The sequence below is a fragment of the Tasmannia lanceolata genome, unplaced genomic scaffold (genome assembly GCF_043159265.1).
Source record: "Tasmannia lanceolata isolate RefF3 unplaced genomic scaffold, GAP_Taslan_0.1 ptg000025l, whole genome shotgun sequence".
Taxonomy (NCBI): Eukaryota; Viridiplantae; Streptophyta; class Magnoliopsida; order Canellales; family Winteraceae; genus Tasmannia; species Tasmannia lanceolata.
In genome coordinates this window covers 8,317,793-8,389,881 of record NW_027518702.1, presented here as the reverse complement: position 1 = coordinate 8,389,881, position 72,089 = coordinate 8,317,793, and the positions used below count along the sequence as shown (strand labels likewise).

General features: G+C 38.0%; 3 protein-coding genes and 1 long non-coding RNA gene across 7 annotated transcripts; 2 read left to right on the top strand and 2 right to left on the bottom strand.

The window, feature by feature from the left end:
- Window positions 1-14,680: 14,680 nt before the first annotated feature.
- Window positions 14,681-16,580, top strand: LOC143857975 (uncharacterized). Its single transcript, XR_013238823.1, has 2 exons — window positions 14,681-15,253; window positions 16,229-16,580. It is a non-coding gene; the product is annotated as an uncharacterized LOC143857975 (long non-coding RNA).
- Window positions 16,581-21,327: 4,747 nt separating this feature from the next.
- LOC143858055 (Ribosomal L18p/L5e family protein) lies at window positions 21,328-31,999 on the bottom strand. 2 transcript variants are annotated; one of them, XM_077368648.1, is made up of 5 exons: window positions 31,559-31,999; window positions 31,356-31,444; window positions 22,193-22,345; window positions 21,715-21,898; window positions 21,328-21,613 (listed from the first exon to the last, which is right to left on the bottom strand). In XM_077368648.1, exons 1-4 carry the CDS (start codon window positions 31,653-31,655, stop codon window positions 21,743-21,745), a joined length of 495 nt encoding a protein of 164 aa, XP_077224763.1. In that variant the 5' UTR covers window positions 31,656-31,999; the 3' UTR covers window positions 21,328-21,613; window positions 21,715-21,742. The 2 variants fall into 2 exon arrangements, with proteins under 2 accessions (XP_077224763.1, XP_077224762.1); XM_077368647.1 differs by lacking the exon at window positions 21,328-21,613 and having other exon boundaries at window positions 21,633-21,898; window positions 31,559-31,998.
- Window positions 32,000-37,423: 5,424 nt separating this feature from the next.
- On the top strand, window positions 37,424-64,644 carry AAR3 (defective in cullin neddylation protein (DUF298)). Its single transcript, XM_077368360.1, is given in 10 exon segments — window positions 37,424-37,581; window positions 39,727-39,811; window positions 40,003-40,060; window positions 40,228-40,303; window positions 40,396-40,478; window positions 42,685-42,781; window positions 57,753-57,798; window positions 62,781-62,869; window positions 64,024-64,340; window positions 64,342-64,644. Coding segments are annotated over 10 exon segments (1,068 nt in total). The 5' UTR covers window positions 37,424-37,532; the 3' UTR covers window positions 64,510-64,644.
- A 3,517-nt stretch (window positions 64,645-68,161) lies between these two features.
- LOC143857823 (myb family transcription factor PHL8-like) lies at window positions 68,162-69,977 on the bottom strand. 3 transcript variants are annotated; one of them, XM_077368332.1, is made up of 7 exons: window positions 69,826-69,977; window positions 69,595-69,754; window positions 69,431-69,507; window positions 69,283-69,340; window positions 69,116-69,206; window positions 68,969-69,035; window positions 68,162-68,879 (listed from the first exon to the last, which is right to left on the bottom strand). In XM_077368332.1, the coding sequence occupies exons 1-7, from the start codon at window positions 69,847-69,849 to the stop codon at window positions 68,352-68,354; spliced, it is 1,005 nt and encodes a 334-aa protein (XP_077224447.1). In that variant the 5' UTR covers window positions 69,850-69,977; the 3' UTR covers window positions 68,162-68,351. The 3 variants fall into 3 exon arrangements, with proteins under 3 accessions (XP_077224447.1, XP_077224448.1, XP_077224449.1); XM_077368333.1 differs by having other exon boundaries at window positions 69,116-69,203; XM_077368334.1 differs by having other exon boundaries at window positions 69,116-69,194.
- Window positions 69,978-72,089: the final 2,112 nt, after the last annotated feature.

The following is a 72,089-nucleotide window of genomic DNA, read 5'->3' as shown; positions in this document are numbered from 1 at the left end:
TATATGTATTTTTCTTTTTCAACATTGAAATAGTCTCCACAGTCCACAATGGACGGTTTGGATAATCCTATGGTGCGGGCTATACCATACTTTAATCAAGTGAGGACTGTGATCATCAAAATATAGTACTGCGGAAAACATTTCCCTTTGTTAATCATTAGTCCCTGTTTGTTTTGGATTTTGAGAACCGATTGTGAGTTAAAAACTGATTATTGGTGACTCACTATTGGTTCCCAAAATCCAAAACAACTCGGCTTGAGTTGAGGTGGTCAACAATTGGTACCATATCAAATCGGGTCAACCCGACCCAACCCAGCCCGCATTGGAAATCGGGTTGGTTCGGGTTGAGGAAATTGCAAATCGGGTTGGGTTGGGTTGAACCCAACCGGGTTGGACATCGGGTTGGGTTGGGTTGGGTTGGAAAAATGGGTTCCTCGGGTTGGGTCGGGTTGGCCTCAACCCAACCCGACCCGAGTTACACTCCTAACGATGACGAAAAAACTATTTTTCCTTATTCACTGTGTGAGGGTCAAATTACAAAAAGTTTGATATTACGAAAGACACTTTTTTTTTTCAAACAACGAAAAAAACTGGTCATAAAAGTAATGGAATAGAGTAGGTCAGCCCTTACGAAACAACGAAAGACACTTAGGAACCAAGAGGATTGATCTTCCCTCTAAGAAGATCAATCACGTTAGGCAATGTCTGAAACCATTTATAATCCCACATGCATACGATACCAACAAAAAATAATTATTACTCACCACTTCACATTTCATAAGGGATGACCTACTCTATTCCATTACTTTTCATGGAGGAGTTAGAAGGACAAAAAAAATGAATTGCCAAAGTGCCCGTCGAATAGAAAATGGATTTCGAAGTTTTTGTACAAACTTCTTGTTTTACCTTAAAATTCACAACCATCTCTCCTATTCTGGACAAGTAGATTCAATCCCCTATAGTTGAAAGCTTTGAAGACTATGCGGCTCTCCACCTTGTGATTTGTTTTCTGTATTCGGACCATCTCGTCCCTTTTTTTTTTGCTATAAAGTTGGCTACCATTTAAAAAAAATGAATTGCCGAAGTGCTCGTCGAATAGAAAATGGATTCCAAAGTCTTTGTACAAACTTCTTGTTAATACACATGTTGAAATAAACAAATTGAAATAAATAACGAAAGTTCATGAAAAGGTCAAATTACTTTTCCTTATTCACTGTGCTTTTTTTAACCAAACTGATCATAAAAAAACTTTTATCTTTTTACCTTTTCTTTCCACACAAAATTGTACGTAAAACAAATTTTATGCCCATTTTTAAGGTTTGTAAAACAAATTTTATGCTCATTTTATTTTTACGCCTATTTTAGGGAGCCTGGCTATTAGTCATTGCTCTTCTACCACTTCATCAATCAATTGATATGCAACTACGCATTTGTCGTACCTCATGCTCGGAGCATCTTCATCTTGCTTTTCTTTCTGTCTTGCTTTTCAGAAGTTGCCAAGTGGGCTCCATAGCGATTGTTATGTTAGCATAGTATGAATTAAAATTCATATGCAGTATTATCTTGTTTGCTAAGACTCTTACTCGCACGTGCAAATGTTGCACGTGCCTTTTTTACTAGTTACTTCAAAAGCTTAGGCTTTTATAGTCGGTTTTATTTATTCATTGATACTTCAACAAATAAAAATTGGTTATAAAAAAAGAAAACCAAACAGAAATATTATCTGCAATTGACCCGTCGAACTTCTTTCTCATTTTGTGGTTCAATTCTATCAAAGCATGTACAAGTCTAACCAGGCTCTTTATCGTTTTGTGAGACACGAGATAAACGTGATTGCAAATAGCTTCTATTCTTTTTTATACTTCTTTCTGTGTTTGCATCTATAAATAGAAGAGATATAGGGAAGGGTTGGACATTGGTGGGGAGTATAGTTACTAGAAAAATCACAGTTTATCCTGTGAGAGAGTGAGATGGAGATCAATGTTGGGGGTTCCACGTGAAAGCAAAAATAGTCCCACATCGGAAAAGTCAATGGATGTGGATTTGCTTATAAGGGATGGGCACCCTCCCTCTAATAGCTAGCTTTTAGGGGCGTGTTCTACCCTATTAAGAGTCCCTACAAGTGGTATCAGAGCTAGGGTGTGGTAACCCCGGCTTGCTTCCGAGGGAAGGGAATGTCCCTCGGGGAAGATCTCAGTAACCTCAATGATGCCTGCGAGGACGGAATAATCCCTTGGGGTAGATCTTGTAGTTCCCACGTTGCACCCACGTGGATGGACGAGATTGTCCATGTTGCTTCCACGTGGAGGGGGAGATTGTTGGGGGTTCCACGTGAAAGCAAAAATAATCCCACATCGGAAAAAGCCAATGGATGTGGATTTGCTTATAAGGGATGGGCACCCTCCCTCTAACGGCTAGCTTTTAGGGGCGAGTTCTATCCTGTTAAAAGTCCCAACAATCAAAGTCATGAAGTCTTTCTTACTACTCCCCTCACTCTTCAAGCCCAATTCGATGAACCAACTGAAAGTACTCTCTATTTGTCTCATATTGGGAGCTGATATTTCCTTCCATTCCTCAGTATTTCCACCCCCCTTTGTTTTCTTTTGAAATCAAAGGAAAATATAAACAAAAGGGGCTGGGAATACTACCAATCTCTTACATGTTCTAGCAGTTGAGGCAATAAGTACTCTGATGCCATGAGATGTAGGGGAAATATCATTTCCCTATTTATGTTATTTACTTCTTTGTAGAAGTCATAGTTCATAATGAAGACTATAACATTTGTTTCTCTGTATCTACTTTCCTCTTGTTCAGTTTCAGTTAGAAAGGAGAAATGGTGTGACAATTGCTACTGCAACAAAATGGTTCCTCCCCAATGCTTTTGTAGAGATGTTAAATTTTACTGCTGCTCCTCTTGTAAAGCTTGCCACTGCTCTCATACCACTCGTACTCGGTGCACATGTAATGATGTAAGGAACTACTGTGAACCTCGAGTCCTTCGAATGCCCCTTGGGAAGTGGCCTTATGGAGTAGAAAAAAATTGATATTTTCCGAGCTTGCAACTGTTAGATTACTCTATATGTAATCAATATCTAAATAACTGCAAGCTTCTATTATGTATGTTTCCTAGGGTGGTTTTGTGTTTTGATGTATTGGGCATATCTTGCCTCATTATATCAGGTAGTTCTTAAATATGAATAATTTCAAGATATGGTACCTCCTTATTGGTTAATGCCCAAATAGGAATATTTTTTATGTGTCCCTCCTTATTGGTTACATAGAAACCCATCAGAGACACCTCTAATCATTCTATTACACCTCTAAGATTTATATTTTTACACGATAAAATATTTTAGGGTTCTTATATGAAGGATGTGCATATTTTTCCAAGAGAAAATATTAGCCCTTCTTGTACTTTTTCTTGCTCATTTTTTCCTTGGAAATATACGTGCATGCATGCTATAAGAGCGCATATTCAAAATTTGCACTCCCTTCTTTTTATACCGATACTCCTTTGCTAGCGTCCATCGCGGAAGGCATTTCACGGATGTATATATTATACATTTTTCTCAATAATAAGGGAAATGATAAATACGCCCCTTTTCATCAATTTGGACACCCAGCTGCATTGTACCTAGCAATCAGGTCACTTCATTCCTTCAAATGTGAAGTACATCAGCCCCTTTGCAGTCATAGATACACTGTAGCTGGGTGTCCCAAGTAGTGAAAAGGGGTGCGTTTATCATTTTCCAATAATTATTACAAGGGATTTTTGCTGATTAGTCCCTACCTAGCAAAACAAACACCAAAACGTCCTTAAGAAATGTGATTTATTCAAAGAGTCCTACTTTTTGAAAATTGTTGCCAAAAAGTCCCTAAAACAGACGATTGTTAGATTTCTCTGTTACCATTTTCAAAATGACAAAATTACCCATTACATATCTTGCAGTTAACATTTTAAAATAGGAGAATTATATGGTAGCCGGCCGTACATGCAAGGGCAGCCCCAAAATACAGTGGGGCCCACATTGCTGGGTTGATCCAAACCATTCATTAGATGGGCCTTGACATGGATAGGGTGTGCCCCAAAAATCTTCTCCATAGGATGACCCTAACCCCTCACACCCTATCTATGTCAAGGCCCATCTAATGAATGGTATGGATCAACCCACCCAAACTATCTTATACAAAATGGTTTTGTTTCTTGAACTTCATACACTTTGGAGCATGATGGATGATTTGAGCATCAAATTACAGAGCAATTTGGTTATAAATAGCAATCCATGTATATACAAAGTCCAGGTAGATTTTTTTTCTTACTTTTGGGGATTGATGGAAAATGACTTAGCAGCATTTGATATTCCTTTCATAGTGAAGTTGCACAGCTCCACAAAAGATGCACTAGTTGCCTAGTTAGTTGTGTGAACACATACTGAACTAGAATCTGTTGAAGATTAACTAAACTATAATCTTATCATCCACTCTCCATAGCTAAGATTAAATTTTAACTTCCATGAGTTCAGTGGTCTTAATTTCAATTTAATAATGAGCTGAGAAAATTATATACAAAGGGTATTAGAGATGACTGTAATAATCTATTTTCTTTTTTAAAGTTAAATATAATTGTGCAAATCACCCCATTAAAGCTTGTTTTAATCGTGGTTTGCTCTTGCAGGTGATTAGCAGTGCAAAGATTCCATAGGCTTCTCCTTTTGGTCACAAATTGGCAAGTTTGACAAAACCATTTAGGTACATTTATGCTTTGCCATCTGACTGCTTTCAAAGTATTATTGTGAAGATACACTTTTATTTTCCACATGCTTGTAAACTCATGTTTTTTTTGTTTTACTTCTTCACATAGTTATTTCTTCTCTTAAGCTGAATTCGACATATGTCTTTTCCTTTTTTACAGGCATGTCTTCAAAATCTAATAATCGAAACTACATAAAATGGAATACGTCTATGGATAGGGTATTGGCTAGTTGCCAATATGATCAAATGAATATAGGCAACCGTTCTGATCATGCGTGGAAGCCACTAGCCTATCAAGCATGTGTTGAAGAGTTGAACGGGAGGTTAAATATTAATTTGGTTCCCCAAAATATCAAGATCGTTTAAAAGCTTGGGGTAAACACTACGCAATTGTCTCGAATATTATAAAACAGAGTAGCTTCACTTGGGATGGCTATAGGAAAATGGTCGTGGTAGAGGATGATGGAGTATGGACTGCATATTGTGAGGTAATGACTATATTTAAAAACATTTTAAGTGAAATTTGGTTTAAGAGGACTAATTATATTTTCATACATATTTTACAGTCTCATACGGATGCCCTTCAATACAAAAACAAGATTATTGAAAATTGGGATAATATTGTTGCTTTATGTGGGAGAGATAGAGCCAATGGGGAGGGCGTAGAGGATGTGCAAGAGGCAAACGAAGTGTTGAGATACGAGGCTCCCGATAGTAACGACAACTTTGAGAACATAGACGGTGGTGATGCATATATGTCAACTACTCAAGCAAAAGAAGGCTCGAGCAAAGCTTCAGCTCCAAGACATAATAAGAGGAAGAGAGATGAAGTGGCCACTGCCTTTACCAAGCTATCAACATCGATCGATAAGTATTTTACGGTGAAGTTAAGGGTGAGTGATATTGACACATGTATGCCTTACTTTATTTTCTTTTGCTTCTTATGGATTAGTTATGATGATTGCTATTGAAACCTATGTTTATATACCATGCAGGGAATACAAGGTCCTCCAGAAGAAGAAGTTCAAGATTTTATCAACACCTTAGAAGGGTTGACAATTCAAGAAAGGTTCCATGCATTTGCTAATCTTGAGAAGATCAGCGTGGCACGCTTCATATATGATTAAAAAGCTTGATGATGACGAGAAGAGGGAATGGGTCAAACTTTTAGGCCAAAACCCACCAAACTAACTGGTATGACTTCTTTATATTGATTGTGTACTGCATTATAGAAGAGATAAGGAGAAAAAAAATCATTTCATCACCATTCATTTAGCATGGTTTTCTGAAATTACTGACCACACCCATGTGAACTTCTTGAGAAGCTATGTTCCTTACTATCTGCAGTCCATCTTGACAGGATATATGTGTATTTTACACTGAATACAGCTGTTTAGTATATGGGTCGATACATAAAATACATGTACTGTCTGTAGTGAAGCATATTGTTGAAACTATATCTACCAATACTATTATATGTGATATGCATATAATCCACTTTTACGATATGTAGAGTATATCCGTTTGCTTTGATTGTCCTTTTTCTAGTCAGTTTTGCTATCCTGTATCTGTTTACTGATCAGTGTAGGAATGGGTACTGAACACTGATGGAAGTGCTTACGAAGAAATGGCAGCTGTTATTGTTGGGGCTTTCTATGGGGAATGAACCTCTATCTATAACAAGGCTTAGACCATGTTGGGTTTGGATTCTGAGAAGCAATTTTGAGTCCAAAAAACTGATTATTGGACTCAAAATCTAAATGCAATTAAGTCCATAACCAAATTTGAACTCAAATCGATTCTCAAAATCCAGGGCCTTAGGGTTTGTTTTGTTGCACATTTCCAGAGTTCTGTGTGGTTATTTGTTGTCATGTTATTTGGTTGCATTTAGAGTTTCAAAGTACCAGGAGACTACTTGGCTTGTCTCCGTGTCTCCTCATCACCTAGTGATGTCGCATACCAGGAAACTACTAGCAAAATCTAAACAAATATGGTTTTTTGCTAGTAGAATCTTGGGATTGAAGCTTTTTCTCTCTCTCTTTTCTCTATATTAGTAAATAAGGGAGCATAGTCAACAATAGTCATAATTCTTCTTGTCTTTGGGTTGGGAGGCTACAATAAATAGAAGCCATTGTTCTTCCTTGCTAGAGGACGGAGTAGTGTTGACATCCATATCATTGTGATAATCAATTAAGAAACATGGGAAAAATCCATGAGTAATGAAGGATATTTACTCTCTTAAGTTGATCAGAACTGCGATGTATAACTGTTGACAAGATGTTATAGTCATCTGATACATATTTGGAGTTTGTCCTCATGTTCAATCTCTGTAATGTTGTTCTATTATATATTTTACCTTTCAACCGCTATGACTATTGTCCTGTTAAAGATTGATCTTCTCTAGTTGTGCGATATGAAGTAGTAAGAAGGAAGATGCATTATATAATACTGCTGATGTTCTATGTGTTTTTGTTTTTTTTTTGAGTTAGTACAGTTTCTGGTGCACTTTATAAATGTATGGGTGCACAGAATGAAAACAGTTGAAGTTTATTGTTGATCTTCTCTATGGATTTTGTCCTCAAAAGAGGACAAATTTCTTAAATCTCATGTAACTGTTTATTTTTGTTTCATGGATTCCCTTAAATTTTGTCCTAGTGTCATTGGTGTTGCAAGTGCCTTATGTATGTTTTATCTCTTGGCAGGGTTGAATAAAGGGGTTAGTCCGTTGCCATTGAATGGTTGGCCTTTTACTTAGGAGCATAGTTGTAAATACCGTTTCGTTTCGTCCGGAATGGACGAAACGAACCGGTTTCGTTCAAATTCCGGAATGAAATTGACAAAATTTCGTTTCGGACGAAATTCCGTTCCATTTCGTCCATTCCGGACGAAATTTTCCGAAATCCGGAATTTCGTCCGGAATGGACGAAATTCTCCATTCCGGCCGAAATCGTCCATAACGGCTAGTTTGACTTGCAGAATTTACGACAATGCCCCTGCAACAGCTCTTTTTGGTTTTTGACCATTTTAACCTCAAAATGTGACCGTTTATAGCTGTTGGGAAGGGTATTTTAGTCATTTTTAAATGCACAATCAATAAAAAACTCTATAAATAGCATTTTCCCTACCTTCTTTTCCTCCACCTTCACATAAGTGATTCTCCTTCTCTTCTCTACTTTTACTTACACTATCTATTCTACTAAATTTCCTACAAGTCTACCCTCTTCTTCAACTCAATCCAAGTCTATTTTGGAGCAAAGGGAAGGCATACATTCAACTTACCACTACAAGAAGTCAAGAACTATTTCCAAAGGCTTATTTCAAGTGAGTGAAGGCTAATTTTTTCTTCTTCTCTTCAACTCAAGTTCAACCCCAAGGTTCTCTTTATTTCTTTCCATTTCCTTTCTTTTATTTCTTACTTCATTTGTCCCCTTCTACTTCATTTTTTTGTAATTTGTTTCAATTTTCTTTCTTCTAATTCATTTTTCCCCTTCTTCTACTTCATTTCAGAATGAGTGGGTCGGGTTCGGGACCTTCTGCAGGAGCATCCTCTATTGGTTCGGCACCCGCTAGATCGGATGACCCGGCATGGTCTTACGGTACATTGGTTCCGGGTCAAAGAAATAAAATAACTTGCATATTCTGTGGCAAAGTCATATCGGGTGGAGGTATAACCCGCTTGAAAGAACATTTAGCGGCTGTTCCTGGTGAAGTAGCATCATGCAAAAAAGTGACTGAAGATGTAAAATATCGAATGAAGCACCTTTTAGATGGAAAGAGAAAAGAAAGGGCTAGGATGAGCATATCCAGAGCAGAGGTTGGAGGTTTTTATGGCACACCAGACGAAGAAGAAGAGCAGGATGAAGAAGACCTTGGCACACAATTGCCTCAAGTCCCTCAACGAAGAGGTAAGGAAGTTCTTGTAGAACCGAGTGGTACAAAAAGGAAGAAGAAGGGAATCACAGGAGGGATCAGGAATTTCTTTGTAGCACGAACAACCCCTGGAGCCCAGCCAAGCATTAAAAGTGCTTTGGCTACTAAAGAAACAATGGATAGAGCAGACATGGCGGTTGGCATGCTTTGCTACGATGCCAATCTCCCTTTCAACGTTGCCAATTCACCTTTCTGGCAACCTATGTTTGACGCTGTGAATGCCGTGGGTTCGGGTTATAAGGCACCTACTTATCATGCTTTAAGGGGTCCCATTTTGAAGAATACAGTGGATGAGGTAAACAACTACTTGGAGGAAATTAAGATGTCGTGGAGATACACTGGTTGTAGCATTATGGCAGATGGATGGACAGACATCAAACAACGTTCCCTAATCAACTTTTTGGTGTACTGCCCTAAAGGAGTCATATTCCTCAAATCCGTTGATGCATCTGGCATAGTGAAGAATGCCGATGAATTATACAATATCTTTGCAAAGATTGTCGGAGAGGTGAATCCGGAATATGTGGTGCAATTTGTAACTGACAGTGAGCCAAGTTACAAAGCTGCTGGGAAAAGACTAGAAGCCGCGTTTGGTACATTCTTCTGGACTCCGTGCGCAGCTCATTGCTTAGATCTCTTCTTGGAGCATCTGTGCAAACCGACTGTATTTCCTCACATAGCAACCACAATTGAGAGGGCTCGAACGATTACAAAGTTCATCTACAACCATGGAAGCCTCTTGAATTTGATGAGGAAGAAGTTCACGGGAGGGAAGGAGTTGTGCCGCCCTGCTGCAACCAGATTTGCTACAAATTTCATTAGCATACAAAGTCTGGTGTTGAATCGGAAAGCACTTCAGCAGATATTTGTGTCTGATGAGTATAGTACTAGTAGGTTTGTCCAACACCCACTGAGTGAAGGGGTAGTTAGTACTGTGTTGGATAAATCTTTTTGGGACCAATGCAAGTACATTCTAAACATCAGCGAGCCTTTAGTGAGAGTGCTGCGCTTGGTAGATCGGCAGGACAAACCGGCGATGGGTTACCTATATGAGGCTATGGATAAGGCCAAAGAGAACATCAAGGAGAGGTTGAAGAGAAAATCAGATTACAATCCCATCTGGAGGATCATCGACCAAAGATGGGATAGGCAACTCCACAGTCCCCTCCATGCAGCAGGATATTTTCTTAACCCTGCTCTCTTTTTCACTCCTACCTTCTCTAGGCACAGTGAAGTAACCAGAGGCTTGTTGGCATGCATCACTCGACTGTTACCTGATGAAGGTACACAAGACCTCATCACCAATCAGATTGAGGATTATCGAGAGGCTAAGGGTATGTTTGGAATGAAGCTTGCAATCCGCAACCGAACAAAGTTGGGACCAGGTATATTTGAGTTTTTTGTTTAATTAACTATAATTCATTTTAACTTTCAGTTTCTCAACAAATAATGATTTACTATTTGTTACTTTACAGTTGCATGGTGGAATCAATTCGGAGGTGACGTGGAAGAATTACAGACATTTGAGATCAGAATTCTCAGTCAGACCTGCAGTGCGACTGGGTGTGAAAGGAATTGGAGCACCTTCGAACACATTCACTCTGCAAAGAGAAATAGGTTGGAGCACCAGAGATTAGATGACTTGGTGTTTGTCCATTACAATCTTAAGTTTCGAGAAAGGTATACAACGTAATATAATGTTTTCAACTCTCACCTCATCACTTTAAGCTTTTAAGTTTAACCTTTGACATTGATTAAACTTAATGTTTTCCTTTTCAGGGACTTGTTGAGGAAATCATCTACCACTAGTGACCCTTTGAGCATAGACCATCTGGATGTCATGATGGATTGGGTTGCAGAAGAAGAAGATGTCATATTCACGCCGGAAGACATTGGGTGGGAAAATCTTGAAGCACCTACTGTTGTGGTTGGGGCCGGGGACGACAACGACGACTTTCTCATGCCTCTTGAAGAAGATGTCCATACTGGTGGTCCAGGTGGTGATGACGGCGGCGGCGACGACGACGACGACGAAGAAGACATTGAGTATGATCATCCGGGTTATGATGACTGAGAGTTGTTGCTACTAGTTATTGTCTATGTTTCATTTTCATGTATCTTTTTTTTTAATGTTTTTCTATGTATCAGACTATCAGTTGCACTTGTACAAGACTTTATGTGTTTAAGTAATGAATATACCTTTTGGGACACATATTTTGGACTATTTATTAGTTTTTCATCTTTTTCTATTAATTTTTTATTTTTTTGGATTTTTCTCATATTTTTTAATATATTTTTTGTGTGAACGAAAAGTTTCGACCGAAATGCACCGAAATGACCGAAATCCCACCGAAATTCCGTTTCGGTGGCCAAAACGAAATGGCGACCGAAACGGAATTTACAACTATACTTAGGAGGATAACATGCACTGTGGGACAACACAATGAAGAACCTATCTGTGTGGGCATTTCAAGGAGAAGCATGTAGCTGATGGAGAGTTCAGGGAGGTGGGGGTGGTGGATTGGAGTTGGTTTTTTATGTTGGTTTTTTGTTATTTTCTATGGCAGAGTGGTACTTTGGTCATTTCACATGACATATGGTTACTTTTGATATTTTTCATTAAATATGTGTATTGTGGTTATTTTGTATGACGAACAATTTGCCCATTTTCATTTTCTATGATAAAGGGGTACTTTAGGCAATTCACTTGACATTTGTTTCCTTTTATAATTTTCATTTGATTTGTAGTGTGGTTGTTCTGTATGAGGTGCACTTTGCTCATTGTCATTTTCTGTGGCAGAGGGGTAGTTTAGTCATTTTACATGACATATGGTTACTTTTGATATTTTCCATTAGATATGTGTATTATGGTTATTTTGTATGAGGATCACTTTGCTCATTTTCCATGAGACAAGGATATTTTGGTCATTTCTTATGAGATGAGAGTTTTTTTACAATTTTTGATGTTAGGAGTAATTAGGTCATTTTACATGAGATAGATATATTTTGTTATTTCTCATTAAATAGGACTTATTTTTATTTCTGAGATATAAAATTTAAATCCAAATAGTAGCCAAACAAAAGATTAAAAAATTTAGATTTGATTTACAAATCCTCACAAGATCATCCAAACAAATAATTTAGAAATTTAGAAATTTGGAAATTTTGGATTTCAAATTCCCAGAATTGTAAATCTGTAATCCAAATCCAAATTCAATGGGTGTCCAAACGGGCCATTAGTGAATTTGCTTTTCCTCAGCATCTTCAATCATGTCTTCATATACTTCCACTTTCCTCTCTAACCTTTTCAGCTCCTTCTCAACACCAACACCCCCCCCCCCCGTATTGATTTAATTTCAAGAAGATGGGATACAAATATTTGTGCTATTTCTGCCGTACCAAGAAAATCCCAAGAAGGAACGAGATGTTTGTCTACAGTGGAAAGCAGTGAGAGAGAAGAAGAAGTAACAACTTAAATCAAAAGTAATGAAGCCCACGATTGTTAGGAAGTAAGGTCCGGACAACTACCATAACCATAAGTATGGCCAAATCAATGGGATGATCTCGGCCCTTGATCTATGATGTCTGGTAGCTCTCACTTACTGTTCCCCATAGATCATGCCATGTTTCGGAGGGATGGGACAACTATCATGTGGATCACATAATAATGGTGTTGTATTTTCTTATACGTGAGAAAAAGTATGGTGGGGCCAATGTATATATCGTAGGAAGAAAAGATAGGTTTTGCCCTCTTGCCATGTTCTTGCAACAAAAATAAAGAAGCATGACTTTATTGGTGGACTCACTGCGTAGAAAGTAACCAGGGTGCAACTCGGGTCGGGTTGAGGCCAACCCTATCCCAACCCGAGATAACTTTCCCTCAACCCTAACCCCAACCCAGGCCTTGGGTTGAGGATGGTCAATCCTAACCCATTCCACCTCTAAATCTCTCAACCCTAACCAAACCCATCTAAATAAGTGAGCCGATATTATATTGGGACGAGAAATTTTGAAATAATAAATAGGAAAAGACAAATCACCTTAATATAGTAAAGACAATTGTAGAATAGACTATAGAGTCTATAGACAACGTTTTTAATTAAATGTAAAAGACAAGCAAGAAAAAGGGAGACAGGTGACAAAGGACTGTATAACTTTTTTTGGTGGGTCGTAGGTCTACATCTTCATCAGCTATAACATTGGATCTATCTATCTAACTTGGAATCCAATTTTTTATGCTCCAAGCCTCCGATAAAGCATGTGCATGTTGATTATCATTTTGTCCGAGACAAGGTTTTTTGCATAAAACTTTTCATTTTCTTTTGAGATATATATATCCTTGCTCTCGCCAAGAGATTTTGTTGGGGGTGGTATCAGAGGCGGGCACGTGGTAACCCCGGTTTAGCCTCCGTGGATGGAAATATCCCTCGGGGAAGATCTCGGTAACCCTGGTATGCCTCTGATGACGGAAAAATCCCTCAGGAAAGATCTCGTAGTTCCCACGTTCCTGTTGCGTGGAGGGGTTAGATTGTCCATGGTGCTTCCACGTGGAGGGGGAGATTGTTGGGGGGTTCCACGTGAATGCAAAAATAGCCCACAAATTTGAAAAGTGTAACGATGTACATGTGGATGGGCTTATAAGGGAATAAATTCCCTCCCCTTAACAGCTAGCTTTTGAGGGCAAGTTCTACCCAGGTCCCAAGAATAATGTCTTGTATTTCTAAATAATGGCGAACTGCTATCAGTTAGATAGATAGTGAGATATAGAATTAAAGAACAAGAACGAGGATAAAAGAGGCACAATGAATAATGAAGTATGTTTTCCTTCACAACTTTTTCCTACACATAGACTTAAGTAGATAAATCCAAACCTCCTATAAAATATCTAATGATAAAGAATAGACAAAAACCAAAGAATCACAACTCATTTTTTTACTGCTTCTGGTGGCAGAATTGCGTTCGGCAAACTCACGACGAATAATCATTTTTTCTATCTTTTTAGCATGTGATAAAAAAAATCAATCAATGAGACGTGAAAGAGATAGCTACCCACGCACGGCACCCCACTCGATAAACTCATTACTAAGATCCCACGAAGCGATAAAAAGTTGCTTCGCATAATCATGTACTAAAAAACCCGCATAATAATCAAATATTGCATTTTTCTAGGGCGCGATGAACACCATTCTTTTGTTTTTTCGAACCCCTTAAGCAGAAAATGAGTAAACCCCATTTTAAGAATGGTTGCCGACGAACACCATTCTTTTGTTTTTTCAAACCCCTTAAGCGGAAAATGAGTAAACCCCATTTTAAGAATGGTTGCCGAACGCAACCTCAAACAACTCTAGAAGACTAAGAGATAAAATCAACTTGAGTATGCTAGGGTGGCCCCCACAAAAGTTATTCACGTTTGAATTATTATTAGACCTGGCAAACGGGTGGGCCGGGCCTGGTTTCACCTGACCCGTACAGGTCCGGGTAAAAAATGAGCCGGAAATTTACAGGTCACTAATTGGTTGACCCGGACCCCATGCGTACGAACCAGGTGGACCCTCGGGTCACCTGTTTATTTAATGAATTTTTGTTTTTTTAAGATTTCTGTTCTTTTTATAAGGATTTGCTAGCCAGCTTTGCCAAAGGCTTCTTTGCGGCCATCCTTTGCAATTGCATGTGATCATGTGCCATTTATGTTGATTTTTTTTCCAGATTTGTCTTATTCATTGACGTGGTGCAAGCTACAAAGGATGGGGGAAGTACATTTCTGCAAAGGTAGCTAGCAATAATAATCATGCGGGTACGGTACTAGTTTTGGAGAAAAATTACCCAAAAAATACTTTAAATTAGAAAAATTACGGAAAAAAACTACCAAAAAATGCATGAAAATATGAAAACTACGGGAAAAATGCCAAAAATAAAATGTTGTTTCACTTCTCTACGGGCACCCACGGGTCTACTCGGACCGGCCCAGTTTTTATAGGCTGGGTAGACCTGCGGGTCGTTTTCAAACGGGTCACAAATGAGTGACCCAGACCTAGAAAATAAGGGCGGGCCAGGTCGACTCGCGGGTCCGGGTCACTTCTTGCCAGGTCTAATTACTATTCCAACAATATGTTGGTCTTGTAATCACTATACTATTTTTATACTAAAAAAGGGGAAAATTAAAAAAAAATTAAGTAATGAAAATAGGTTTTCAAACAAAAAAAAAGAAAAAGAAAAATTGTCACACAAAACATGAGTATTTTCAGCAATTGACCCGTGGATGCATTTATTCCACGTTCTGTGGATCAAATCTATAAAACAAGCACAAGTCTTTCCACTTCTTTGTCTTTTTGTTAGAGAGATGAGATAAACGTGGTAGCAAATAGCTTATATTCTGCATTGGCATCTATAAATAGAGGCCATATAGGTAAGGCTTGGACAAAGGTTGTGGAATAGAGTTACTAGAAAAAGTGCTGTTTGTGTGAGTGTGAGATGGAGAAGAAAGCCCCGAATCTGGCATTAGTAATCTTAGTAGCATTATTTCTTGCTACTCCCCTCACTCTTCAAGCCCAACTGGATGAACCAACTGAAAGTACTCTCTCTCTCTCTCTCTCTCTCTCTCTCTCTCTCTCTCTCTCTCTCTCTCTCTCTCTCTCTCTCTCTCTCTCTCTCTCTCTCTCTCTCTCTCTCTCTCGGATATTAGGATATCATATTTCGTTGCATTTAGGGTGCATCTCGTGTCGGGTTCAACATGAAAAAGTCACGGGTCGGGTTGTGTTTGAGTCAGGGCAGGTTCGGGTTTAAGAAGTTGAACAAGAGTCGGGTCGAGTTCAAGTTCGGTTTGAGGCGTTGGGTTGACCCGACCCACATCAAAACCCAACTTTTGTTTTTTAAAAAAAAGTAAATTTCCATTTTTCTGTTTTGGTTTTTTTAGAACATAAAAACCTAAAGGGTAAAAATATCACCATAACCAGGTCGATCAACCCGAACCAACCCGACTCAACCCGACCTGAATTGGAAATCGGGTGGGGTTCGGGTTGAGATATTAATTTTTCGGATTGGGTCAGGTTGAGAGCCGGGTCGGTTCGGGTTCATGCTGACGGTGTAGAGTTTCGGGTTGTCCGACCTAACCCATTTTCTCTTGAAATTTGAGGAAAAGAAAGACCAAAGGGGATGGCAATGCGACAAATGGGTTGGAAATAACATTTATAAGCAACTTTAAATATAACATTTTTTCGATGGACCCTAGCAAATCCTATATATATATATATATATATATATATATATATATATATATATATATATATATATATATATATATATAAGGGAAAAGGTTTCTAAGGTAGCAGCCTGAGCAGCCCTCTAAATACACGATCTCCCATGTTGTTTTAGTCATCCAACCCATTCATTCTATAGGACCTCACATAGATAGGGTGTCCCTAAGAAATCATCTCCATTTTGCATAAACGATTGTGTAAACCATTGCATAAATCATTCTATATGCGTAACCCGTTGTGCATAATGAAGACTCTTACATTTGTTTGTCTGCATTTTCTTCTTCATTCAGCTTCAGGCGCAAAGGGGAAATGGTGTGACTTCTGCTTATGTAACAGAAGGAATCCTCCAGATTGCTGGTGCAATGATAATAAACCATACTGCTACCCGTCATGTAAAACTTGCCTCTGCTTTTTAAGCGAACCACCTCAGTGCAATTGTCATGATGTCAGGAACTACTGTGACCCTCCCGCACTACGAATGCCTTGGGATATCGCCCTTATGGAGTGAAAAAAATAGATATTTTCCGAGCTTGCAACTGTTAGATTACTCTACACGTAATCAATATCTAAATAACTGCAAGCTTCTAGTCTGTAACTTTCGTAGTATTTGAATAAAATTCAGCTAATGGTTGTGTTGTGAAATGACCAATTACTGCAAAAGCCAAAGCTGATGGAGAAAGGTGTTCCTTTATCTTTGATACTTTAACACTCTCCCTAACGTGTGGCCTCTATTTTTTAGGGTTGTCCTACACGTGGCACATGTGGGCCCTCTTTTGGGTTGGCCATTACATTACATGTGGTTTTTCTTTTAAAGAAAACACTTTGAAAACCTAACAAAAATTGGCTACGCAAAGTTGCGTAGGAGGTTCTGCAACGCCCTAAAATAAAGAGAAAACAGGGGGTGTGGAAATATCAAACATGGGGTGTGAAAATATCAGACTATGGAATTGATATTGCCACGCCCCCTGCTTTTAGTTTATTTTAATGCGTTGCGCAGGAAACTCATGCGCAATATTGCGTAGCCAAGTTTTGTTCTTGAAAACCGAATCCAGTCTAAGAAATAAAGACAACAGTGGAAATGACCGTTGATTTTGTCATTTTGACCGTATTAATTAATGTGTTCCACGGGGATTGGAGCCCCTTAATTGCCTTTTTTGTGTAAGTGGCATTAATATAAGATCCCCCTTTTCGTAGCAGTGCTCTTCTTTTAATATCAAGGAGTTTTGAACCGAGGGCAATTGATCTGATAGCATGTGAAATACCATGTGAAAGGACAAATTACAGCAGAAGCTTAAGCTGATGGAGAAGGCGTTATTTAATCTTTTATATTTTTTACATGTGTGTAATAAATATCAGCGGGCATTAATGCAATCTATGATGGTTTTGTTTTAGACATTTGCATTACTTTGGGAAGAAGAAATTGATTTAGGTATCACATAATTTCAATATATAGTATATAGTATAATGTTTAATGCCGAATATGAATATATTTCCATATGTTATCTTTATTAAATGCTTAGTAACTCACCTGACAGAAAACCACTAATCATTCTACTTTACTATTTAGAGGAGCCTATATTTTAATGGATTTGCCAGGGTCCATCGCATAAGGCATTTCGCAGCTGGTTTGTCTCCATTCACAAGGTGCGTGGTCTGAAATGCGACAGACCAGCCACGAAACACCTTATGAGGTGGACACTAGCAATTCCCATATTTTAAACAGATATTTCTACGGCTCAATCGTTCAATGATTCAAACCATTTGTCTATTAGGCATTAGAATAGATGGCCCGTGCTTCAATATCCGCTATCATCAGAAAATTCTAACCCTCTTTTTTGTGGCAGCTAAATGGGCGGTGAGAGAATAAAGAAGTATTTGTCAGTGTTCACGACAATTAATTGGACGATAAGAATCATCCTATGGGAGCAAATTTTGATGCATGACAAATCTTTGCAAGGCTTAACAGATAAAAGTTTGGGCCATCTTTGGATTGCAGGATCTTACTTAACCGGGCCTTCAATTTATGATAATATCCCTTTCAATTGACCATAATCATCTCATTGAAAGAAAAAAATTCCAACGAAAATTTTCGTTTAGAAATGTCTTTCTTGCTATCCAAACAGGGCCCAATTCAATTATGCTACAGCATTTGTTGGGAAAGTTGCCTTATTTCCCACCCACATGGGTAGCTTCAGTGGGAATGCAAGTAAGCAAAATTAGAAATACTTCTTTTTAGCTTTTTGGAAAAACCTAATGTATTTAATTCACTCTTCATATGAGTGAAAGGGGGCAGCAAGTTTCTTTGGGTATTTTGAGAACATGAAAATAGGGAGGGCGGGGGAGGGGGATGGAGAACATGAAAATAGGGAGATAGAAGGAGAGAGGAGAGAGGAGAGAGGAGAGAGGAGAGATGAGGAGAGAGTTTCTCCACAGGTTTGCTCCATGGGTTTTCTTCTCAGGGTTTCTATTCGGCTTTCTCTTGTGGATATTTCCTCTCTCGGGTGGGTCTTAGTGTACGGTCTTGGGTGAGAGAAGCAAGGAAAGGGTTGTGGTTTTGTGGGTTTTGGTTTAGTCCATTATAATCCTTGTATATTGTTTTCTCATAGCGAAGATCGTGTTTCTCGCCCATGGATGTAGGCTTGGCCGAACCACATAAATCTAGGTGTTCATCTAGACGCTTGTGTTTATTTTTACTTTCCGTTATTTTGTGCATGATCGGAACGAATTTGCCTGGCATATTTTCTCAACAAGTGGGATCAGAGATGTGGTTGGAGCAATCGTCGAGAGCGGGTGGAGTGGTTATCGGTGTTGTGGTTGTCCAAGAAGGATTCTCGTTCGAGGTGGAGCGCTACATCGAGAAGTGCAGAGTAATATGAGATGGCGGTAAAATTGAGTTCTGCCTAATTCAACATCGACAGGTTTGACAGAAAGGACAGTTTCACTATACAACAGATGAGGGTGAATGACATCCTAGTTTAATAGGGATTGGCTAAGGTATTCAAGGGAATGATGGAAAGCCTTAGAAGATGACGGATGCCGAGTGGGAAGACATTGAGTCGAAGGCGATAAGAACGATTCAGCTATGTTTGGTTGATAACGTTAGGTTTAACATTATGGAAGAAAATGAAGCGACCAAATTATGGGAGAAGTTGGAAAGGTTTTACATGTCAAAAAGCTTGTCCAACCGATTGCATCTGAAGCGGTAATTGTACGGGTTGAAGATGAAGGATGGCGTGAATCTTCTGGAACACATTGCTGTGTTCAATGGGCTAGTGGATCAGCTCTACAAGGTTGATGAAAATTGAAGGAATATGACAAGCTTCTTACTTTGCTTTCTGATTCGTATGACAACTCAAATCGGGTCGAGTTGATGGTTTAGAGTTTCAGGTTGGCTTCAACCCGACCCAATCCGACCGAGTTGCACTCCTAGTCCCAACAAGTGATAGCATAGCAGAGCCGGGGCTGTTAACTCCATTGTGCCCTCAAGAAGTGTGCCCTTTAGGACGGAGAAAATCCCTCGAGGAAGATCTTTAAGTTCCCACGTTTCTCCTCTGTGGAGGGGGAGATTGATGGGGTTCCACGCGAAAGCAAAGATCCCACGTCAGAAAAGTGAAAGAGATGTGGATGGGCTTATAAGGGCTTGATCACCCTTCCCTTGACAGCTAGCTCTGAGTTCTATCTGGGTCCCAACACATGTTTCATATTTATGCATTTTTTTTTGTAGCTACATTACTTTTCATGAGTTCAGATTTTCTCGTTTATGAGGAAGATCTTGGTCTCATTGGCCCAATAATATTTTGAGAGCTCAAATTTACTAACATTTCAATAAGAGATTTAAGTATTTACGTGTTTATTTTATTTGTTGCTAACTTTTCACAATAAAATGTCAGGTGCGTGAAAACATGGTGGATGACGACAGACGACTATATTATGTGGTATAGACAACGTTTTAATATGTTGCCATGTTGGCACTGCGTCATTGCTTCTGTCATCCTAGACTGTACACCGAGAATAACTTGAGAGAGAACCAATAAGAGAAAACCCAAGAGGAGAAACTCTCTCTCTCTCTCTCTCTCTCTCTCTCTCTCTCTCTCTCTCTCTCATGTTCTCAAGCCTCTTTTGGGAAGCCAACACACCTAAAGAAACTTGCCACCCCTTTCACTCGTATGTAGAGGGTATTAAATACATTGGGTTTTTTCCTAAAACCTCATGAACAGTGTTTTTAATTTTTTTACTTGCCTTCTCACCCAAGAAACCCATGTGGGTGGGAAGTAAGGCAATTTTCTCAAAAATCTCCACATTGGCTTATTTCCCAGCCACCTGAAGATTTCTGTTGAAGTTGCCACCGGTCTACTATCGCAGCAAACCGCCATTGGCCTTCCGAAGTACTAGCTACACGCCCCTCAAATCATCCTAATTCTGACTCCTCTGATTCGATCAACATGGCTAGTGCGCAGTGTAGCTACCAACCAGTTGACTCACCTACACAACCCTAGAGAGGATCTCGATACACCCTCCCCAACGTAGGTATTGTCGCCTTCTCATCATCGTCTGCAACCTAAAAACATATCTTTACACCAACTGCAAAAGAGACATTAAGCGTGCACGTGCTACGACTCAGTTTCCAACTAGCCATCACGATCTTAGAAAAACTAGTTATTGTGCCCCCGACCAGACTATATAATCCCCCACACTTCTCTCCTTTCATCAGAATCATACATCAACGTGTGATTGTCATGGCTCCACATGCAGTTGAATACCTGCTGCACTCCCTGGAGTCCAACTCGACAAGAGACACTATATTCTTTTGCATCTTTAGGACATATGCCACACCACCTAAAGTACGAACCACTCCAACAAACATCTTGATCTTTACCGTCCCAATTCCTGTGACGACACAAGTACCCACCACCTAAGGACACTATACCTTCCCTTGTCTCTTAGAACGTATCAAAATATTCCCTCCTAGAGCATACATTAATACCGCACCCCCCATAAAAAATCCACTCATCATGAAGAGAAGTGTGATTACCTGTGAAGACTATGAGAATGTCTCCTACCTCTTCGCTCTGCTCATCCGTTCTGGTCACCATTGTATTTGTCCCACCATTGTTTGCTTGGTCATAATTTAAAATAGGCTATTTAAATTGAAAAACACTTTAAAGGCTTACAGAAATGTGATTGGATTTATTAGAAGCAACGAAAGATGGGAGTTTCGAGAAAGGGTAGTGATAAATCGACCCCCTATGTGTCGATCTCTTGATGCAGCGATATTTATGAAACTACTGGCCCAAAAAAAACCCCTTGGACTTCGTTGAATTTTCTAGAAATGTAAGGGATATACCACATAGATATAAAATTAACAAAAAATACTGAGAATAAAAGGAGAGAATTCCAATAAATTCCATACGGGAACCATTTATTTTTTGGGCCCTGCTTTCCCCATTGGATGATCAAGAAGAGAAACCTATGGGACAACAATTCAACTCCTAGACCTAAATACAACAGAAAGACCCACAAGATCTATACAATAAGAAATCAATAAGCATAGGGTTCAGTTCCCCACCCTCATTTTGTACACAAATGACATGATCCACTTGTTTACTCCAATTTTCTTCAAAAAATATTGTTCTGAATTGATGAACTTAAGTATAGATTTTTATGAGCTAATCCTGCTGCAACAGCAAATGAATCGAGCTAAAATGAAACCATTACTTTCAAATTTTCTATACATTAAAAAATCTATAGGTCCTCAATCAGCATTCACAAAACTCACCAGAGTAGTTGAAACAACAGATCATTAACTAGAGCGGCAAGAACCCATGTCGTGAAATTGCAACCTCAAAAGCTTCCATTCTTTCCCCTCTAGAGAATCCATTGCGATCATAAGACGATATTTCATTGATCTTTAGGTCTACACATGCCTTCACAAGTTCTTCACCAACCCTTTGAGCAGTTTCCTGTGATCATTGGCAGGAAATGAGAACAGAGTAGAATTTGATTACAATCAGACACCATTTTCCCCTTGAACACATGGAGGGAAATTCAAGCAAGCCATAGTATATTATCATCCACTAGATGTAGTAAAGTGTAGAGTATACACTATTTTTGTGAGACCCATGAAAGAAACTTGAGTCACATGATAAATTTAGAACCCATTCCATTTTGGGGAAATGTTCAGATTGGATATAGGAACACTATCCAAGCATCTTCAACATACAAAGTTATGATATGAACTGAAAATTTATACTTACTATGGTGCTGCAAGAAGAATTCTCACGAATAGACTTTTGTAAAGTGCTTCCATAAAATAAACACTTCTTGTTCTGATCGTCAACTAGCATAGCATACAACTGTTTGTTCGAGCAGAAAACGGAGAGCCTTGGTCTCACAGACGAGCCATTAAACTTGTCACAGCAAGATAACATATCAGATTCCATTAAATATGAAAATGATGATACAATCAAACAAAAATTGGTCCTTATATGCAGATAAGAATATTTTATTTTGATCTAATCTGCAAATGAGACAACAAGGCTTCTTTGGAAGCCAAAAGTATCATTATTATTATTTGCAAATAATGATAATCAACTTCAAAATGATTTGCATAAGATTAGACGCAAGTAATTTCTGGAGGTATCCAAAGAGGCAAAGAGGCCCCAAAACTTCTTCATTGAAAACAGTGTTGTTACTAGCAAAATGCAAACGAAGAAAGTTTGGCAATGATCAAGGGTACATTATATGGTGCCCTATAAAGGGGAAGGACAATATAGCGTAGAGAAGCACGCTGTTCAATGATTAGCAAACCTTTAAAAGAACGATTTGACAATACATAATATTTTTTTGGTTAGAAATGGTAAATTTCATGAAAGAAAAGGCAAGCAGTTGCAATGGGGGCAGAGATTTCCCCACATACAAGTAAGAGAATACAACCCTTTTTGAAGCACTCCTGAGGGTATGGAGAAAATTTAAACCTTCATGGAACAAGCAAATGATGTTCCAAATCTCGTTAATAATGTAGAAGAAATGCCTAGGGTCTAAAGATGATCTGATAGCCCACTCAATCACGTTGGGTGGGCTATCAGAAAGATGCTTACCACAGACACTCGGCCAAAGTAGAAACATGATATGAAAGCAAAGTCTCAGGAAAGAGAATGTTTCACCTCCGGGGGCAAGAAATTGAGAGGGGGTTTGGGTGGGAGATGGGCGAGGTCTACCGGGGAAAGATTGAAAGAGAAAGGCAGGGATGATAGAGAAGGAACTTATTCAAAGGGGAGACTCCAGCAAATACTATTCGTTCTTGAATTTTCACTACGAAGCATCATGGTTTCCAACCTCTGTTGCAAGTGGATTCTGCAATCTGCATGCTCCATTCAGCACGAACTAGGGAGGAAAAGCTTGTAGTCTTGTAGAGAATAATGGAGAAAAGCTTCAACTAGGGTGGAAAAGCTTCAACCGTGGCAATAGCATCTATTTCGGGTGTTGGAAAAGCTTCAACTAGGGCGGTTTCCAGCATCTAGGGCGGTATCCGGCATCTAGGGCCCAAGCCCTTCAAGATCCTTAGCTTCCTTCGCGGCATCAAGGGCCCAAGCCCTTCAAGATCCCGCGACACCTGAAGAATAAAAGGTGAGACGAGTATGGAGATAGGCGAAAGACGACGAAAGACGGCATGAAGAAAGGCGAACCTCTTCAACGAACCAGAAAGGAAAGCGAATGAAAGAGTTCTCCCAGGGGACTGGTTCTGTAAGGGATGTCAATATCACAACTACAGGAGAAGGGCGGAATGTCGTAGATGTGGAGGGAACAAGATGAAGAATACGAATGATCGTCGGAATGAACAAAGGGCTAAGGAGAAAAGTGAGGCGGCTGAGTCGGTGAAGCCTTCTGTGTGGCTGGAGGATGGTACACCAACATTTGAAGAAGATGGGGATTGCAAAATGATTGTAATAGAGGGGAATCAGGTGGATGAAAGAATAAGGCTAATGAAAAAATGCCTTATTGGAAGAGTGAAAAAATCGATTAGAACAGGGAGGAGATTTGGAAATGGGCGGGATGGTTCTGGGGTTTGCCGGACTTAATGGAACCATTCATCTTAAGCAGAAATGAGGTCTTATTCACTTTTCAGGATGAAGATCAAGCCAACAAAATATTCAATATGGGAGCAACAGCCTTTGGTGAGTTTTTGGCATCAATTAACCCATGGCACCCTGCGTATAAAACAGAGGCGAAGGCGATATGGCTACGGTTCTACGGCATCCCGCTGCATGCTTGGGCGAGTTCGACTATTGAGGCACTGGGATGCTTGTTTGGAACGTAATGGAAACAAAGTTGGAAGGGGAGGACCCATTAAGTCTTGAATATGCCAAAGCAAAAGTTTTCACGTCAGAGTGGGCTTTTCTCTGATCGGTGGTGAGGTTGAAAGTTCAAAATAAGTTTTACAATATAGGAGTTGCTGGGGAGTTTGGGATTGATCTGAAATTAGCGGCCAATCCAACTCCGCACCAAAAAGATTATTATCCATTCGAACTCAACCAACGAATCACGGAGAGGAATGGTGAAAATGAAGGAGAAGGACATGGGAAGAGGCAGTGGGCGGAGCCAGGATTTATACATAAGGGGGGCAGGTTATACATAAGGGGGCCATTACATATAAGGGGGGCTGTTTATACATAAGGCTGAGCCCATTTGAGTTGGGCCTATTAAGGAGTTTGGCCGAACTCAACAGTGGCAGCTGCCCACCTTATGCTACATGTAGCTCCGCCCCTGGGGAGAGGGGTCGAACCAGAACGGTGATTACAAAGCCATCTGAGAAGATGATCTCACAACCGTCGGATCGAACTATGGATAACGGACATAAATTCAATGGTGAATTGATGATTCATGATGATTTTTCCTCTGAGGAACCAATTGGGGATGTTGATTCAATATTTCGAAAATGGCGGGATGATGTATCAGCACGTATGGAAGGTTCCAGTGATGTTAAAGTGAATGGACGTGAAACGGTGGTGAACAGAACTATGCTGAGTACGTTTCGGCGTTACGGTTCATCAAGTGCAAAAAGGTGGGACGCGTGTCACACTGTTAATGCGAGGATTCAAAATGACGGTGTATTTCAGAAGGAGGCCTCTCGATTGCAACTCGTGGCCCCCATCCTGGACATTGGATACCGAAGAAAAGATAAAAGAATAAATGGAAATGGGAGCAATATTTGATTTGGGAGGAAAAACTAAAAATCAGGGCCATCAACGGAAAAATTATCAGAATCTTGAGAAAGTGATTCAAAAGGCGGTGCGGGATAAGGATGATTTGGAAATTGTGAATAATGAAGAAATTATCCAGGAATATTTGGCACTCAGATGGCTAAAAATAAACAACTCCAAAGTAATACCAACATCGGGGGCAATGATGGATGCGACGGTAACAAATATTGTTTCGCCGCATGCTAAAACAAACATGGAATCACCATCAAGGCCGATGATTGATTCTGAAAAGGATGAGAAGAGGATGGACAGGGAACGGGAAGACACAATGGTTCCAGAAAGCAGCCTCGGATCGAAGGAAACGGAAGAGGCTAATAATATTGATGGCCATAGCAATACTGAGGACACTTTGGAGAAAGAACTACGGCAGAATATAAAATTGTGCCATGAAAGAGGGGAGGTTGCAGGTGTGGTTGAAATGAGCACTGCGAATGAATTTAGGGAGATGTCAAAAACGGGGGAGGTATTGGGTATACAATTCAAAGAAAATTTAACAGGTACTCATGACATGTATCTGGAAACAGAGAAGAGGGATTTGGATGCTTGCTCTGAAAGAAAGAAGAAAGGGAAAGGAGCTCGGGAGCTGAAGTGTCTGGCATGAGCTAGATGGGGCCTGACACTGGTGAAATTTCAGTGTAAAATGAGATTCTTATTTTGGACTATTAAGGGTTTGGGTACGGAGAGAGAGAATGGCGGTTAAGGATCTACAAGATATGTGTCATCCAGATGTTCTTGCAATCTTGGAATCAAAGATGACGGGGGTATCTGAAGTGGTGATTAATGAAATCTGGGGCAGGGAAGACCGATCATGGATTGCAAAAGATGCACGGCGGACGGCAGAGGGTATCATCGTGATCTGGAAGGATCATCTGTTTTCTATGACGGATCACTCAATAAAAGATTATACGGTGAACATCTGGTTCATGGATCGGATGAATAAGCATCATTGGTTGTATACGGTTGTATATGGACCAGTGAAAGCGAGAGAAAGACAGAAACTTTGGGCGGAACTCAAAGGGCTACGGGACCGGCCGGTATATGTGATGCGAACAAAGCTGAGGCGACAGCACTTCTTTTTGGATTGAAATGGTATGCGACTCAAAACTCGGGTCCTTTGATCGTGGAAGGAGATTCTACAAATGTAATTGCCTGGGTTGCAAATCATGGATGTGGACAATGGCGTTTGGCCAACAAGATTGATGAAATTAGGGACCTTGTTCAGGATTTTTTTTTTGAAAAGTAACAGAGGATATTTTTTGTTCAGGATATTCAACCACAACTTATTCACAAAAGAGGCCGGCGAACAAAATGGCAGATGCCATGGCTAAAGCTGGAGCCAATTGTGAGGATATTATTACAGAGAATGGGATGATAGTGGGAGAAAATTTGTAAAACTTATCACACTATCCGGGCTTTTATGTAATGTGGGTATAGTTTAGCCCCTTTTTGGGGACGTCTTGTCCCTTGTAATTTTCATTGTATGGAATAAAATTGTTACCTTTTCAAAAAAAAAAAAAATGATATGAAACACCGATAAACGCTGTTGTAACTGAAAATGAGATCGCCCATTCTACGTGTGACACTTTTGACCCGCGCCTTAGTAAGCTCCTTCCAACGGCTCTCCTTCAGCAGAAAGATGCCCCAAAGTTCAGCTTTAAGGAGTTCCCAGGAGGGGCTTCCACTTGGGGCGACACATAACTTTGGAAATAATATCCAGAATGATAGTGGTTGAGTTGCGGTCAATCTTGCCAATCGAGTACTCTACAAACTCATTGCGGCAGGTAGCCCACATAACAATTAGCCCTCTCACATCCTAACAATTCCGATAATGGTTCTTGAGGTGTCGTCAAATGTCCTTCGGTTTCTTTCCAACCAAACCCCCCAAGTCACCGCAAATGGGGTATCATCTCGAAAGAATTTTCACCTTGAGGCCGAGAGGCTTACAATTTCACCCCCCCCCAAGAGAGGCAGAAAAGATTGGGGAAATACCAAAAATAAATTAAACCACCAGAGGACATGGCTCCACACCACGCTAAAAACTCAATAGTGAAAGAAAAGGTGATCCATGGACTCCTAGTTGCCCTTGCATATGATGACTTTCATTGAAAAGCAGCTTTTGCATTTAAGAATATCAAGGGTATTTGAGGAAATTCATGACATAGTTGGCTCCTCATCTATTAGCTTTCGTCATGTTAGAAGATCGGCAAACGGGGAAGGAGATGGTTTAGGCTGTTTAGCTAGAAGGGCGGTTTTCAGTTGGAGGCTCTTGAGCAATATGATTTTCTTCCTCCTTGATAATATTGTATTGGTCGGATTTGTTTCCGGCGTTCTCTTTTTCTATCTTTTGTTATTGACCATCTCGGTCCCAATCTTTAATGAATTTTGACCATTAAAAAAAAAAGAATATCAAGGGTATTTATCATGTTATCTTCCTATGACCAACCACTGAACGAAAACGCAGACCAGCAACTCTACAGACCAGGATCACTAAGCAACAAAACACCAAAGGATCAAACAAAACAGGAATCAAAATGGTCCAAATCCCAAACTCTACGATCCACACCCTGAGATGCAAGGACTACATTCTCCAATGTACCACGGAGAACCAAAAAACCTGTGATCTCTATGTCCTCGAAGCAATGATGCCACCCCAAGTCCATACTTCCCTCCCTCCCAACCTCTCAATACACTCAAAAGACACTAATGCCATTCTCACGGACAACCCTATAGTGACTCGGAAACTCGAGGCACTGAGGCCTTTGACCCAACCGCACATCTTCACAAAAGCGAACCTTGTCACCCTTATCCATCCTAAACCTAATAAACCACGAGAGGTCAGCTTTGACTTCGAGTGCAGACCTCCAAACTCTGAGCCACAACTTCTATCAATCTCTCTCCGCTCCCACCCTCCCCATAGTTTTCCAAAATACCCTCTCTCCAAAGAGAGTCGCTCTCCTCACCCAAACACGTCAACTACTTACCGAGAAGGACAGAATTCCTAATGCACAAGTTCAAATCCAAAGACCACCCTTAGATTTGTGCTTGCACACCATCTCCCAATTCACCAAATACTTTAATTTTTTTTCTCGGTCTCCCTCCCTTCTCAGAGAAAATCTCTTTGAAACTTCTCAATCCTATTGGCTACCCGTTTAGGAATCATGAACAGAGAGCAACCGCTATTTGGGTAATTCTGGTGCCAAAAAGAGAAATTTTGTTCTTCCAATGGCTATGATTCTTCTCGATGTGATCCACCACAGGGTCCCATAGTTGTTTCATAGGAATACCAACCCCCAGAGCCATCCCGGGGTATATCATAGGAAGGCATCCCAACTGATACCAAAAAAAATCGCAAGGCCAAGCTGTGTTATGTATTCATCACCAATACATTGCAAGGTTCATCATGACAGGAGCCTTTGTCTAGATCTCCCCTCCTCCACATTTAAACCGGCCATCAAGCATTTGCTATTTGGAGGGGTTAACCTTATGACATAACATCCCTTCAAACCACCAAAAAACATCTATGACATTACAGATCTGGCTAGAAGAGACATTAGAGAAAATCAAAGTGTCATCCGCGCATTGAAGGTGGGAAATAACAGGATTATTTCCACCTAGTAGGAAACATTCAAACTGGTCTATGCCAATCACCCTTCTCGAGAGTCTACGCATAGCCTCCCCTGGCTAAGCCCTCTTGAGCTTTTGAAGAAACCTGAAACTCACCCAATGGTCATTATAGAGAAATGAGATGATAAAATAAAACTCAAGAACCAAAGACTCCATGTGTTTCCAAAAATCCATCCTACCCATCGAGTATTGCACAAAATACCAATCAGCCATTTCATATGCTTTCTCCAAATCCACCTCGCAAATGAGACTTAGAATACCGTCCCTTATAATGAAATCAATGCATTCATTAGCAATTAGGATCCATCCAAAAATTTCGCCCCTCTACAAAGGTCCCTTGGTATTGAGACACCACCTCCCCCACGACTTTCCTCAATCTAGAAGCTAAAAGAGCTTGGCGATGATCGTGTAGACACCACTCACCAACTAATCGGATGTAAGTCGTTAATTCCTCTGATTTCTTTTGTTAATAATCATAATAAAAGTGACATACTCTCCTTGTCATCTTCCCCTCAAAAACTTCTATATAACCAAAAGACCCAACTTCTTTTTCAGCATGTCCTTATACCAAAAGAGAGTGAATGAGAAACCATCAGCCCCAGAGCCATATCTTTTCCCAATCCAAACGCAATCCTAGAAGAAGCTACTTGTACACAGTTATAATATATATACACAAGTGTTTAGTTTGGTGTACAACCTAATTGCATTTGAGAGAGTCTACCCATTTCAATAATTCTGAACTCATTTTTTTCACTTACAAACCATGTTACGTGCCTAATCGGCCGTAACGCAAATAAACAAAAGTAAAGATTGAAAAAGGGGGCAGAGAGGTTGATTCGAGGCAACCGGACCTCTTAATGGCTCAAATTGAAAGGAGCCATGACTCTCCAAAACAAAGTCTCCTTTACTGTTGTAAAAATCTTCTCTTCTTTCATTTCATTGGATTACTACTATATAAATACAAGCAAGAGAGAGTGCCACATCACAAGCACACTTACCCACTAACAAGACACATCACAAATAACTAACCCCACCACCCTAAACTACATACCATTATCTACATAACTACTACATTAAAACTACCCACAACATAAGCACATAACATTCCTTCCCCCATAGAATCGACCTTGTCCTCAAGATCGAATTATTGAAGAAAATATTGTAGTCCGCCGGGTCCCAAATCTTAACGGTCACGATCAATTTAACCTCGGTTTCAAAATTCGCTGCAATCAAACTCAAACAGAAATATGATCTTTCAAGACACCGCATCGAAATAATGAAATGATCAAATGGCTGGAAAAAAATCATTAAGATTCTTGGAAAAACATTAAGCAAAACTATCTTTGTCGCCATCAAATCTTGAACTTTTCTCTACACGAACAATAGCTTGCTCAAGTTTTAACTTTTGATCTTCTTTTTGCATTTCCTTAATCGCTTTGCGGATTTCTTCCAAGCCCTCCTTAAATCGTTTTTGTCCTTCAATCATTTTCAAAACCAATGCTTTAATTTCTTACAGATCTTCATGTATCGATTTCCATAACTCCGACGACATGGCCATGGCGCAGGATCGACGGCTCTGATACCACTTGTTACGTGCCTAATCGGCCGTAACGCAAATAAAAAAAAGTAAAGATTAAAAAAGGGGGAGAGAGGTTGATTCGAGGCAACCAAACCTCCTAATGGCTCAAATTGAGAGGAGCCATGACTCTCCAAAATAAAGTCTCCTTTCTGTTGTAAAAATCTTCTCTTCTTTCATTTCATTGGATTACTACTACATAAATACAAGCAAGAGAGAGTGCCACATCACAAGCACACTTACCCACTAACAAGACACATCACAAATAACTAAGCCTACCATCCTAAACTAAATACCATTATCTACATAACTACTACATTAAAACTACCCACAACATAAGCACATAACAAACCAAGAAACACGTTGCGCGAAACCACACTTTAACATTCTTTTTTTTTAATTGATTTACCCATATAAATGTAGGGCCCAAAAGTAAAAATTATAATGGCGCTTAGACTTCCTCATTGCATTTTGCGTGCAATTTGTCTATAATAACAACAATCTGAATTCACCAAGATTGAGGTGTTAATGGGTGTTGTATCCTTCTGGTTGAAGTATAAATGATTAAATGGCACCAGCTCTAACAAAGCTATTGCCTCACGGCAAGTCTTGGCTTAAAAACCCAACAACTCCTTGATATTAAATAAAAATCCACGTGTACAGCCAACCCAAAAGTGGGGCCGCATGTGCCATGCTACGGCCAACCATAAAAATATGGGCCACACGTGAGGAGGATTGTTGAAGTATAAAAGGGTTTTGCTAAGGAGTGTCGCAAGGGCACTTGTTAAGGTGCATTGGAAACGTTTTTTTGCAATCATTTTACACATGTTTTGATAAAAAAATCTCAAAACATGTGCCACAAGCAAAACCCATGATTAAATAAACTCTAATCGCTTAACCTTTTGGAATAATTAGTTGTTTGACACTTTCAATGCAGTTAAAGGACCCTTTTCATACCTTCCTTTGCAGTCTCCGGTTTCTGACTTTTGCACTCTCCTTTCGAGTATTTGCTCTTGCTTCCACCACCAACAGCCTGGGAAAGGAATCTGTAGAAGCACAACGGATAAAAGGTTAACCGTACCAAAGAACATAGAGTCAAGGAAACGTGGCTCTTAGAATATCATATAGGACGGAGATAAAAAAAGTCTTCTGTACTTAACTGTTTCTGCGGAGAGGATAGCAATTAAATCTATTTTTTGGCGTCTGGAAGAGATTTGAGGCTTTGAATTGGGTCAGAGGAATTGGAACGAGAGCCATGCGAGTTTTGGCTAATCTTAAAACGCCCGAATGTGTAGAATTTTAACTCCTGTAACTTGTTGAAAGCAATGTTATTACAAACAAATGAAATCTTCGTAGAGGAATTGTGTCGAACAGGGGGAGTGCAACTTAGAAACTTTTGACTTTAGATGGGTGAACGTCTTTCGTCGCACTTTTTGAAATGATTCGAGGGTTCTTTTTTGTTTAGGACCCTAATAATCAATAATCATGCCTGACACACATGGTAGTTTAGACTTTATATAGGTGAAGGTCTTTCGTTCCCACCGTTGTCAAATGAACGGTCTGGATACTGGAATGATGTGGGCCCTAATGAATTTTATAAAAAATATGCGTGCATGTACTTTTGTAAACATCGAGTGGACCCACGTTATTCAAAGATCTAAACCATTCAGTTCTTAGACCCCAAAGTAAATCTGTTGTACCACAAAAATCAACTCCATTCGGATGATCCATACTATAAAGATCTATAGAGGTTTCTATATGGTCTAGGGGTGTAAACAGATCGAATTCGATTACAGTATCGACTATCGGAATCCGAATCCGAATTCGACGGATATTTAGTATATTTCACCGAATTCGATTCCAACGGATGTTATTCGAATCCGGATAATATCCGTATCCGTTTATCCGATGAGTTCGAATTTGACTTCATATTCGAAGGTCCGAATTCATATCCGAATTCGAAATTATATTCAAAAGTCTGAATTGAATTCGAATTCAGGTAGTGTATCCAGATTTCTAAGCTCATGGCTGTCAGATAACAGAGACAATTCAAGCAAACAGATTATGATTGATCAAGATTCATAAAGTTAAAAAAGTATATAAACCAAACAAGCATCAAGATTTAAGAACCAAAAGAGACATAAACATATGATTAGAATGGTTGATGGTATTGGGGCCATGGAGAATCCAAGGTGGGGCCTTCTCTGTGTCTTCTTCTTCTTCTTTTTGGATCAAATGCAAAGGAGGTGGCAATGGTTTGGTTTTGGCCCCCTTAAATTTCTTATTCTTCTCATCTATTCTCCAACTCCACAAATCCTAAATCAAATCCCCTTTCCTCTGTTTTTTTGTCAAATCCTAATGGAGATAGAAGGGTTCGGTGGTAATGGCGATGGTGATGAAAAGGGGCCAAGTTAAAGAGACAATGAAGTTTGGATGGAGAAAATGGTGGTGGCTGTGGTGGGAGAAGTAATCGGATTCCGACGAGGTCGCCGGAGAGAAGGGTTGTGGTTGTGGGTTTTAGGGTGGGTGAACCAAATGGGTTAGATAGAGAGAGTGGAGAGATGGGTGTAGATTGGAGGGTTATTTTTTTCCTTTTTTTGGGTTGAAAAGAGGGTTTGCAGAGGAGGTGGGGTAGAGAAAATGGTGGTGGTTAGGGTTTGGTGGGGATGGAGAAGACGTAGAGGGAATGGAGGTGGCCGAGGTCGGAGTGATGGCAGGCGGATCTTCCTCTCCTTTCTCCCTCTCTCTGCATGAAAATGGAGAAAAGTAGAAAACCCTAGTCGCCACCCTGTTTTTTCCTCTCCGTTTGGATGCCGGAATTTTTTTTGGTTCTTGGGACTTTTGTGGAATTTCCGCAGGAAACCCACGTTTGGTTGCTGGTTATATAGTGGGCACAAAAGAATCCCATGAACCAAAATAACCCCTCACGAAACCCAAAGCTGGAAAGAAAAGATCCTAGGAAAAAATAACCCCGCACGAAATCCGAGGAACCAAAATAACCAAAAGAAGAACTTTTTTCTTTCCAACAGTCAAGCAACCAAACAAAGGATTTTTATTTTACCTGGATTTTTTTTCCCACCATAGTTCGGTCAACCAAACATGGGATTTTTATTTTATCGGGATTCAGGGGAGTTTTTTTTTCCCACCAATCTCCCAGGAAGTTTTTTGTTCCACAAAAGTCCCAAGAACCAAAAAAATTCCGGCATCCAAACGAAGCAGACCAAAGCTGATAGCAGCACACCAAAGCTTTGATTTCCGCACAAACCCAGCTTGCCTTTTCCTTTTTCAAGTGTCTTGCACATTTTGATAATGGCACAAATTCAACCTGTCTTTTCTACATTTTTTTGGGAGTGATATCTCCGCTAAAACTCTATAGCCGGTACAGGTGTACAACAGCTCCAACCGGTCTCTCTCTCACACACACACTTGGTGGGTCCAACAATTAATTTGTTGAAATCTTTGAACAAGGGGGATTAATCAATGCAATAGCTGTTTTTGAGGGAAGCAAATGCTCAGAACACAGGCATGTTTTTGCTAAGTTCAATGTGGCACTTGCACTTGCTGCTGCAGCACAATCCGATGGAAAACACATTAAAAAAGGTTTCAAAATTTAAACACATAATATGAATCAAATAGCAAATCAAAAGCTCGTATAGGTAGTGGAAATTACCCCCATAAGTAAACTCCATAAAACAAAAGTGAAGAACAGAATTTGAATCACTGCATGCACATCAATCAACAACCTTCAGCCCAAAAAAACTAAAAAAATTCAGAACATAAAGCTTCAAAGACAAACTTAAAGCAACATAGACGAGCAAAAAGAAGTATGGATTGCCTGCCCACAGTTGATGAAGAGGTCGCCAGCTGCTCTTCAATGACATAAGCTTCCAAAGATAAAATATGCCGAATGTAAAGCATTTCGGATCTTAAGCAAATCAAGTAAATGCTTGAGCATTTTGACTTTGATTCTTCGGCAACTATAGTTCTATGAGTAGTTGTTTATAGATGTTTCAGTGATCATTCCAACAAATAACTATCATAACTGAAGTTCCACTGATCATTCCAACTCAAAAAAATATCAGTATTCAACCTTATAAATTATGAACAATAGCAGAGAAGTTGCCAATTTTGTGCCTAAAAGAAATTGAGAGAATTGGCTAATTTCTTAAAAACTCCATGAGATGACCTCTGTTAATCCTCCATTAGATAACCTCTGTCAATCCTCCATTCTCACCAACAACAAAAGTAAAAAACATTTACAAAAGGATTAAAACACTGGGCATCAAAAGAACCCAGTAAAGAAAAAGAAAAGAAAAACTTATAATTACTTATAATTGCCCGCCTAGAGTTGGTTTCTTCGGATGGGCGGTATGTCGTGATCGGATTCAAACGATTAACTTCCTCCGGAAGCGCGGCATGATGCTTGTTGACCATTGCCCCATCTGCTTGAAAGATGGTGAATATGTGGATCATCTCTTCATGCATTGCTCCTTTACGCGTCAGGTATGGAGTTTGATATTTCTGAGATTTGGCATATGTTGGATTTTTCCATTTTCTATTCCAGAGTTGATTCTTCTTTGGACCTTTGTGCCATGGAAGAAGAAGGGCAAAGTATTGTGGAATTTGTGTCTTCTTGCAACATGGTGGGTGATATGGAAAGAGAGAAACTCCCGTGTCTTTGAAGGGGTTGCAAAATCTCCGTATTGGATATATATGAAAATTATTGTGCTCACTATTTCATGGGCGAGAAGTTTACCGGCTTTCCGTTTTGTATCGGCCTTTGACTTATGGGAGGGTTGGAGGATTGTTTGCTTTAGTAGGAAGATCTGGCATCCGATTGTTCAGAGATGGGAGGCTCCGCCTATTCAAATGATCAAAATTAACTTTGATGGGTCGAGTATTGGGAACCCGGGCCCGGCCGGTGTTGGTGGGTTGTGTCGGGATGCTTGTGGTGAAGTTATATGGGCTTTTGCCGGCCCTCTTGGAGTTTGTGATGCCTCGGAGGCCGAGGTGAGGGCGGTTTATCATGGCACAAAAAGGCTTGAGAGAGATAGCATGGATATCACTATTGTGGAGGAAGATTCTTTGAATGTGATTAAATGGTTGAAGGGGTTGGTGTCGCCTCTTTGGAGATTTTCTTCTATTTTTGATGAAATAGATGATTTAATTGCGGGCTCATCTATTGTTTTCAATCATGTTCGGCGATCTGCTAATGGGGAGGCGGACTCCTTGGCTAGAAGTGGGGTTAGGAGGTTGAGTTGGAGTGGTTTGACTTCCTTCTTCCCTGAGATTTGTCTTTCTTGTTATTGTTGTTTTATTTTCTTGTAATTTTGGTTGAGGCCCACCTCGGTCCCCTTCCTTTTTAATGAATTCATCTTGCCATTTCAAAAAAAAAAAACTTATAATTACTTATAATTTACGGTAAATTCCAAATACCGTTTAGGAATTGTGAAATCGGCCATGAGTAATTTAAGGTGCTGTTGGGTTAGGCATGGGACATGATGTATGCAATGCATGGGGACCGGAGTAGGATTGGGCTAAAATTAATTGAACGGCTTAGGGCATGGGATAAATTGAATAGTTTTGTGATGTGGGATATGATGGGTCTGTTTTGGATTGAATGGGTCACGGTTTGATCGGGTTGGGGTCCGGTTGAGGTTGGACCAGCTAGGTCCAGTTGGGGAGGTTGGCGGCTTGGTTGGACCGGTTGGGTCCGGTTGAGAGGATTAGGCTAGGTTGTGTTGTGTTGGGTTGGGTAGGTGTGGCTTGGTTGCTTACTCGGGTTGGACCGGTTAGGTCTGATTGGGTTGAAGAACCCAAATGGATTCGGTTGAAGTTTAGATGAAGGGTTGGGTTCTGTTGGTTTGAAGAACCCAAATAGGTTTAGGGGTTTGGGTTCGGTTGTTGAGGGCTTGGGTTCTATTTTGCACATGGAAAAGGGTTTGAGAGCATATATTTTAGGCTTGATTATTTGCACACAGTGCATGAGTCTCATGGATAAGAATTTGGAATTTCCGATTGTAGCCTCGCTGCACCACATCAATCATCCGATATGCCTTGATTGCGAAGTATACCACTTGGAAAAGACAACAGCGCGTTGAAAGAACCTCCCCTCTTATACCACGTGGTGGAACACATCACACCACAGCTAATATTGGACCCACCAACCAACCCATCACCTTCGGCCAGCACAGCACCTCTAGAGGTCATCGTATAAGCAGCTCCCCACAATGTCCCATCGATCTCAACCGGACAAGCTAGCGACACCGGCATAGGCACCAATGACAGCCATCACCAGAGTATCAAGCAACCATCGCCCCTAAGTCATGGAACCTCCGCCTATAGGAAGGGGAAACCCACACTCTAAAAAGAAGAGGCTAAGGTACGCACCATGACAACCTAGAGCATTTTTTAGCTCAATCTACTGCCTCGAAATGACTTGACTGTTGAAGGTTTCCTCGAAGTTCCAACTCTGGGCATTCTTGACACCTGTTTGTGAGGGATGTCGATTTTCTAGGCATACCCCATCAGCATTAGGCCCAACAAATGAATGGTTTGAATCACCCAAATAATGCAGGCCCACCATATTTTTGGGCAGTACGTTCATGCACGACCGTCCACCGTATAAATTCTGGGCATCATAATCAAACTAGACATGTGCACAAGACAGGGTAATGGCAGGACCTTAGATCTCGACCGTTCATTACTCGTGCGAATGTGGTTTCCATTGGTCCCAAAACAATCATAATAGAAAGAATAAAAAAAAAATCCAATCCGAGGGCAGCAAAATGAAGAGTCCAAAAGAAAACCAATTTCCTTTAATAATCTGTTTACATATCGTTAATCCAACGGTTGGAGATCGTCTGATCGGATCGACTATTGTATAGATACTCATCTATAATTGGGGCCCACCTAATCGATCGTGGCCTATTATTTATTCCCTTCTAAACATGTGGGACCCTTCTAAGCCCTCCCTTTTGGAACACATTCGCCCCGCTCGTCTCTATAAAGCCCCCTTTTCTTACTGTCATGAGTTTCAGATAGATAGGAGAGTTCTTTGCTTCACATCCTGCAATCTAGGTTTCCTTTCTTTAAATCTTTTTTCCAAGAAATCTTTTCTCAAGCTGTTTTTCAATGGGTTCCAATCGGATCAACTTATTAGAGATTTATTCGAAATATCGGGGTACATAGATTTCTCACTCCTTCTATGAACTCACTGTTTTTATTCTCTTTTTCGTTTCTCAAGTTGAGAATTGAAACTCAGTCTTTGTTAGGGTTGGATCAAATATTGGAGTTTCTATTGGTATATGAATTCAGATTTTGATTATTACTATGTGCCTTTCTATGTTTTGATGCTATGTTTGAGATTAGAATGGAGAAAAGAGATAGAACTTTGAACATATAATTGAAATTTGTTGGTTTTTGTTAGTTCTTATGGAGCTATTCTATTGATCTTTATATGGGTTTTCTTTTTCTGTTTATGTTGTAAGCAATATAACCTAGTTCATGGATTGAATGTTTTTATTGAATGAGATTGATATGCACATGATTGAATTATGTTAATAAAGAAAGAAACAAAGCAACCCAAATGCCCTGTTTGGATTGCTGAAATTTTGGGAAGGAAAAATATTTGTAAAATTGCCCACTTTTTTTGCCCATGAAAAAAAATCACTTGAACCAAACTTGTTCAATTTTTATTTAGGGGGACCTTCAATTTATGATGACATTCCTCTCAATTAACCAGAATCATATCATTTCAATTTAAATTGTGGAAAGAAAAAAATTTCCAGATATTCTTGCAATACAAACAGGGCCAAAGAGAAAAAGAACAAAAGGAAAAAAAAAAAAGAAGTAAAAATTGTCAAGCCAAAACAAATAAAGGAGGCAGGAAATCAAAGATTTCTAATGACGCACCCTCCTTGCCTGTCCTACCTTCCTTTATTCTTTATATTAAAAGAAAGAATCTATAAGAGGAAAGGGAGGCAATCATGGGCACATCAATGTCATGCATCCAAATTCTTTCCTCTACATGCAATAGCAATATTCAGTTCTTTCCTCTACATGCAATATGGCGTAGCCATAAGCACGAAGAACGAGTTGGAGTTGATCAACGTCGGCACGGATCGGGTAAACCTTCGAATCCACGAGGGGATGTTCTACGAATCCACGAAGAAAAGGTAAAATTAACTTTCTCTAAATAAGAAATAAGAAATTTTCTTTGATTTCAAACAAAAAAGAAGTAAATCATGTAAACCCTTTGCACATAGATACTTTTATAAACCCTCGGGTCCTTTTCTCACTAGAACTCAATTTACTAAATTCAATTGAGCTCAACTAATCAATGCCCTAAACCCTAGCAACATCAAGCACCGAAATAAACTAGGACTCTTTTATTAGGCAAAAGACTTGTTGCCTTTTCTGGATACTCTTCCAAAGACCTTATACATTGAGGAGACGCATGCTACGTCACAATACCAACATTCAATTTCTTTCCTCTAATAATAACATACGGGTATCCTGGAGACGTAAGTGAAGATAATGTAAATATCAATTAACTCGATTTTTTTAAACTTACATCGTTTCATGACTAGGGTTTTGTGTTTATTCCCATTGTACGGGATCTAGGTTCTGGGTGTCACGGTTTGCCTTGATATTGATGAGACTAGAGTGATGTTGTAGTGGTGGCAATGAGCTTTCCTATTGACACTTTGGTTGTGACTTGGACTCTTTTTTTTTTTCCATCATAATGGATAAATTTAAATTGCCAATTGAAGAACATTTCCACCATATCATTCAACTTCATTCTTCATATTTGTATTGGCATAGTGCTATTGAACCTGTACTTGAAAGATCCAATTCCTTGGCTCATATGTTAGGGGATGGGTCTTTATCCATCTCCCAATTTTTCTCCTTTTGAGAACATATGGGTGACTTTTGGGCTTTCTTTGAAGATAGTTTTATCCCAACACTTGCTCTTTTAAATTTATTTTGCAATTTTAATTGGGTTGTGTAGTATGGTAATTTTAATGTTTTGATTTGCTTACTTATTGAGCTCAAGTCTATTTGGTACCCTACCTTTCGAAAATAACTAGTTAGTGCATCAATTGTGAATGAAAAGCTGCATAGTAGTTCTTATCATTTCTATTTTCAATATCTATCCTAAATGTTGCAGTAAAAATATCTTTTTGTTTCTACAGCATTCTCGGTAATCCCCATGCTAGACATGCTTGCTTATATTCATTTAGATATAATATCGTGAATAAATTTAAATATTAGCTAAGGACACTCATCAATCTTAGTTAAGGTGTCCTGGTTTTTTCATATGTAGACATTATATTGGGAAATGAATATGCAAACTCAAAGGAGCCACTATCTCTGCTATCAAAGTTGGTGGAGTTGGGAAGACAGACAAGGTATACATTTTGACGAATGCCATCTTATACGTAATATGAAATATTTATCAAAGAATACATTCTCTATTGCAATTGTTTCACCCGTTTCAGATAACTAAGCAGAAGTTTATTGTAGTAATTAATTGCATCACTTGGTCATAACAGTTTTCTTCTAATGTTTATTGACCATATTAAGATGTTTGATTTTCTAGTGACAGGGATATGGTCTTTGATGACCTTTCCAAGCTCATGGCACTCCTAGACTTGAATGTGAGTTATTATTCCTTTTAGTTCACAAGGATTCTTTTAAGTGTCATGATTTTTTCCTACAATATGTTTTTCAGTCTCTCTAGGGAAGCTAACTCAGACTTATGTGTCCTATGTCTCCTTATTTTCTTCCACTTGTATTATTGTTAAACTTTTCATTTTTTTTGCAGGTAGACTCTCTCCAGTTCAAAATGTTCTATGATTTTGTGTTTTTCATTTGCCGCGAAAATGGGCAAAAGAGAATCAGTAGGTCACTTAACCTTTGCAGATTAATTTCACAGTTTTCTACCAATGTTCTTTTCTTATCACCATGACTTATATTTTTAAGTTATTTTCAGCCATTAGCAGGGCTATAGCTGCATGGAGATTAGTCTTGGCTGGCAGGTTTCGACTACTTAATCAATGGTGTGATTTTGTTGAGGTATATTTTATTATAGTCCCGAACCTTTAGCATTGTTGGCGATGGCAGTTGCAACCAGTTTTTTTTTTTTTTTTGAAATGCTAATTGCAACTAGTTTATACATCTCTATAAAGGAGAATAAGCAATTATTTAGATGACGAATACCTTGAGATCAAGGGTTCTAAACTGAAATCCTAATAATTGCATAACGGGATTTGGCCTAAATTTCTTGGGCTGACTCTAATACCATGAAAAATTTAAGTGTTGTCTCTCAATGATTGACTATTCCGATTTTTTATTAATATGTATGCTAAATCTGCATGAAATATAATAAAAGTGATCTTGGGTACAAATAATAAAGAACTATCATGATATGATTTAACACATTATGAAAAATAAAAAAAATTAAACAAAAAGCTAATGAACACATCTTTTCTATGGTCCGTTACGGCCTAAGTTATAAATTCTAATTCGCTCACCGTTTCGTTTTGGTGACCGGAACGGAACATTTCGGGGCTTCGTCTGTTTCGTTCGGTGTTTCATTCGAAACTTTTCGTTTCACTACGGCAAAAGATTTTTTTTTAATAGTTAACAATATGAAAAAATCTAAACAAAAAACAAACAGAAATTGTTAGAAAAATATAAGAAACAATTAAATGAACAAATTATGTAATAGATCCAACATTTACTTGAAGGAAAATCACTATCAGCTGAAATGCCTATAGACCAGCGTGTTGACAAAATGTGTTCACCAGTGCCTGACAGGATGAAAATTTTTTTTAAGACCAAATTATGAGATTAGTTTTACTAGACTTGGGATTTAATAATGTTTGGACATGATAGAATTTATTAATTTTTAAAATTGAAAAAATACCCCATCGTTTGGAAGTTAAGATTTTGACCCAGCCTATTTTTATTTTTCAAATTTTGTGCGAGAACCGGAAAGTTAACTTTTTATCCTTTCAGATTTGGGTGTTGAAACTATTTTTAATAGATCCAAATGGGGGGCATCCCTTATTTACACGTAAATCTTAAGTTACATTTACTTAAATGACTTTACATGTGAATACTAAGAAGAAAAGGGAATAAAATAAGAGAATCAAGAAGAGGAAAAAAGAAGAGATGAAAAAGAAAACAAAAAATGGGGAATTCCGGATGAAATAGGGCATTCCGCCTGTTTCCTCTGGAATTCCGGATTCTGATGGAACTCCGCCAGAATGGAATATTTGGTCGTTCCGTTCCGGATTCAGGCCGGACTGGAATTCCGGTCCATTCCGTCCGGAAAGGAACGGAATTTATAACTTAGATTACGGCTGACCTTGTCTGCTACCAAGGTATGCTTGGCTTGGCACACGATATTCAACTTCTTTCTATATTTTGGAGAATTGGTGAGAATGTCAAAAGTTCAACATTTCGCATATGCTTTCTTTGGAGAAGATTGCTTTGAAGTTGTAAGAAAGGTTATAGGCTAGTTAAGCTTGAGCAGGTTATATGAGACATTTGCAGCCTCCATCTCTCCCTTCATAAAGTATCAGCCTCGCAATGTGATGTCAATTCCTTGGGAGTGTCTATAATTTAGATTTTCCATCAGTATTGGGACATTAGAACTAGTGATGGTAAATAGTGCATCTCAGAACTTTATTTTTGAGGATTGCTGTTATACGTTCATTTCTATGCACATTGCCTGTTATATATATGGTCTTGTACAAATTGATTCATTTACATTTTTGAAATCTAATTTTTAATTTGGTAGTTTTTAAAGAGAAAAGTAAAGTTGTTTGGCATTTTTCGTATATAACATTAAATAGGAGCGCATGCCATGCATTTATGTACACATCAATTTGCCTTTCAACTAAGTTTTATCCATGCCTTTTGATTTGGGGTGCAACTTGGGTCGGGTCGGGTTGAGCTTTTGCTAAAAAATGAATAGGAATCAATCCAAACCGACCCGATTTTAAGGTAAAATCTCAACTTGGATTCCTAAAAATCGACCCGAGTTGCACCCCTAGTTTTGATAGTGCTAATTTCATGAGATTTAATGCTTGTCACGATAGTTTTGGCCAAATGGATGTTACCTTTTGTGTGTTGTTAATTAATCTTTCATTTCATATTGCTCATATTTATTGTCAGTAATCTATTTACCTTGTGTGTGTGTGTGTATTGTTAATTAATCTTTCATTTCATATTGCTCATATTTATTGTCACTAATCTATTGAATTGTGCTTAGAAACATCAGCGACATAATATTTCTGAGGATATGTGGCAACAACTTCTAGTCTTTAGCAGATGTGTCAATGAAGATCTTGAAGGATATGATCCACAAGGTTTTACTCCCAACCAATATAGTGTGTAGGCTTTCATGTCGAACATGCACATATTTAGTGGATGATATGGTCTTATGCAGATTATATTTTGGGAGATTATTTTTGGATGCTCTTAGGAACTGCTTTCGTCAATTCTTGATTCTTCATACAACTATTTGGTACTTTATTTTATAATTTTTTCTTTATTGATTGGGAACTAAATGTTTTAATCCTTGAAGAAATTATTGAAGATTGTGGTTGCAAATTGATTCTAGCTTTATTGTTGGTTCTCACATCATCTAGAATATTTCTTTTGGTAGTTTCAAATAAAATTGCATAGATTCTTCTAAACAGGCGAAGTACCCATGTCGGAGACACTTCTAGATGACTTTTATCTGTTATTTTTCTAAATACTACTACCACAACTTCACAATTACAGCTAATAAATCTCCATCTTTTCAAAATAAAAAAAAGAGAGAAACTTTACAATTACCGCATGTTTTGAGTATTATTCATCCTCATAGATGGCTTTTTAAATAGAAATAAAACATTATATTTACTTAACGTATTAAAAGTTTCAATATATTATTTTTATAACCATATTATTATCTAAAAAAAAAAAACTAAAATTTGAGAATTGATTAAAATACTTTGGCAAATCCACGAATTGTTCTTTTTGAGGTTTGTTGAATCCGACACGTGATACGTGTGTCAGATTCCGACACTCATACCCATACTGATGCAACATAGGTTTCAAAAGATGCTTCTTTGTCTTGATTCTAGGAGGTTGTTTCATTTGGTCATTCTTCTTCACATTTCCATGTGATAGGTTCATTTTTTTTATTGTTCATTTGGCTTAGTTTCTTACCATTGAAATCAACAACTCAACTCAACTCAACAAAGCCTTTGTCTCAAACTAGTTGGGGTCGGCTAAATGAATCCTTTAGAAAATTTCATGAAGAAGGTGAAAGGAATCTACCCGGCTCTAATCCCGGCTCTAGTTGGGTTCTTCTACGTGGATCATTTTCTTCCATTCTATCCTAACCAAGGTCATGTTCTCTGTTATGTTCCTAGCTATCAAGTCTTTCCTCACTGTTTCTACCCAAGTTATTTTCGGTCTGCCCCTACCTCTCTTTACTCCATCAATTTGGCACGAGTCACCTCTTCTCACCGTAGCATCAAAAGGCCTATGTTGGATATGTCCAAACCATCTTAAGCGGTGCTCTCTCATCTTCTCCTCAATTGGTGCCACGCCCACCTTTTTACGAATGTCCTCATTTTTAATTCTATCTAACCTTGTGTGGCCGCACATCCATCGAAGCATTCGCATCTCCGCTACACTCATCTTATGCACATGCTGCTTCTTGGTGGCCCAACATTCTGAGTCGTACAGCATGGCTGGCCTTACAGCTGTCTTATAAAACTTTCCCTTCAACTTGGTAGGGATTTTACGGTCGCACAGAACTCCTGAGGCAAGCTTCCACTTCAACCAACCTGCTCTTATTCTATGGTTAACATCCTCTTCAATCTCTCCTTCCTTATGTAGAATTGAACCAAGATAGCGGAATATATCCCTCTTAGGTACCTCCTGTCCAGTCATATTTACTACATCCTCGTCCCGCCTCTTTACATTACTAAAGTTGCACTCCATATACTCTGTCTTAGTTCTACTCAGTCTAAAACCTTTGGATTCCAAAGTAGTTCTCCATAACTCTAACTTAGCATTTACTCCTGCTTTGGTTTCGTCGATTAATACAGAAAAAGTCGAAAGGTTGATGTAGGACAGGCTATGGGAAGGATGAATAAATCCAAAAAACTATACAGGTTATCCTAAAATTTAATAACCAAAATCTAAACATATGATGAAATAATAAATCTATGGGTGAAAACACAAGAATAAACCTTAATAACAGAACTAAGATTGATTGAAGATGTTGGATATTGACTCTGCATGGTCGGACTTTCCCTTTGCCTAGAGGTGGCATATTACTCCGTAAACTAAAGACTTGGTGTATAGGAGGATGGGTTTATCCCTTAATGATTCTATAATGGGACAATCTCACCAAGTATGTATCCCAAAATGAATCACCGAATGAGAGTTAGGATGACGGGGTTAATGCACCTTTGTCTTAATGGTTGGCCACCACCCATAGTCTCCATTGGAAATGGAACTGGACTCTCGGACAGAGGCAATGTCTATGGGGCCTAACACATTGCACATTGTGTTATAAAATAAAAGGACACGACATACCATGATATCAATTAATTCCTGACATGGTGATGACATGCGATCTTATGCAATCAAGGGACACCCTATGCAACAATCGAGATCGTATTAATAATCTATGTCTGATCAGTCTCATGGGACCCCCTAATTGATCAAAATGGAAGTAATTGAGCTTTTATGTACATGAATTAATCTAGACCGTTCATTGTATGCCCTTCACCCAATTTACATACAATGAAATGTATTTAGATATTTTCAATAATTTAAGTCACCATTTATGTGCTTGATTATGTGCATGTACTTGCACTTATGCACATCAATGGTTAATTTAGATGCCATTACATGCACTTTATTATATTTACATGTTGGTTAAAAGAGACTTAAACATTGAAAATTCATGCACGTGTAAGTGGTGTTTTGGGGACTCTTGATGGCCTTTACGTTCATTGTATATTGCTAACTCCAAGGATGGCCAGCTTGGAGAGTAAATGCATCATGAATGTAAATAGTCAAATTCTCCCTATAAATACCTACCATGGATGGCTGGTTGAAGATATGAGTTGGAAAAAGAAGCCAACACATTTCTTGAGAGGGATCCATTTCTCTATTCACGCCTTTGGGGTACAAGTTAGCAAGTCTCTTCCTTGTCCTTCGGGATAGTCGGCGACTTGATACCTTAAATCCTCGTCTCCTTCAAAGGAACGGTAGAGATTTCTGTACCCCTCTCCCTCCAGCAGGTTATATTTTTGCTTAATCATTTTCTTCATCTCTTTGCTTGTGGTTTTATTAATGGTATTCATATTTTAGAAGGAAATCCATTTGGCTATTTATCACACCCAACAATTTTAAGGTATCAAACTCGCTTTTTTTTCCCTCATGGATAGCCGTATGGAACGTATTGTTAAGGATAATGTACAGATCGATAAACTTGAAGGCATTGACTTCAAGTTGTGGCGACGGAAGCTATTGTTTATTTTCATACCCTTGATATTTTATATGTTGTTGATAAGGAACCCCCAGTGGTAGATGTCACTGCTTCTGATGATGACCGTAAGAATCAAAAGGAATCCTTAGACAAGTACAATAAGGCCAATTTCATTGCACGTGAAATGATTCTCAATAACCTCTCTAAGAGGTTAGTTCAAGTGTTCGAAGATATCAACTCCGCAAAAGAGTTATGGGAACTACTAGACAAGAGGTATTCTGAAACCTTAAATGTTCCAATATCCACTCTCTATTCCAAATTCAATTAATTTCAAAATGGATCCTTAAAAACACTCGGACAAATTTGTAGGGAATGGTGTTAGAATTAACAATATGTATAAATTGAATGTTCTTATCAATAAAAATGAAATTTTGGTTTACTCCTCTTTGTCACCTCTTTCTATTGAATTATGGCATCGAAGGCTTTGTCACTCAAACTTTCATAAAGTTAAGAGTTTAGCCTTTAATGGTATAATTAGAATTGAATCTTTCAAAGACCAAAATACTTGTGAATGTTGTATTTCTAGCAAGCTTACAAAACAGCCATTTGGTAAAGGTGAAAGAAGTGTGGAGACTCTTGCCCTAATTCACTCGGATATTTGTGGAAGGATAACACCTTCTACTTGTGGGGGCTATGAGTACTTCATCACATTCATCGATGATTTTTCTCGATATTGTAATATTTATCTTTTAAAACACAAATCAGAAGTCTTTTCTAAATTTATAGAATTTAAGAATTTGGTAGAAAATCAATTGGGAAAGCGCATAAAATCCATTAGAACGGATCGAGGAGGGGAGTACATGTCTAATGATTGGGATGCATTTGAGAAATCTTATAGCATTGTTCATCAAATGACAACTCCATATACTCCTCAACAAAATGGTCTTGCTGAGAGGAAGAATCGAACTCTCCAAGAAGCCGTTCGATGTATGCTTTTGGATTCGGGTTTGTCTCATAACCTTTGGGGTGAAGCGCTTCTATCCGCTTGCTATGTTCAAAATCGGTTGCCTTTTAAAGGTTCTTTAAAGACACCTTATGAACTTTGGAAAAATAAAAAAGCCAAATTTAGATCATCTTTGTGTTTGGGGTAGTGTAGCTCATGTGATTTCTACGCAACACCGAAATAAATTTGATCCTAAAACTGAAAAATTAATTATTATCGGATACGAGCCCAGATCAAAATCTTATTGTTTTCTCCATCCTCTCACTAATTCTTTGATTATTAGCAGAGATGCTAAGTTTCTTGAATTTATTCCTGGTCATCTAGCTAAAAGAAAGAGAGTCGATGAATTTACGTTCAGTATAATACAAGACTCAATTCCTTCCTCTTCCTCACCTCCTTTGGAAATTCCCTCCCTAAGGAGAAGTACTAGGATTCGGAGTGCGCCAGATTTCTATATTGGTTTTCATGGCGAAAACATTGAACCTAAGAACTTCAAGGAAGCTTTGGAGAGTCCAGAAAAGGATATGTGGATAAAGGCAATTAATTATGTAATGGAATCTATACTTCATAACAACACTTGGACTTTGGTTGATTTACCGTAAGGTATAAAACCTTTGGATTCAAAATGGATCCTTAAAAAGAAGCTAAAGGCAGATGGAACCGTTGAACGTTTTAAGGCAAGATTGGTTGTAAAGGGATTCAACCAAAAAGAGGGGATTGACTACTTCGAAACATTTGCTCCTGTGGCAAAGATTAAGTCTATTCGCATACTAGTTTCTATTGCAGCAAACCTTGACCTCGAACTTCATCAAATGGACATCAAATGTGCCTTTCTTAATGGTGATCTTGATGAAGAGATTTATATGAAGCAACTAGAAGGCTTCATTGAAAAAGGGAAAGAAAAACTTGTGTGGAAACTTCAAAAATCTCTTTATGAGCTGAAACAAGCACCTCGGATGTGGTTTATAAAGTTTGATGAAAAATTAAGAAGCTTTGGTTTTCAAGCTATTGGGTCTGACCAATGCATATACTTCTTGATTAGCGGGGGTCGAACACTTACACTATCACTTTATGTTGATGACCTTCTCTTGGTTAGTGGATGCACTATGCTACTAGCTAAAGTCAAAGATTGGTTAAAAGGAACCTTTGAAATAAAGGATCTTGGCGAAGCTAACTTTTTATTGGGAATACAAATCATACGGGATAGGCAAAATAAAACTATCAAGCTGTCCCAAGAACACTTTGTGGAAAAGATTCTTAAAAGGTTTCAAATTGAAGACAAATCTCCTTCTAAAGTTCCATTGGAATATGGTCTTAAACTCTCTAAGGACATGTCTCCTTCACTTGAATATGAAAGGCTCGCCATGAAGAATATTCCTTACGCCAATGCTGTTGGTAGTCTCATGTATCTTATGACTTGTACTAGGCCGGACATCGCCTATGCCGTTTGCTTGGCAAGTCAATTCTCAAGTAACCCTGGAATGGAACATTGGAAGGCTGTGATTAAGATCTTGAGGTACCTCAAAGGAACCAAAGATCTTGGGCTGACTTTTGGTAAGTCATCACTTCTATTAGAAGGTTATTCAGATGCTGATTGGGGTGGTAATGTGGATGATAGTTCCTCCACTAGTGGTTGAATCTTCTTATATGGCGGGGCTGCCATCTCATGGTGTAGTAAAAAGCAAACATGCATCTCCCACAGCTCTATGGAAGTTGAATATGTCGCACTTGGCTTAGCTGGCATGGAAGCTGAATGGCTAATGAGTTTTCTTCAAGAGATACCTCTCTCTAGATTTGAAGGACAACCTATCATTTTATATTGTGATAATGAGGCTGCTATAAAGATTACAAAACATGACAAGAGTCATGGGAAGACCAAACATATCAAACGAAAGTACCATTACATCCGTGACGTGGTCAAGCGAGAAGTCGTAATCATTGAGTGGATGCCTACTAACCTCATGGTTGCTGATCCACTTACAAAGGCACTCGTGGGTGCACGACTTTATTTTATGTTGCCCAGGATGGGCTTGATGTAATACATTACTTTTATTTATTTCATTTCTTGTTAAATGTATATAAGGGAAAACCCTCGAGGTCAAACCCTTCACATAAAAGTAAGATATCTTATGGGGAGAGTAAGACCCAAAGTTAGGGCACCCCATAAGGACACAATTCCTCATTTATTGAGGTTACTCTAAGGGAGAATGACACCTCCTTGTTACCAGGCATACTCAAGAAGAATTTTGTCCCAAGGGTGAAAGATAACTGAGGAGTATACTTAAGGGATAAGGGGACAAGAGGGTTATTTCTTGTTATAGCTAAGATAGAGTTCAGGAGACTCTCCACTCTTTCAATGAAGGTATGACAAATATGATTCCTCTCCTAAATATCTGTGTGTCCACTTGGAAAGCCCAGGTACCGGGTCCACTTGTATGGTCAAGCCATGTGGTATTGGCATTAGTGACTTAAAGGGTTAATATGTAAAACCATAATAGTCCTTAACTCCCAAAAGGGGTAGGGCTACTGGTATCCCTTCTTTAATCCTTGTAAAATTTCCCGACTTATGTACTAGGTGTACCTAAGGAAGGTTGAGGTGGCCAAGAGTGGTTGGAGTATATCCGGTCATTTGTGTCAAGCGGGGGATTGTTGGATATTGACTCTGCATGGCCGGACTTTCCCTTTGCCTAGGTGGCATATTACTCCGTAAACTAAAGACTTGGTGTATAGGAGGATGGGTTTATCCCTTAATGATTCTATAATGGGACAATCTCACCAAGTATGTATCCCAAAATGAATCACCGAACGAGAGTTAGGATGACGGGGTTAATGCACCTTTGTCTTAATGGTTGGCCACCACCCACAGTCTCCATTGGAAATGGAACTGGACTCTCGGACAGAGGCAATGTCTATGGGGCCTAACGCATTGCACATTGTGTTATAAAATAAAAGGACACGACATACCATGATATCAATTAATTCCTGACATGGTGATGGCATGCGATCTTATGCAATCAAGGGACACCCTATGCAACAATCGAGATCGTATTAATAATCTATGTCTGATCAGTCTCATGGGACCCCCTAATTGATCAAAATGGAAGTAATTGAGCTTATATGTACATGAATTAATCTAGACCGTTCATTGTATGCCCTTCACCCAATTTACGTACAATGAAATGTATTTAGATATTTTCAATAATTTAAGTCTCACCATTTATGTGCTTGATTATGTGCATGTACTTGCACTTATGCACATCAATGGTTAATTTAGATGCCATTACATGCACTTTATTATATTTACATGTTGGTTAAAAGAGACTTAAACATTGAAAATTCATGCATGTGTAAGTGGTGTTTTGGGGACTCTTGATGGCCTTTACGTTCATTGTATATTGCTAACTCCAAGGATGGCCAGCTTGGAGAGTAAATGCATCATGAATGTAAAGAGTCAAATTCTCCCTACAAATATCTACCATGGATGGCTGGTTGAAGATATGAGTTGGAAAAGGAAGCCAACATATTTCTTGAGAGGGATCCATTTCTCTATTCACGCCTTTGGGGTACAAGTTAGCAAGTCTCTTCCTTGTCCATCGGGATAGTCGGCGACTTGATACCTTAAATCCTCGTCCCCTTCAAAGGAACGGTAGAGATTTCTGTACCCCTCTCCCTCCAGCAGGTTATATTTTTGCTTAATCATTTTCTTCATCTCTTTGCTTGTGGTTTTATTAATGGTATTCATATTTTAGAAGGAAATCCATTTGGCTATTTATCACACCCAACAGAAGAGAGGTGTCAAAGGAATCCACCTTTGATGATCTTAAATCCACCAAGAGAAAAAAAAATGCTATATTTTCAAAATCCACATATGAATCTTGGAAATCCACCAAACAAGGGGTTTTCTTTTGTATCAATGGACTCAACCATTGACCGCCATGAACCTGCACGATGTAAAGAGAGTGCAGCAAAGGCTCTCGAAAATTCAAATAAATTTTATTATTCCATTCCATTATAATAAAAGATGGCCAAAGGCCTACATATATATTGGCTTCAAATGACTCTTGTGTGGGATTTTTTGTTCTTCCCAAATGGGAAACAAACTCCACACAAACGTGGACTCCCATTTCTAAGGACTCTCATCTTAGTTAAAAATTGTATCAAACAAAATAGAAACTAATTCTATTTGACTAAGCATATATAACCTTGAGGCATGAGGTTCAGGGTTATATGCCATCATGTCCTCAATTCGAGATTAACTGTTTGATCACATGAAATTGATCAAGAGTAATTTATTTTCTCAAGTAAACTTTAATAAAATAACTTCCATTCTTTCAAATATAAAATTCCATGTAAGGCTGCTTTTCTTCTCCTTAAATTTTTTATGAAATTGGCATTTTCAATCTTTTTATTTTTGGTAGGTAAGCTGGGATTGAACCTCCGACCTCTTGGTTGATTGATCTAGAGGCTCAAACCCAGAGCAGGGGCTGATTGGATATAAGTCAATTGTCATAGACCTTGGTGCTAGTGGATAATATATTTAAATCATTTTTTATATTCAAAGATATAGGGGAATGTTCAAAAGGAAAAAAAAAAATGACCAGACTGGCATTAAGGATTGAATGGAAAACTGATATAATTTTTAAGATTTTAATATCTAAGGAATTCCATCACGCTAAAGTGGAATACTGCTCTTCATCAATAAACATCTGCTATTTAATAGAGGAAGAAGAAAAGGAAATTTGATATACTGAAATTAATCACTTAGCATAAGAATTAGAGCTAGTGGAGACTATATAATGAAACCATGTTTTATATGCAACAATATAATGAAATCTTCAAAAGGAAAAGATATGAATAGGCTGGTATTATGTATTAAATGGAAACATGATGTGTACTTTCTTACGCTTTGGTATATAAGGAGTTCAATCACTTCAAAGTGGATGACTTTTGGAATGAGTTCGATAAAGTTTGACAATAACAAGTTGGGAGGAATAATGTAGTCATGCTTTGGGAAACTGAATGAGTTTGAGTTTTTAACATATATTTAGAAGAAAGCTGACTTGAGTTCGGACTTTAAAAACTCAAGAGAACCCAGCCACCTATTTCATTCAACGTTCCGGGGCAGGAGCCCGCCCGATTCGATCGACGCAGGTCACGTGACCTATGTTCCATAGAAACTGTCTACGTGAGACTGTCCCTTGGGCCATAGGTCCTAACACATGGTTAGAATTCTAGCTTTTCTAGAGTGGTATCTCACTAATGGCACCCCCGGCCCCAAGGAGGCCTTTGCTCTACACCTAAGCTGCGCAAACCATGTCAAAACAATGTGGTTTTAATAACATTAATCGCAGCAGATTGGTTATGTTTGCTTCAATGGGACATGGTACATACCTTTGTTATTTATTCTGTTTCGGTATGTTTTTCATTTTGCTCAATATAATGGAGCGATTCGGTGTTTTGGCTTTTCCAATGTTACATTCCAGAAAAAGACGCTATGAATAGTAGAATTTTTTAAAATAGTTAGAAATTAAAAAAAAATGAAATAAAGCCTCATCTTCAAGCTTCTGATAGGGTTTTAGGAAAGAATTGGGTTTTGCGAAAATGTAAATATTTGGGGTTTTGATATGTTTTTAACCCTCTGATTCGATTTGAAGGGTTAAAAGACTTCAAAATGCCCTTCAAACATATAAAAAAGTCCCTAAAATAGGTTGAAAAGGGAAAACACAAAAAAAAGCTCTGCAGAAGTAGAAATCTAAAAATTTTATAGAAATTTCACATGATTTTGTTCAAAACAGGCAATTTTGACCTGTTTCGTCAAGAGTAGAAGAAACCGACTGAATTGGACCAGGATAAGTTGGATTGGGCTAGATTTCTTGATTAGATCTTCTGTTCTGTGTTGTGTTCCATTTTATGTAAAGGAACTAAACATTTTGTCTATTCCTGACAAAATGTAACGAAATTCCTAAGTTCGGATCTTTTCGTTTGGGAATAGAAACCTATACAAAACTGGAGATGAGATGTTCTGGGAAGAATTCACGTCTATTTTAGTGGTTTCAGTTTGTTCTTATCATTCCAGTCATTCTGATCTGTTTTCAGTTTTGTGATTTTTTTTTTCAATTTTCAATTTTTACCTCTTTCTTGTTCCTTGTTTGTCGTTGTTTGAGGAGCATTATGTCTTTTAACCTTCTCAAATGAAATAAGTGGGTAAAAACACATCAAAACCCTCTTATTTTCACATTTCTCATCTTTTCCGGAATGGAACAATGGAATGACTAGAACGTCGAAATGTTCCTATCCCGGAGAAGAACATAACAGCCTCTGGAACAGAATTATAACTAAGGTGTGGACTGCAGACAAATGATTCTTATAACTCTACATATGTACGGATCTAAAGGCACCGCTAACTGTAGAAACAAACAAAACTCAAAATAAACTTCTCAACTCAACTCAACTAAGCCTTTGTCCCAAACTAGTTGGGGTCGGCTAATGAATCCTTTAGAAAGTTTTCATGAAGAAGGTGAAAGGATCTACCCGGCTCAAATTGACTAAGTCTAATCCTGACATTAGTTGGGTTCGTCTATATGGATCAAAATAAACTTCTAATAATTTTTTTTGTATCTTGTTTGATGTGCAGTCAAGGACGGAGCAGGGGCAATTGACCCTGCCTGAAAAATCTGGGACGGATATTATCTATTGTTTTCTCAACTCAACTCAGCTCAACTCAACTCAACAAAGCCTTTGTCCCAAACTAGTTGGGGTCGGCTAAAATGAAACCTTTAGAAAAAATTCATGAAGAAAGTAAAAGGAATCTACCCGGCTCTAATCCTGGTTCTAGTTGGGTTCGTCTACGTAGATCATTTTCTTTCATTCTATCCTATCCAAGGTCATGTTCTCTGTCATGTTCCTAGCTATCAAGTCTTTCCTCACTGTTTCTACTCAAGTTGTTTTTGGTCTGCCCCTACCTCTTTTTACTCCATCAATTTGGCACGAGTCGCCTCTTCTCACCATAGCATCCAAAGGCCTACATTGGATATGTCCAAACCATCTTAAGCGGTGCTCTCTCATCTTCTCCTCAATTGGTGTCACCCCCATCTTTTTACGAATGTCTTCATTTTTAATTCTATCTAACCTTTTGTGGCCGCACATCCATCTAACCATTCGCATCTCTGCTACACTGATCTTATGCACATGCTGCTTCTTGGTGGCCCAACATTTTGAGCCGTACAGCATGGTTGGCCTTACAGATGTCTTATAAAAATTTCCTTTCAACTTGGTAGGAATTTTACGGTCGCGCAGAACTCCTAAAGCAAGCTTCCACTTCAACCAACCTGCTCTTATTCTATGGTTAACATCATCTTCAATCTCTCCTTCCTTATGTAGAATTGAACCAAGATAGCGAAAGATATCCCTCGTAGGTACCTCCTGTCCACTCATATTTACTACATCCTCGTCCCGCCTCCTTACATTACTAAAGTTGCATTCCATATATTCTGTCTTAGTCCTACTCAGTCTAAAACCTCTGGATTCCAAAGTAGTTCTCCATAACTCTAATTTAGCATTTACTTCTGCTTTGGTTTCGTCGATTAATACTATGTTATCTGCAAATAACATGCACCACGGCACCTCATCCTGGATACCCTCCGTAAGCTCATCCATAACTAGCGTAAAAAGATAAGGGTTTGGAGCTGATCCTTAGTGCAATCCTATTGTAATTGGAAACTTGCTAGACGTGCCATCCTTGGTTCGGACACTAGTTACTGCTCCATCGTAGATATCCTTAATCACATCAACATATTTAGTTGGCACTTTTTTCCTCTCAAGGACCCACCACATAACAATCCTGGGAACCCAATCATACGCTTTCTCTAAATCAATGAAAACCATATGAAGGTCCTTTTTATTTTCTCTAAATCTCTCCATTAACCGCCTAATCAAGAAGATTGCTTCCATAGTCGATCGTCCGGGCATGAAACCAAACTGATTCTATGACACCTTAGTCTCTTTTCTTAGTCAGGGTGGCAATGGTTCGGTTTCGGTTCGGTTTCCCCCAAACTGAAACTGAACCGAACATTCTTACCTCCAAACCGAAACCAAACCGAACTAAATCGAAACCGAAATACTCCAAACCGAACCGATAAAAAGGGGTAAATTTATCATTTTCCTATGAAAAGGAGCGCATTTATCATTGTCCAAACCGTACCAAACCGAACCGAACCGAAACTGAAACCGAACCGAACCGATCATTGGTTTGGTTCTACCGAACCGAAATTTGATTCGTTTTGGTTAAACCAAACCGAAACCGAATTTTCGGTTCAGTTTCGGTTCGGTTCGTTTGATTTTGCCACCTTTATGCTCAATTACCCTCTCCCAAAGCTTCATGGTGTGACTCCTTAACTTAATTCCCCGGTAATTGGTGTAACTCTGAATATCCCCCTTATTCTTATAAATAGGTACTAATTTACTCTTCCTTCACTCATCAGGCATCTTCTTAGTCTTCAAGATATTGTTAAATAATCTAGTTACCCAAACCAAACCCACATCACCCAAGCATCTCCAAGTCTCAATAGGAATATCGTTAGGCCCCCAAGCCTTACCTAATTTCATATTTTTCATAGCTACTCTTACCTCTGATGTTTGGATTCTACGAACAAACATCCGATTAGTATCATCAAAAGCGTCATCAAGTTCTCCTATATTATCTATTGTTTTATATTTCCAAATTTACCCTTTGCACCCTCTTTAATTTAACGTTTATCGCAAAGAGGGGGCAATGCCCCAATTCTACATAATTTCTTCCAAAGTTTATTGCAAAGAGTGTCGTCATATTCATTCTTTCCTCTTTAGGTGGTCTCTCTTGCTTCACTATGCACTTCCACCCAAAGCCCCAAAGGTAAGCTCTCCATCTCTCTCAATATCTCTTCATCTTCCCCCTCTTTCTTGGTCTCTCTGTCTCTCTTAATCTCTCTGTTGGACTCTCTCAATTGCTCTCTTGGTCTCTCTCTCTCTCTCTGGCTCCTCTCTCTCTCTCTCTCTCTCTCTCTCTCTCTCTGGAACTCCCTCTCTCCTTGAATCCCTTTCTTGATCAATGTGTCTTTCTCGGTCTTTCTCTCAGAAAGGCCTCATTTCGTTTCAGCCTATGTGGACAGTGCTCTTATTTCCTTTCAGTCTACGGGGACAATGCCTATAAAGATGAACAAAACAACTTAATGTAATAATTTTGTTTAGCTTAAATTTTTATGTTCCAGAACTTGAAAATGCCAATCACAGGACATACATTCTGAATGGTGAGGGAGAACGTGACAGAAATAATGTGGTCGAAGTAGTTAATGCTTTCTAAAAACGAGACCAATTGAACGCTTGCATGTATACATAAAACAGAACCATTTGCCGGTGCCGACTCTTAATGATCATAATATTGCTTCTGTTTCCACGCTTCTTAATTATTATATTTTGTTTATGCTGTAAAAAAACCGTAAATTTTACAACTATATTAAAAATCTCACAAATATATTATGTTTAAGATTTCATGGGTAACTTCAAATATCAAGATAAAACTGAAAGACAATTAGAGAAGAGTTCTGAGGAGATTTCATCAAGCATGATACCTCTGTTTCCATTTTTAAGTTTCTTTTATTATTTTTCTTTGCTCACAAAGCTTGAAGTTTACCGAATTGTGTAAGCTGTAAACTCGCAATGTACAATAACTTCCAAGGATTTAGGATAGTTTGAATGTTGTCTTTTTATATGAAACCCATTAAATTGTGAAAGGGATGATGAAAAAGCTACAATTTTTTCCGAGAGGCCATCCTACCTTATTATTTTAATTCTGAAAATCCATTTTATGAACTTCAGTATTTTAGTTACGTTTTCAAATGGAAAGTGCCAAAATGTTGGAAAACAATGAAAAGAACCTTTTCCTGTTTGTTGAAGCTTTAGAATTTCACTATGTTTAACCATTTCTTGTAAAGGTATATTTAATGAAGAATTTTTGTCATCTTCTCTATCTTTATTTGAGAAATTGTGAGATATCTATTAGGATCTGTCTTATTAATAATCTTCTCTATAGTCCCCCCCCCCCCCCCCTCCTTTCTTTGTAGCTGTCTTTCATGCTTTTTTGCACTATCTAGCAAAAGAGAAGAAAGCTAAACACAAATTTCTCATAATCTTTCAGCATGAACAAATAAATTTAAACAATTTTGTTTCAAATTGAAAGCAATTTGAATTAAAATTTGTGTCATCTTTTGATTTTTTTTTTTACTTTAGAATAGTTTATTAATTATTATACATCGACCATTCTTTGCTCCCCCTTTAGCAAACCTGGCTCCATCCTTGGTGTGCAGTCCATTGTCATTTGCCTTGTTTAATCATGTGGAGATCATGATTTCTTATATTAGATTGTGAAGACTTAACTATCCAACTCATGAATGTTGGTCAATTAGTGAAGCTGTGTGATAATTTCTTATAAGATTGCTTGGATTGAGTGTTTTGCTTATTCACTTTGCAAGAGCTATTCACAACATCACAACATCACTTGTAGAAGTACAAGCAATAATTTAAGAGCTTTTCAGTATTGAGTATTTCTAAGCAAAACCATTATAGGGAAGGTGATAGAGGAGTCAAGGAATGGAATTAGTTTCTATTGGATCCTGTATGAAGTAAAGATTTTATTATTATGATATATTTTTCTTGGACATAGGTGTATTTTACCTTGGAACTCTGTCAGAACTAGAATTACAATCTATTATTATTTTGCACATTTTGCTTTGGGTGGCCATTAAATCACTCTTTGGTCTTTTGTTAGTTCTTACAACATTAATTACTTACATTTCTTTGTCAGGTTCCTGGCCTGTTCTCATTGATGAATTTGTGGAGCATATGCACAGGTTCAATTTCATTCTCTAGAATAATCGTTCTGTGATGTATGCTTTGTTTCCCATGAATTGTTCTATTAGTATCAATTGAATGCCATTTATTTATTACTCATTAATACATTGATATACTTTATGATGCTTTCGCTTTATCACATTATCTGAATCATTTAGCTGAGAGTATGGCCACCCTTTGCCAACTGGTAGGTAGAATCATAGTTGACAAAACGTGATTCGGCAATAAAACGGGACGGCACAAATTTGAGTTTAATATGGTTTTGTTTGAAAAAAAAAACAATAGTAAAAAAAAAATGGAAACACAAAAAAATGCATTTAAAATTTTGTAATTTACAAAATCTAATAGGGGTAAGGTTGGAAAGTTGGCCAAAAAAACGTGTTAAATACGTTTACAATGTTTTCCTAAAAATTAATGCATTTTACTGGAAAAGTTTTAAATGGAGTTTTAAACGGCAAACCATTAAAGTGAGTTTTAAACGGCATTTTTTGTAGAAAAAAATGCTGTTTTTGCTAACTAGGGAATAGCTCGACCTTGGTATAGGTGTTTATACACTTATGAGCTAGGATGTCTCCTATCCTAGAGTCATGAAATCATGCTTTCAGAGATATAGCTGGTCTGGGCTGGTCCTAGAGTCATTATTGATGGTTCTCCCAACAAATTCATGAATTGGTCTAGGCTTTTTTTCACAAATCAATAGTACCGTAGCCCCAAATTTAAATACCAAATTTGTAAATCTTATACTTGGAAATTGTAATTAGTTACCTTCATCTTGGGGTCCTGTCATATTTCCAAGTCTGAAAAGATGTGGAAATACTAGTGTGCTCCCAAATTGTCCCTACGTGCTCATATCTTTGGAATTTGCACTTCACAGTGCTTTTCCAAATCCAGCTTTCTAGGTTGTATACATTGTTAGCATTTTAACCTGGTTATCAACAGGCAGTACATTCTGTAATATTCTGGTTCAAATATCAGTGGATGAAAATAAATTCAACTTCTATGATTATGTAGTGCTACAAATTATTGTTTCACTAACCTTCAACATATATTTTTCCTCCTTTGAATCTCATTATTCTTAAGCTCTCCTAATCATTGCTTTTAGTTTCTTATAGTAACTAAGCTACAAATAAATCAAGGTTTTAAAATTTTGTTTCAGTTTCGGTCACCACGAAAACGGAAATGTTTTAATTTCATTGGAAATCCTGTAAAATCAAGGAAATGTTTAGAAACATGTGCAAATGATAGAATTTAAAGATGAAATTTCAGGAAATGTTACAATAAGCTCATAGACACACTTAAAAACTACCACACAAGCAAAAAAACCATCCATAATGGTTTAAAAACATCGAACACATAGTGACATACACTGTTGCGCATGTTTGATAATTCAGTACATACCAAAATTCACATGTAATCCATTCATATATATATATATATATATAAATATATATATATACGCAGTTATGCATCACATCTCTCATGCAATATAATTATGTAATACATACTAATATGGTATACCACTATTAGACTCATGATTTTGGTTTATATGTTTTGATAATTTCGGTTTCGATTTCGCTGGGGATGGAAATGGAAACATTTGGTCGTTTCGTATCGATTATCGTAGAAATTTAAAACCACGAAATAAATAACTCAAGGCAACTCGATGTGTCATTGATAGAATTTCAAACAATATTTCCCTTTGATGAACCGAGTAGACTATCATCAAATCGATGATCTTCATATTGCCTCATGCCAAGAAGTTTTTTTTTTTTTTTGATTGATGAGAAAAATTTTATTTAGAGAGAAATAGGGAAACCCCACAACCGAGTGTTCGGTACAAGAGGGGAGACACCGAAGATGAAAAGCAATACACCCAAATACCAAAGCTCTCAATGCGAGAGAAAATCATAGGTCTCCAAACTATCCCCAGTGACTCCCGAGTGGGCTAGTTTATCAGCATTGTTGTTGGCTGATCTTCTAACATTAGTTTCACACCAAAACAAATGCAATGTAGAGATTTGTCTAGATTGTAAATAATAGATATTTCATCTATTTTCCTTCAAATTATGATCTTGAATGGAAAATGGTGTGGAAATAGTAGGTAACAATGGGGAAACAATCATTTCTCCATGGCGTCTTCAGCCCATTTACCCCCCTCTTCTCCCAAATACATTTTCCTTTATGCGAAAATACATTTTCATAAAAGAAAAACACAGTTTTCTCCATGATTTGGGAAATGTTCCTCTTTTCTTATTCTTTGGGGGCCCTTTTGAAACTTGAGAGCATAGGCATGCTCATGATTTTAAATTTTCATTGAAATCAACACAAAAGGACCGTAATATTTCTGTTTCCAACCCCGCCATAATGATACCGAAATCGAAATGCATACCGAAATCAAAATCTTAAGTGAATTAATGGTATACTATATCAGTATGTGTTACATAGCTATACTCATTGTTTTGAAAATCTTACGATTTACGATTCGATTTTACGGTCCAAATCAAATCTTATGCATAACGATTTGAATCTTATGATTGAATCTTAATTTGTATGTATCTTACGATTTTTTATTGAATCTTACGACTTGATCGTAAATCGCACGAATCATACAATTCATGCGATTTATCCAAATTAAGTTTTGTACAAATGAAAATTAAACTTTCTTTCGAAAGACCTTATTTCCTTTCTACATTACGAGAAGCCTTCAAAATCTCTCATTGAAAGGAAGAAGACAGAGGTGTAGGAGTTCGAACGAATCGAACCAGTCAAGCACTGTGCATGTGCTTGGAGGCATTACTTACATCAAGGTGGGTGACAACTATAATGAGGAAAACATTGACGACACCGGTCTTTTATGATTTAATGTTTGAGAGAATTGATATGATCTTTTATATTTTTTTATTTTTAAGATTATTATCCAATATGCATGCATTTGGATGAGAAATTGATGATTAGTATGTGAAATTTTGTTAACAAACCATTCGTATTACGATACTGAATGACCAATCATGGTAATTTCTATTTGAATTAATGATTTTGGATGATAAATGGATAATTGGCTATTTTTTTTACTCTTTAACTTGTTTATGATATTACAGAGCATAAAAACTTTATATATATATATATATATATATATATATATAAGCGCACATAGAGAGAGAGAGAGAAAAGTGTATATATATATATATATATATACACACACACACACACACAGAGAGAGAGAGAGAGAGAGAGAGAGAGAGAGAGAGAGAGAGAGAAGTGTTGGTGCACCATTTTTTTGGTGCGCTTAAGTGGTTATAACGCCTCCCATTGGTTCCTGTATGTGGGACTAATGGGAGGCGTTATAACCACTTAAGCGAACCAAAAAAATGGTCCGCTTAAGCGCACCAACGTTTTTCATATATATATATATATATATGAGGAAATGGTTTCTGTGCTCGAGCACAGAAACAGGGTGGGGCCACATTTTGGGTGGGATCCAAAGCATTCATTTGATGGGCCCTTTCATGGGTAGGGTGTCCACTAAAAATCAGCTCCATTGGATCATCTTAGGGTGTCCATTTGTGGGGCAAAAAATGGAAAGATTTGTGGACAAACAGTATCTGTCCATTTTTGGCCCCACAAATGGACACCCATTGGTGATCCAATGGAGCTGATTTTTGGTAGGCGGGCATGGTGGGGCCTTCCAAATGAATGGTTAGGATCACACCCCCCCCTTGTTTCTGTGCTCGAGTGTAGATAGGCTGCGCTCGAGCACATGAACCCTTCTCTCTCTCTCTCTCTACACACACACACACATATTTGAATGCATCTTACGATTTACTGTCCACTACGATTCGACCTCTATTACGATTTACGATTCGATTATGATTTTCAAAACATTGGCTATACTTATGTGAATCGCGTGTGAAATATGGTATATGTATTATGTATAAATCTGCATATGAATTACATGTGAAATGTGATATGTACTGAATTATTAGCCATGTGCAAGAGCGCATTTCACTGGATTAATGCTTTCTAAGTGTGTATTGGTTCTTATTCTAGCATTTTCTACAGTTTCATCTTAAAATTCTATCATTTACATATCTTTCCATGATTTTACAGGATTTCCCCACACGCACGCACACAAACACACCACCACCACAATGCTAATGAGATGGCTTGTTCGCCAAAGGGGGTGTTTCCATATCTGCTATCTATGTAGGGAAATCTCTGCCCTCTATTTAGATTTTTCTCGTTTGAGCTCTCTTAAAAAACCTGTATTGTTTCAGAAAAAAAGAAAATACATTTTTTTAAATCAAAATTGTTTTCCAAGTTACACCTTCACATGTCATTTTGCACTCATACTTGTTTCATGTATGCTTTCTTACAGAAAGGAGAACTCACCACACAGGAAAACTCACCACACGTTGTTTTGTTTCCCAAGCACCCACATCACACATGCTTTACTTTGATGATTGAATCTTTTTTTATTGATGGCAGACAACCTTTAGAAAGAGAATTATAGAGTTTCATAGTTCTAGAACTGTGCCGAGAGTTATGAACATATCAGATGTGCTATGGTTGTAGTAAAAGTCATTATACATATTGACACCAATACTAAAGGAGCTTTCCAGAACAATGTTGCTTTTTTTAATTTTGTTTCCTTCCTGACAACTTACAAAAATCTGCTCATGCCCATAGAAGGTTTTTATTTCTTAGATTTTTAAAGGGATGGCTCCAATTCGCTCTATTATATTATTCATGGATAATATTTTATTTTATAATTCTTTAGCCCTTTCGCTCTTGCATTTTATTCAGAGACTCAAACTTCACAAAGAATTATAAAATTTACTCTTCGCTTTCAAATTCCAAATGATGGAGGTCAAGTGACTTGCATTCTTTATATTTATCTTAGAAATGGTGTCTATTCATTCCAAGAACTTATGGGTATTGCCATTGCTCGCATCACTGTCTTTTCTCTGGAACGCGAGTGCAGAGTTTCTCCATCCAATAGCTGCAGCACGAGGAATTTTTCTGGGGAATGTAGCGGCATTGAACCACCACCCTGTAATGGTGCTTTTCCCGGTATGCTTGGCCAAATTATTTACAATGCTCATTTATGTATCAATCGTATAAAATTATATATCAATGATAGAATGAAGGGCACCCTTGCAAAAACCACTTTAAAGGGTGCCCCCATCGGTCAGTTTCATCAAAGTGCATTTAAGATGGCGCCGAAAAAAGTGGATGGCGCAGGAAAAAACGGAAACTGCGTTGACTTTTGCTGAAACTGACCAATGGGGGCACCCTTGAACTTGGTTTTTGCAAGGGCGCCCTTCATTCTATCATTCGTTAAAATTATGTCACATTGTTTGTTTGTGAGCATAGTTTAAAAAATGAGTTGTATTATAATATGAAAGTCGATAGTCAGCAACCAATGTTTGAAATACCAAGAACATACCACCCACGCCAAGAACTGATGGGTATGTATTAAATATATACTCTGATATGAACTTTTCTGGTGGGAATATTTTAAAAGTTGAAAAAGTGAAAAAAAAATAATGTAGGAAACAGTAATAATTATTAATACTACTCTTATTAGCAAGTACATACAATTATAACCCACCGAGGCGTTGGCTCTTCAGCATAAAGTCACGGGTTTGCTCCCTGTTGACGAGTGTTCGAATCCCGCCCCCGACTTACCTGATACACGTGGTGAGTGGGTCGTTGCGTGTATCCGTAGGGACTAGTCCTACTCCGGAGGGGGGGTGGGGACATCCTACGTCATAAAAAAAAAAGTACGTACAATTATATATGAAAATGGATTAGAGCCATGTTGGCGATACACCATGGTTTTTCCTTTCAACTGTCCAAATTTCAATGCTCACTGTAATATTCATGTTTTATCCATGGTTTTAAATTTGGGCCGAAATATTTCGGTTTCAGCCAAGATCGAAACGAAATTTATATGAAATCATTTTTTTTACTAGATATCGCTGAAATTTCAGAGATTCCAAAAATTTACCGGAATTACCCTTTTTTTTACAAATTACCCCCCAATATGTTATGATGGCCACTGAAATCGCCAAAATTTCTACTGAATGTGCTGAAATTTCCACCAAAATTTTAGATATTTCGGTGGAAATTTTAAAAAACCCGAAATTATTATCATATGTTTACATGATTTCGGCAATTTCCACCAAAAGGCCGAAACCGAAATTACATTTTGTGTTCTATAGGATTGAAAGCGCATCCGGGTTCCAAGAGGAAATCTCCTACAGGTGTTGATAGTCATGAAGATGAAGCCCTGAACTCCCTCCCCTACAACTCAACGATCTCAAATCATTGTTCAAAATGTAAACGTAATAGGCAGTCTTCCTTTGCTGATAAAATGGCATACGGGCAGATGAGTCCATCTGAAATTGCCAGTGATTCTACATATGATCACACTGGAACAAGTAAACTGTCAGGTTACTCAAACAATTCAGCCTGTGGGGCTGTAAATAATCTGGCGAAGGGATTGGAAGGACTTTCCTCTACAGGGTATTTTTATCCTGTTTGATCAGGGAAGGGACATCTTTTTCACAGTTTTATACTTTAATTGGTATGTGTATAGCTTTTCTAAATTATATCTTGAAAGATGTTCCATTCCTTTCATTCTGTCCTTTTGTGCTCAAGAATGTTTTGATTTTACCATTCGAAAAAGAAGAAGAAGAATGTTTTGATTTTGATATATCATGTTTACCATGATTTTATGTTATGATAAGTCAGTGAATTCAGCCAAAGCAATGTATTCTTTATGTTCTGAACTTCTGATAAATCAATGAATTTTAGCACAATCCTTCCAACCTTGGAGCTCACTCTCCTCTTTTGCCTTTTAGCTTGAAATGCCTTGGATTGTCCCTAAAAAAATGCTTTGGTCAGTTGGAGCATTCTTCACTTTAGAGCTTCAATTGTAGGATGCAGTTACAAGGACTGGCAATAGCAATTTGTAGTGCTTGACGAGAGATTTTTTCTACTACTATGTTCTGGAAGTTTTCAAGAGGCCGAAAGTTTCTTAAAAAGGTCCTTAACATAATCTAATTATAAACTTAAGAGACAAAATTAGTGGGTAACATTTCAAAAGTCCAAGTGTTGGCCTCTGATATGCTCTCCATTGGGCCAATTTTTTCATTAAACAAGAAGCAATTACAGCCTTTGATCAATGGTTATAGTTGAACTCTATAAGGTAATTTAGTGCTTACATCAGCTGATTTCAGTCCCATGATTAGATTTTAATTAGACTTTTGCATGCAATTTGCCCTTCACTTTAAGAAATTAAGCTTATCTATGTAAATTCCAATCAATGATTTTTAGCCATTAATCAAGGATAGATCAATGGTTGAGTATTGGTACATCCGATTAGGACTGATGTCATTAAACAATAACATGCCTCTCTCTCTCTCTCTTTGAATGCATGGGTAAATTTTACTTTTTCCAATGGGATGATTGTGAGTAGTAGATCAGGATGTGATCAATGGGTCACGATTAAGAGACATCTGGATTTGATACAGAGTATCATGATGATTTTTACCCTTTTTTTAGTTATGGATCAATTACCAATGGGGGACAAAAATTAGGTGGAATTATCAACAGGACCCATGCTTTTCAGAAATTATCAACGAGGGACAAAAGAGGTCTTGTCACTAAAAGCTGGACGAAAATGCTCTTTTCTTAAGCAACACGTTTTGCTTTTCCACTTTTCCCTCTTCTCTCTTCTCTCCCTCTTTTTTTTTTTTTACTTTTTCATTTTCAACTTTGTTTTTTTTTTTTTTTTACCTTACCAGTCATCTTCTTCATTATTTAGTCACCATTGGAGGTGGGAAAACTCGAAAATTTGAAACGTGAGTTCATTCCCATCTATCTTTTAATATCTAGGTTTTGTTTTTCATTTGTTTTAGGGTTTTGCATTTCTCCCTCCCTTTTAATGGAAGATGAGGAAGATGAATCGTACGGTAGAAAGAAAAAATGTGAAAATGAACGAGTGAAAAAAAAAACAGGAAGTAAAAAGTGTTCGTAAGGGACTTGATAAGCCCATTCGGAATTTGGTAACCCCATTTTGATATTGGATAACCCTAACCCCAGAGCCTTGAAAACCTCCTTCCAAAACTCTAGTACCCTTGGGCAATTTTAAGGGACTTGATAAGCCCATTCGTAAATTGGTAACCCAATTTTGATACTAGATAACCCCAATCCCAAATACTTGAAAACCCCATTCCAAAACTCTAGTACCCTCAGCCAATTTTCAGGGACTTAATAAGCCCATTCGGAAATTGGTAACCCCATTTTGATACTTGATAACCCCAATCCTAGAGACTTGAAACCCCCTTCCAAAACTCCAGTACGCTCGGCTAATTTTCAAGGACTTGATAAGCGCATTCAGAAATTGGTAACCCCATTTTTATACTAGATAACCCCAATCCCAGATACTTGAAAACCCCCTTCCAAAACTCTAGTACCCTTGGCCAATTTTTTGGGACTCGATCACCCCATTCAGAAATTGGTGACCCCATTTTTTTTACTAGATAACCCCAATCCTAGAAACTTGAAAACCCTCTTCCAAAACTCCAGTACCCTCTGCCAATTTTCAAGCACTTGATAAGCCCATTCGAAAATTGGTAACCCTACTTTTGAGAGTTACTAACCCCCTTCCAGAGAGTTGATAAACCCCTTCCAGAGAGTTGATAAACCCCCTGCCTATAGCAACTCTTTTAATGGCATTATAATTCTGCTCATGATAGAAATAACAAAAGAAATGGATGTTGTTTTCATTAAATGTGCTTCATGTATTACATCCCAATTTGTGTATTACAAAAAAAAAAAAAATTTAAGTAAATAAAAAAATGTGTAGCCATCCATTCATGTATTACATCAACTTTTTCTTATACAACCACTTGTTTTCCAAAAAAAGTGAGTGAAGCCATCCATGCATTATCTCCAGAACTCACCCTAAAAAACAAATAACTTAAACCCTAACAAGATAAATCAGAAACAGAGGAATGAAAAATAGTGCAAAACCCTAAACAAAAAAAAAACAAAAAAACAAAAACAAAACAAAACCTAATACAAAGAGATAGATGGTAAGAACTCAACATTCAAGTTTTCAAGATTTACCAGCAACAATGGTGGCTGAACAAGGAGGAAGATGACTACTAGGGTAAAAAATAAAAAAGGTGATAATGGAGAAGTAAAAGAAGAGGGAAGAAGGAGAAAACAAGGTCAAAACGTGTTGTAAATGCCAAAGGGTATTTTCGTCCAGCTTTTACTAACAAGACCTCTTTTGTCCCCTGTTGATAATTTTTGAAAAGGATGGGTCCTGGTGATAATTTTGCCTAATGTTTGTCCCCCATTGGTAATTGGTCCTTTAGTTATTTAGAAATTCATTTGAATTTTTTTATTTATTTTTTGGGTTTTCTACAAAGCTCTTTGGTTTTGATTAAAAACCATATGTTCTTTGATGGGTTTTTTTTTATGAGCGCTATTGTACATTGCATATGCAAATTTCTGTAGATTAATTGTGTAAGTCTGATTATTCGATCAAAAGGGATAATATATTTGTGAAGGATGGAATTTGGCAGACGTTGGAGCCAATATAAAAAAAAATGCTTCTTTTAATCCGTTTTATTCTTTCCGATAGATGTTTTCATTTTTGTTTTTCACATTGCTTTGGCGTGTATTCTGACCATATTGGTCCTCTGGTTTGCCTCCTTTTTTTAGGAAGATGATATTTCACCCCTCTTCCGTACGCATTCGCCCCCTTTAACGTGTTTTAATGTCAAAAAGCGTTAAAGTTGCGGACTGTTCACGTTATAAGGGGGCGAATGCGCACTGCAGAGGGGTGAAAATATCATCCCTCCCTTCTTCTTTTTATAACAAATCATTATCATTAAACAAAAGACAAATGGCAATTCCCACAACATTGAGTGGTAATAGTATGTCACATGCCAGTGTATCAGATTTGTTGGGGGTCACCATGTTTGGTACCTGATGTCCCTAGAAATCAGATTCTAAGACAAATCAGATGGCTACTCCAATGGTCAGTGAATTAAGGATTTAAATAACATATATTGCTGCTTATTCTGTTTGGCTTCCTAGGGAAAACCTATTCTGTATTGCTTACCCATGCTTGGTACAGTAATTATTCTTCCAAGGTGTCTTGTGTCTTTGGCCTTATCCAAGACTCCCTTATAAAATAGATTATATGGTAATATTCTTCCTATTCGAGTCCCATGCACATGTGCTAGTGAGATGTCCTTTTTAATTCGTAACTTAGTAATATTATTATGAAATCAGGGCATGTTTGCATCAAATCTAGTAAAAAAGTGGAAAACCCAATCCTCTTTAACTAAAAAGTATTTGCACCTCTAGTGATATATTGACATATATTTCACACTACTATGGGTCCATGTGACAATATAAACAACAAGATAACTGAAAGTCTATGACATATAAAGCCCATGATATTCTTAGACATGTCCTGTGATGAAGATTTCAAGCACTCATGGGCTTGGCAGATTACTCACTCACCTCAATTCCAACAATTCAAGTCTAGTTCTTGCCGACCCAAATCAATCTCGGATTGATACTGGCTATTCAGATCAAGATCCTTTGATGGCCTTAACTTTTTCAACAGATTATCGGAGTTTCGTTTGAGTGGTCTCTTAGTAGCCCTGTTAGGCTCATTGTTGTGTTTACTATCATCGTGGGTTGAGTTCATCAGTAAAGTTTGTATGTTTTCACCCTTTCGTTCCGAACTTTCCAATGACGTTAGGCAGCTGTCAGTGGAGCAATCTGTAAACTGTGGTTGATGAATACCAAAGTTACCTCCTAGTGTCGATCTCTTTCCTTGTTTCTCTAAGCTTATGCTTGACAATTCTGTTAGTTCAGAAAATGAAGAGCTCTTGAACATAGCCACCAATTCGGAGTGCTCTACTTTTGTCATGTCCAGTCTCACATTAGATGAATTGTAGGCAGCAAGTGTTTCCTGTGCTTTCTTTAATACTGACTGTAAATACTTTCCCTGTGCTTCGATTCGAAGTTGCAAGTGTCTTTGAACCTAAATCAAAGTACAAAACAAGAAGAAACACAATTATGGAATTGAACATAGCCGCGAGAATAAATATTTTTTATACGGATTGATCGCACCTCAATTTGTTCCTGCAGCCTCTTTTGGACCTCCATTTGCATCAGCAAAGCTTTAGCAATATGCAAGCTTTGGAAAACAAAACCTTAAATCAGTAATAATTTTTTTTTCCAAAGACTAGAAAAAAGGCCCTAAGATTTGTGTCTTACTCATTAGCCTCTGTATGGGTTCTCATATTTTCACCATTGATATGGGCACATTTAGTCTCATCATGTCTGTAACCTGTTACTGTGCAATCTTCTATAGGCACCCATCAAGACCCAGATGAGGGATTATAAAAAGAAAGCATAAAGTTCTACTCCAAACCAAATCTCACCTTCTTCTCTGTGTTCATCACAGGTTTTGGACTGTTCAGGCTTTCCAAGCCTATATTTCTGCAATTAAAAAACAAATATATGTAAAATTACTACTCTGTATGGGTATTAGAGATACCATATATAATCAGATTTTTGAACAGAACATGCCTGCAAATGGCTCTTTAGATGGTATAAAGTAAGTCCTGGTACTCCCATCATCCTCATAACAGCTTTTGGTGTTGCCTCTATTATTCAAAAAGAAAAGAAAAGAAGTAATGATCACAAGTGAATATCCATTCCATGGAACTTGAAAACCAAGTCTCCACACTTACTCTCTGCGCCTCCGAGCTGAAAAACCGCGTCAACAAATCGCTGGTGAAGCTCAGGAGTCCATTTTAGCCTGGGCTTAGCATCCCCTGAGAGAACCAATCCCATCTCCCTTTGTCCATGTACCAATGAAAACATGTCTTCAAATTGATCATTCATCATTCCCTGTAGATTCAATTCATTAATGTGTAAGAGCTCCCAAAACCTGAAAAAAAATACCCCTTGTTGATTCTCACCTTTGCTTCAATTTGTGGCTGCATTGATTCTCTTTATATTTTGGGTTGTTCTTTTTTCCTGCCTGTCTGAAAACAAAAGTGGTTTGTGTTGAAGAATATATGAATGAGCTGTGGTTCTACCTTTCTACATTTCCCAAACTCATATCATCTTTTATGGAAAATGATATCTGGACAACTGTGTTTTGATAATTGCACTAACTCATCTTGTCTTTTCCTATATAAAGAGCTGTCAAAGTTTATTACAGTCCCCAAAAGCTCTCACAAGTCAATTAAAAGAGAAGATAATCTGAGTTTGTGCAATTATTAAAACATGGTAGTGCCAATATCAGTAGCCTCTTTTATTTTGCTTCTATGACTTGAAGGGAGAGAATCTTTCATGCAGGAAACAGAGAAAGTAGGTTCAGTTGAGCCTCAAAAGTAGAGAAAAGAGAAAAAGTGTAGCATTTGTTTCCTTGCTGTTCTCCTACTTCTCTCTTTCTTCTCTTTGCTTGATTCTCTGTCCAGAAGTTGGCCCCACCATGATGAATAATGGGTGCAACTCAACTTTTCTCGTCAGAATGGAGCTTAGAATGAATTTAATGGAGTGATACTTTATTGGTTTTCTTCCATTTCCATGGATAATAAGAAATATGACAGATTTTTATTGGGTCAAATCCTCTCATGTCTTTGAAATTGACTCAAGAAACAAAAGAGCACATTTTTAGAAAATATCCAAATAGATTAAACAACCCATATTTTTTGATGTTCTCATTCTTCAAAAGCAATGTTAATGAGTGAATTTAGAAATTACTAGAAAACTTTTTATATTGAAACTAATTTTCTTGTCTTTTTGACACTGAGCCAAAGAAAAGAAAAAGAAAATCATTTCAGATTAACTGCATTAACCAGCCCAAATGACTTAAATTTCAGATTAACTGCATTAACCAGCCCAAATGACTTAAGGATGAGGTCAGGATAACATAAGCTTTATTTGCTCTACTTTTTGTGAGACGACCTTGGGTGGCTGGGTCAAGCTTTTCATTGATAATACTCTCCCCCCACTAAGACTCTGTTAAGATTTTCATTGATAATACTTTATCCCCCTTGACTCTCTTAAGGGTCTTAATTCCTTATTTTAGGAATTCAGTTTATCCTCTGCTTCTCTTTAGCTAAAGCATACATATAAAAGATATTATATAGTCAGTCCCTTTCCCACAATTCCACACCCTTTTCTTTGTCTTTCCTAAAAGGACAAACAAACTGTGTGAAACTGCAGTTATTTGTAGGAAAAGACAAATAAAAGAGGGTGGAAATGTTTGAAAAGGGAGTGGAAATATCATTTCTCATATTAAAAATATTTTCCACTTAGTTTTTGTTTCTTTATTTATTTATTTTCATTTCATCATCATCATCTCTCTCTCTCTCTTCTTTACTTATTGTGATCACCACTCTCTGTATGTGTGCTAAACATGCCACCACCCTTGTTATCCGAGAATGACAAAAATGACCACATAGCTTCTAATTACTCTCTCTGCCAGCATATTGCTACTGATGGGACTCCCTCTTTGTATAAAGTTTAAAAAAAAAAAAAAAAAGTTAGGAAATATATTCCAAAGGGAGAGCTTGCAAGATTTTTGGACTGTAACCCACATCTAAATTCAAGTAGAGAAAGGCAGTTTAACAATGACCAACAACAAATCCGAAAAGATGAGCAGATTGTTTGATTGTATTTCTCATGAATTTTATTGCACCGAATCAGAATTTAATCATTGATCATCAAAGTCCTTCCATCCCATTGCCCAAACATTCACTTGGTCTGCTTCATTGATCTACCTTTAATGATTGAAAGGTGAAGGAAAATAAATGATAAAATAGTTGTATTAAAAAATAGAGAAAAAACCATTTAAGTATAATTTATTTTTTGCAACCATAGACCCAGTTTGAACTCAAACTTCTTGAAACATACGTTGTACAAGAAAAAAATACCCTTCTACCCTTCTGCAGACATTAGAAATGACACTCAAAGTTTACAAAGATTTGAGTGCCATTTCCAATGGCTACAGAAGGGTAGAAGGGTATATTTTTTCTTATACAGCATTTGTTATGCAGTTTGAGTTTAAATTGGGTCTGAACTGTATCTTCAGAAATAAAATATATTTAATTGGTATTTTCTCTAAAGTATAAAAAGAACAGACAAATAAAAGTCCTAGTTCAACCAATCAAGATGGGGTATTTCATACTTCATAGTAAAGATGAAAGTTGTTTCAAATACCATATTAGCATAG

Excerpts from the sequence above, each read along its gene's own strand:
- LOC143858055 (XM_077368648.1), bottom strand. The coding sequence starts at position 31,655 with ATGGCTCTCGTTCCAATTCCTCTGACCCAATTCAAAGCCTCAAATCTC. Across the intron at positions 31,445-31,558 it reads CTATCCTCTCCGCAGAAACA|ATTCCTTTCCCAGGCTGTTG; the intron begins GTTAAGTACAGA and ends GTGCTTCTACAG. Across the intron at positions 21,899-22,192 it reads ATTCTTCTTGCAGCACCATA|GAAACTGCTCAAAGGGTTGG; the intron begins GTAAGTATAAAT and ends CAATGATCACAG.
- LOC143857823 (XM_077368332.1), bottom strand. The coding sequence starts at position 69,849 with ATGCAGCCACAAATTGAAGCAAAG. Across the intron at positions 69,341-69,430 it reads ATCTAAAGAGCCATTTGCAG|AAATATAGGCTTGGAAAGCC; the intron begins GCATGTTCTGTT and ends TTTTAATTGCAG. Across the intron at positions 68,880-68,968 it reads GGCTGCAGGAACAAATTGAG|GTTCAAAGACACTTGCAACT; the intron begins GTGCGATCAATC and ends ACTTTGATTTAG.